Below are 72089 nucleotides of genomic sequence, written 5' to 3' on the forward strand. Positions count from 1 at the left end.
ATGCTCTAGGATTATCCCACCGCTCTGCCACCAATAAGTGACGAACGGCCCACCGCCGTTCGTCCAAATACAAGGGACTGACGGGGGTCCCGCTGCCACCAAAACGCGACGGACAGCGGACCCTGTGTCACCACTATGTCACAATCCCACCACTGACATATTGATGATAATATGGCACTATAGTGCCAGGCGGCAAAGTTTGGGTTGATGATAATACGGCACTGTAGTGCCTGGTGGCAATGCTTGAGGTGATGATAATACGGCACTATATTGCCAGGCGGCAATATTTGGGGTGATAATAATACGGCACTGTAGTGCCAGGCGGCAATGTATGGGGTGATGATAATACGGCACTTAGTGCCAGGCGGCAATGCTGAGGGTGAAGATAATACGGCACTATAATGCCAGGCGGCAATGCTGGGCGTGATTATTAGACCGCAGTATTTTGCAAAGCAGCAGTGATGGGGGTGATGATTATACCGCACTATAGTGCCAGGCGGCAAAGCTTGGGGTGATGATAATACAGCACTGTAGTGCCAGGCGTCAATGCTGGGCGTGATGATAATATGGCACTATAGTGTCAGGCACCAATGCGGGGGGTGATGATAATACGACACTATACTGCCAGGCGGCAATGCTGGGGGTGATGATAATACGGCACTATAGTGCCAGGCGGCAATACTGGGGGTAATGACAATACGGCACTGTAGTGCCAGGAGCCAATGCTGGGCGTGATAATACGACACTATAGTGCCAGGCGGCAATGCTGGGGGTGATGATAATACGGAACTATAGTGCCAGGCGGCAATGCTTGGGGTGATGATAATATGGCACTATAGTGCCAGGCGGCAAAGCTTGGGTTGATGATAATACGGCACTGTAGTGCCTGGTGGCAATGCTTGAGGTGATGATAATACGGCACTATATTGCCAGGCGGCAATATTTGGGGTGATGATAATACGGCACTGTAGTGCCAGGCGGCAATGTTTGGGGTGATGATAATACGGCACTTAGTGCCAGGCGGCAATGCTGAGGGTGAAGATAATACGGCACTATAATGCCAGGCGGCAATGCTGGGCGTGATTATTAGACCGCAGTATTTTGCAAAGCAGCAGTGATGGGGGTGATGATTATACCGCACTATAGTGCCAGGCGGCAAAGCTTGGGGTGATGATAATACAGCACTGTAGTGCCAGGCGTCAATGCTGGGGGTGATGATAATATGGCACTATAGTGTCAGGCACCAATGCTGGGGGTGATGATAATACGACACTATACTGCCAGGCGGCAATGCTGGGGGTGATGATAATACGGCACTATAGTGCCAGGCGGCAATGCTGGGGGTAATGACAATACGGCACTGTAGTGCCAGGAGCCAATGCTGGGCGTGATAATACGACACTATAGTGCCAGGCGGCAATGCTGGGGGTGATGATAATACGGAACTATAGTGCCAGGCGGCAATGCTTGGGGTGATGATAATACGGCATTGTAGTGCCAGGCTGCAATGCTAGGGGTGATGATAATACAGCACTATAGTGTCAGGCGGCAATGCTGGGGGTGATAATACGGCACTATAGTGCCAGGCACCAATGCTGGGGGTGATGATAATACGACACTATAGTGCCAGGCGGCAATGCTGGGGGTGATGATAATACGGCACTATAGTGCGAGGCGGTAATGCTGGGGGTGATGATAATAGGGCACTATAGTGCTAGGCGGCAATGCTAGGGGTGATGATAATACGGCACTATAGTGCCAGGTGGCAATTCTTGGGGTGATGATAATACGGCACTATAGTGCGAGGCGGTAATGCTGGGGGTGATGATAATAGGGCACTATAGTGCTAGGCGGCAATGCTAGGGGTGATGATAATACAGCACTACAGTGCCAGATGGCAATGCTGGGGGTGATGATAATACAGGACTATATTGCCAGATGGCAATGCTGGGGTGATGATAATACAGCACTATAGTGCCAGGCGGCAATGCTGGGGGTGATGATAATACGGCACTATAGTGCGAGGCGGTAATGCTGGGGGTGATGATAATAGGGCACTATAGTGCTAGGCGGTAATGCTAGGGGTGATGATAATACAGCACTATAGTGCCAGATGGCAATGCTGGGGGTGATGATAATACGGCGCTATAGTGCCAGGTGGCAATGCTTGGGGTGATAATACGACACAATAGTGCCTGGCGTCAATGCTTGGGGTGATGATAATACGGCACTGTAGTGCCAGGCGTCAATGCTTGGGGTGATGATAATACGACACTATAGTGCCAGGCGTCAATGCTTGGGGTGATGATAATACGGCACTGTAGTGCCAGGCGTCAATGCTTGGGGTGATGATAATACGGCACTGTAGTGCCAGGCGGCAATGCTAGGGGTGATGATAATACAGCACTATAGTGCCAGGCGGCAATGCTGGGGGTGATGATAATATGGCACTATAGTGCCAGGCACCAATGCTGGGGGTGATGATAATAAGCCACTATAGTGCCAGGCGGCAATGCTGGGAGTGATGAAAATACGACACTATAGTGCCAGGCGGCAATGCTGGGGGTGATGATAATACGGCACTATAATGCCAGGCACCAATGCTGGGGGTGATGATACTACGACACTATAGTGCCAGGCGGCATTGCTGGGGGTGATAATACGGCACTATAGTGCCAGGCGGCAATGCTTGGGATGATGATAATACGGCACTATAGTGCCAGGCGGCAATGCTGGGGGTGATGATAATACGGCACTATAGAGCCAGGCGGCATTGCTGGGGGTGATGATGATACGGCACGCTAGTGCCAATTGGCAATGCTTGGGGTGATGATAATACGGCACTGTAGTTCCAGGCGGCAATGCTTGGGGTGATGATAATATGGCACTATAGTGCCAGGCGGCATTGCTGGGGGTGATGATAATACGGCACTGTAGTGCCAGGCGGCTATGCTTGGGGTGATGATAATACGGCACTATAGTGCCAGGCGGCATTGCTGAGGGTGATGATAATATGGCACTATAGTTCCAGGCGGCAATGCTGGGGGTGATGATAATTCGGCACTATAGTGCTAGGAGGCAATGCTTGGGGTTATGATAATACGGCACTGTAGTGCCAGACGTCAATGCTTGGGGTGATGATAATACGACACTATAGTGCCAGGCGTCAATGCTTGGGGTGATGATAATACGGCACTGTAGTGCCAGGCGTCAATGCTTGGGGTGATGATAATACGGCACTGTAGTGCCAGGCGGCAATGCTAGGGGTGATGATAATACAGCACTATAGTGCCAGGCGGCAATGCTGGGGGTGATGATAATACGGCACTATAGTGCCAGGCACCAATGCTGGGGGTGATGAAAATACGACACTATAGTGCCAGGCGGCAATGCTGGGGTGATGATAATACGGCACTATAATGCCAGGCGGCAATGCTTGGGATGATGATAATACGGAACTATAGTGCCAGGCGGCAATGCTGGGGGTGATGATAATACGGCACTATAGAGCCAGGCGGCATTGCTGGGGGTGATGATGATACGGCACGCTAGTGCCAATTGGCAATGCTTGGGGTGATGATAATACGGCACTGTAGTTCCAGGCGGCAATGCTTGGGGTGATGATAATACGGCACTATAGTGCCAGGCGGCATTGCTGGGGGTGATGATAATACGGCACTGTAGTGCCATGCGGCTATGCTTGGGGTGATGATAATACGGCACTATAGTGCCAGGCGGCATTGCTGGGGGTGATGATAATACGGCACTGTAGTGCCAGGCGGCAATGCTTGGGGTGATGATAATACGGCACTATAGTGCCAGGTGGCAATGCTGGGGGTGATGATAATATGGCACTATAGTTCCAGGCGGCAATGCTGGGGGTGATGATAATTCGGCACTATAGTGCTAGGCGGCAATGCTTGGGGTGATAATAATACGGCACTGTACTGCCAGGCACCAATGCTGGAGGTGATGATAATACGGCACTATAGCGCCAGGCGGCATTGCTGGGGGTGATGATAATACGGCACTATAGCGCCAGGCGGCAATCCTGGGGGTGATGATAATACGGCACTATAGTGCCAGGCAGCAATGCTGGGGGTGATGATAATACGGCGCTATAGTGCCAAGGCGGAAATGCTGGGGGTGATGATAATACGGCACTATAGTGCCAGGCGGCATTGCTGGGGGTGATGATAATACGGCACTGTAGTGCCAGGTAGCAATGCTGGGGGTGATAATACGACACTATAGTGCCAGGCAGCAATACTCGGGTGATGATAATACGACACTGTAGTGCCAGGCGGCAATGCTGGGGGTGATGATAATACGGCACTATAGTGCCAGGCGGCATTGCTGGGGGTGATGATAATACGACACTGTAGTGCCAGGCGGCAATGCTGGGGGTGATGATAATACGGCACTGTAGTGCCAGGCGGCAATGCTGGGGGTGATGATAATAATAATCTTTATTTTTATATAGCGCTAACATATTCCGCAGCGCTTTACAGTTTGCACACATTTTCATCACTGTCCCCGATGGGGCTCACAATCTAAATTCCCTATTAGTATGTCTTTGGACTGTGGGAGGAAACCCACGCAAACACGGGGAGAACATACAAACTCCTTGCACTATAGTATTATCATCACCCCCAGCATTGCCGCCTGGTAATATAGTGCCGTATTATCTTCTCCCCAGCATTGCCGCCTGGCACTATAGTGCCGTATTATCATCTCCCCAGCATTGCCGCCTGGCACTACATTGCCGTATTATCATCAACCCAAGCATTGCCGCCTGGCACTACAGTGACATATTATCATCACCCCAAGCATTGCCGCCTGGCACTACATTGCCGTATTATCATCAACCCAAGCATTGCCGCCTGGCACTACAGTGCCGTATTATAATCAACCCAAGCATTGCCGCCTGGCACTACAGTGACGTATTATCTTCACCCCAAGCATTGCCGCCTGGCACTATAGTGCCGTATTATCATCACCCCCAGCATTGCCGCCTGGCACTATAGTGCTGTATTATCATCACTCCCAGCATTGCCGCCTGGCACTATAGTGCCGTATTATCATCACCCCCTGCATTGCCGCCTGGCACTATAGTGACGTATTTTTATCACCCCCAGCATTGCCGCCTGGCATTATAGTGCCGTATTATCATCACCCCCAGCTTTGCCACCTGGCATTATAGTGCCATATTATCATCACCCCCAGCATTGACGCCTGGCACTAGAGTGCCGTATTATCATCACCCCCAGCATTGCCGCCTGGCACTATAGTGCCGTATTATCATCACCCCCAGCATTGCCGCCTGGCACTATAGTGCTGTATTATCACCACCAGCATTGCCGCATGGCACTATAGTGCCGTATTATCATCACCCCCAGCAATGCCGCTTGGCACTATAGTGCCGTATTATCATCACCCCCAGAAATGCCGCCTGGCACTATAGTGCCGTATTATCATCACCCCCAGCATTGCCGCCTGGCACTATAGTGCCGTATTATCATCACCCCCAGCATTGCCGCCTGGCACTTCAGTGCCGTAATTTCATCACCCCAAACATTGCCGCCTGGCACTATAGTGCTGTATTATCATCACCCCCAGCAATGCCGCCTGGCACTATAGTGCCGTATTTTCATCACCCCCAGCATTGCCGCCTGGCACTATAGTGCTGTATTATCATCACCCCCAGCATTGCCGCCTGGCACTATAGTGCCATATTATCATCACCCCCAGCATTGCTGTCTGGCACTACAGTGCCGTATTATCATCACCCCCAGCATTGCCGCCTGGCACTTCAGTGCCGTATTATCATCACCCCAAACATTGACGACTGGCATTATAGTGCCATATTATCATCACCCCCAGCATTGACGCTTGGCACTAGAGTGCCGTATTATCATCACCCCCATCATTGCCGCCTGGCACTATAGTGCCGTATTATCATCACCCCCAGCATTGCCGCCTGGCACTATAGTGCTGTATTATCACCCCCATCATTGCCGCATGGCACTACATTGCCGTATTATCATCACCCCCAGCATTGCCGCCTGGCACTATAGTGCCGTATTATCATCACCCCCAGCATTGCCACCTGGCACTATAGTGCCGTGTTATCATCACTCCTAGCATTGCCGCCTGGCACTATAGTGCCGTATTATCATCACCCCCAGCAATGCCGCCTGGAACTATAGTGCCGTCTTATCATCACCCCCAGCAATGCCGCCTGGCACTATAGTGCCGTATTATCATCACCCCCAGCAATGCCGCCTGGCACTATAGTGCCGTATTATCATCACCCCCAGCATTGCCGCCTGGCACTATAGTGCCGTATTATCATCACCCCCAGCATTGCCGCCTGGCACTTCAGTGCCGTATTATCATCACCCCCAGCATTGCCGCCTGGCACTATAGTGCCGTATTATCATCACCCCCAGCATTGCCGCCTGGCACTATAGTGCTGTATTATCACCCCCAGTATTGCCACATGGCACTACATTGCCATATTATCATCACCCCCAGCATTGCCGCCTGGCACTATAGTGCCGTATTATCATCACCCCCAGCATCGCCACCTGGCACTATAGTGCCGTGTTATCTTCACTCCTAGCATTGCCGCCTGGCACTATAGTGCCGTATTATCATCACCCCCAGCAATGCCGCCTGGAACTATAGTGCCGTCTTATCATCACCCCCAGCAATGCCGCCTGGCACTATAGTGCCGTATTATCATCACCCCCAGCAATGCCGCATGGCACTATAGTGCCGTATTATCATTACCCCCAGCATTGCCGCCTGGCACTTCAGTGCCGTATTATCATCACCCCCAGCATTGCCGCCTGGCACTACAGTGCCGTATTATCATTACCCCAAGCATTGCCGCCTGGCACTACAGTGCCGTATTATCATAACCCCCAGCATTGCCGCCTGGCACTTCAGTGATGTATTATCATCACCCCAAGCATTGCCGCCTGGCACTACAGTGCTGTATTATCATCACCCCCAGCATTGCTGCCTGGCACTATAGTGCCGTATTATCATCACCCCCAGCATTTCCGCCTTTCACTATAGTGCCGTATCATCATCGCCCCCAGCATTGCCGCCGGGCACTATAGTGCCGTATTATCTTCACCCCAGCATTGCCGCCTGGCACTACAGTGCCGTATTATCATCACCCCCAGCATTGCCGCCTGGCACTATAGTGCCGTTTTATCATCACCTCCAGCATTGCCGCCTGGCACTATAGTGCCGTATTATCATCACCCCCAGCATTGTCGCCTGGCACTATAGTGCCGTATTATCATCACCCCCAGCATTGGTGCCTGGCACTATAGTGCCGTATTATCATCACCTCCAGCATTGGTGCCTGGCACTATAGGGCCGTATTATCATCACCCCCAGCATTGCCACCTGGCACTATAGTGCCGTATTATCATCACCCCCAGCATTGCCGCCTGGCACTATAGTGCCGTATTATCATCTCCCCCAGCATTGCCGCCTGGCACTATAGTGCGTTTTATCATCACCGCCAGCATTGCCGCCTGGCACTACAGTGCCGTATTATCATCACACCCAGCATTGCCGCCTGGCACTATAGTGCTGTATTATCATCACCCCCAGCATTGCCGCCTGGCATTATAGTGCCGTATTATCATCACCGCCAGCATTGCCGCCTGGCACTACAGTGCCGTATTATCATCACCCGAAGCATTGCCGCCTGGCACTATAGTGCTGTATTATCATCACCCACAGCATTGACGCCTGGCACTACAGTGCCGTGTTATCATCACCCCCAGCATTGCCACCTGGCACTTCAGTGCCGTATTATCATCACCCCCAGCTTTGCCGCCTGGCATTATAGTGCCATATTATCATCACCCCCAGCATTGACGCCTGGCACTAGAGTGCCGTATTATCATCACCCCCAGCATTGCCGCCTGGCACTATAGTGCCGTATTATCATCACCCCAAACATTGCCGCCTGGCACTATAGTGCCGTATTATCATCACCCCCAGCAATGCCGCCAGGCACTATAGTGACGTATTTTCATCACCCCCAGGTTTGCCGCCTGGCATTATAGTGCCGTATTATCATCACCCCCAGCTTTGCCGCCTGGCACTATAGTGCCATATTATCATCACCCCCAGCATTGACGCCTGGCACTATAGTGCCGTATTATCATCACCCCCAGCATTGACGCCTGGCACTAGAGTGCCGTATTATCATCACCCCCAGCATTGCCGCCTGGCACTATAGTGCCGTATTATCATCACCCCCAGCATTGCCGCCTGGCACTATAGTGCTGTATTATCACCCCCAGCATTGCCGCATGGCACTATAGTGCCGTATTATCATCACCCCCAGCATTGCCGCCTGGCACTATAGTGCCGTGTTATCATCACTCCTAGCATTGTCGCCTGGCACTATAGTGCCGTATTATCATCACCTCCAGCATTGCCGCCTGGCACTATAGTGCCGTATTATCATCACCCCCAGCATTGCCGCCTGGCACTATAGTGCCGTATTATCATCACCCCCAGCATTGCCGCCTGGCACTATAGTGTCGTATTATCATCACCCCCAGCATTGTCACCTGGCACTATAGTGCCGTATTATCATCACCCCCAGCAAGGCCGCCTGGCACTATAGTGTTGTATTATCATCCCCAGCATTGCCGACTGGCACTATAGTGCGGTATTATCATTACCCCAAGCATTGCCGCCTGGCACTATCATGCCGTATTATCATCACCCCCAGCATTGCCGCCTGGCACTATAGTGCCGTATTATCATCACCCCCAGCATTGCCACCTGGCACTATAGTGCTGTATTATCATCACCCCTAGCATTGCCACCTGGCACTACAGTGCCGTATTATCACCTCAAGCATTGCCGCCTGGCACTATAGTGCCGTATTATCATCGCCCCAGCATTGCCGCCTGGCAGTATAGTGTTGTATTATCATCACCCCCAGCATTGTTGCCTGGCACTATAGTGCCGTATTATCATCACCCCCAGGTGCCAGTAAGGTTGGGGGAATAGATTTGCACATGGGCCCACCGAGGGATTCCCCTGTTACCCTATGGGCCAGCCCGAGCCTGTATGGGAGCCATAAATGAGCATGACGTTCTCCGCACACTCTTATTCCAGATTTGCAGGGATTTATTTCAAGTCAAAGCAGGCAAAAATGCTATACAACCGCTCTGCCCACCAAATCTGAGACAAAGATGGAGTGCAGGGCGGTGATCACCATTTTACATTAACCTTTTTGGTGCTGTTTGGCTGAATAACAGTTTCTGTCCAATCAATGCCAAAGGGGTTAATCAGGTGAGGTGACATCGCAATCAACCCACCCATTGTGACCGCTGTGATTTTTGTTGTGTCACACAGCACCGATCACAGCATGTCACTTTTTTTTTTTTTTTACTAACTTTGTCACATTGCTGTGATTCTCTGGCAGAACTGACCAGCCAATCACAGCAGTCGCTAATATGGGGGATGGTACAGACCCCCGGGGTGAGGTGCAGGGATGTTTGCTGTCAGTGACAGCAGCCATCTTAACCCGGTCACCGCACGATGCAGCATGGTGACCGTAAATAGCAGCGCCGTACTAGTACTGCGGTTTGCAGTACTAGTATGGCAAATGTAGGGAAGGGGTTAAATATATCTCGCTAGGAATGCTTTACTCCACCATAGGTGGGTGCGTTTGTTGAGTAATTCCTTGTATTTATTAGTTAAATCAGTAGTGTCCCTGGATTTCAAGTCTAAAAAACTACCCGATCCCTCAATAAAGACCTTGTCCAATCGTGTAAGCCGCCCTTTTTCATGTTTGCGGTAATCCATCTGTTCTGAGATGGTTACTGTGAAAACACAGAGCATAACGACATGATATCGTCAAAATAGAAAACCTATTAAAGATCAAGAATATACAGTATCATAAGGTCCTATGCCTTGTTTAACCCCTTCCCGCAAACAGCAGTACTAGTATGGCGCACTGATCGCACGGCCTCACTCTGAGGACTCTGGTGATCGGGTGCAGGTGTCAGCTGTATGTGACAGCTGACACCCTGCAGCAACGCCCACGATCGGTGCTAGGACCGATCGTGGGCATGTAACCACTGATGCCGCTGTCAGTTGTGACAGCGACCTAGAGGGGCATCGCGCAGGGAGGGGTCTTTTATTACATGGATGATCTAGGCATTGCACTATTGTGCACAATAAAGATTTTAACGAATTAAAAATAAATCCAACTGATCACATCCCCAGGGATACCCCTAACAGAGTACAGAAATTAAATAGGAAAGAAATATGCTGGATATACAGAGTTAATACCATAAAACCGCATGGTCTAAATGAAATTACAGAGGAGTTTTTTATAATAATTCTCATCCCTTGTAGCGAATAATATTTATTATTTCTTTTAATCAGTGCTGTGTATGTGACTTCTATAAGAGATTGTAAATGATTTTATATGGATTTGTCAATGATATTATATCATGTTCATATACTCATCTGATACAACGGATCTTCCATTGTTAGTACCACTTCAAACTACGACTTTCAATGTAATCGGTTGTTCTAAATGAATTGCTTATAAATAATGATATTGTAGACATTTGAACAAGGGGTTCCTGGTGTAATGTGTGAGGTGCGGGCTGTTTTTTAGTTGTTGTTTTTGCCTGGTGCGCTGCTGGGGATTGATCTCCGGTCCTCTTTGCTCTTTCCTTTTGTGACCTTTTCCTCTGCTCCATTATTCCTGATGGTGGTAATCTCAACCTTTTAAATAATTTTTTTTTATTTCAAATCACTAATTTTTTATTCAAAATCATCAATTATTATTTTAACTAGTTTTCCGATCTCGAGTTGTGGCTCATTCATTAGATGGGTCTGTGAAACTCGGTCCATACGTAATTTTTTGGAGCAAGTTCTTGCCTGCAGTTGCTCCTTTTTGTTCTTCTTTCTTTTTATTTTCTTCTTTTAAATAAATTCTATAAATCTCTAGAATCTATTTTGTTCCTTTTGACTGTGTTGAATGTTACAACCTGAACTGTCATGTGCTGTGCTAAGTGTCAGAGTCATGAGCTTTGACACTGCTGGACATGTGATTCCCTTTGGCGCCAGATTTGAATGTGGAATCTATTTTAACAGTATGAGGTCATATTGTAGGATTATAGCAGCTCCTGATGAAGGAGTCCTGTAGACTTCGAAACGTGTTGAGAGAGTAAAACGCCATTCTTCACCTTCTACACGTCTGGACCGTTATTTGTACAGCAGCGCGGATGATAACCACAAATCCTCCTGGTTTAATGCTAAAATTCCAGTTGAGAGATGTAAGAAGCTTGTGGATGGTTATAGGAAGTGATTGATTGCAGTTATTTACTCCGAAAGGTGTGCAACCAAATATTAATTTGAGGGCGCCAACAATTTTGTCCAGCTCATTTTGGGGGTTTTGTATGAAATTATGTCCAATTTGTTTTTTTTCTCTGATTTTTTTTATGTTGTTCCAATACACACAAAGGAAATAAACGTGTGTATAACGAAACATGTGTAATGGCGATAATATTCTGGGAGAAATACTTCATTTTCTGGAACAATTTCAAGGATGCTAAAACGTTTGGCCATGATTGTATGTACTGCAGATGCACTGTATGATGACATCACAATAGAACCCTCTGTGACTCGCTGATTCACAATGACTTAGAACACTTGGTGCCACGCTGATGACATCACACAATAGAACCCTCTGAGACACACTGATGATGTCACAATTGACCACAGCGTAAAACTATGTGCAACGGTCTGATCCCAGTCATTTTCTATTGTGCATTGCAGTCACGAGTTGTGTCTTGCAAAGTCTGATATAGAAAGCGATATTTATTTATTATTATCAAGCGATAAGAGAGAGAGAAGAGAGAGAGGAGAAGAGAGAGAGGAGAAGGAAGAGAGAGAAGAGAGAGAAGAGAGAGAAGAGAGAAAGGTAAGTCTGAACTTAATCTAATGAGTTATGTGAGTCTTTCCCAGGGGGAGACACGACCAACAGATAATTATAGAGGGACAGATATAGATTTCCCTATAGAATCATCGCCAATAACAGGAGAGACACATCCTTGTAATCGGCATTAACTGTTTCAGGAAAAGGTCAATATTTCCTCTTCTTCATTTCTCTGATCTCACAGTCAGGTGAAAGCTTGTTTTTTGCGAGATGAGTTGTTGTTTTGAAGAACACCATTCATTTTACCTTTGAAAAAAAAGTTTGCTTTTGTGGACACATTCATGCAAAATATGTATGTTTTTATCTCTTTATGTTTTAATTAGGAACAGGAGATGATTGAAATTTTTATATTTTATTATTTGTATTTTTTTCTTCACCTTTATGTTGATTTTTACCTTATGTTTTTAGTCCCACTAGGGGATGTAAACCTATAATTGTTTGATTGTTTATACTATATACTACAATAACACAGTATTGCAGTATATATAGAAATTAATGTTCCTCCTTATGGATTGACACATTAATGATAGATAGATAGATGGATAGATAGATAGGTAGATATGGGATTTGTAGTGCTTCACCACTGATAAAGCTATTATCTTATTTTAGTACCGTATATACTCGAGTATAAGACGAGGCCCCTAATTTTGTCACAAAAAACTTATTGACTCGAGTGTAAGCCTAGGGTGGGAAATGCAGAAGCTACTGGTAAATTTCATAAATAAAAATAGATACCAATAATAGTGAAATTAATTGAGACATCAGTAGGTTAAATGTTTTTAAATATCCATATTTAATCAGGAGTCCCATATAATGCTCCATACAGTTCATGATGGCCCCATAAGATGCTCCATACAAAATACGCCCTATATAATGCGCAATACAGTTCATGATGGCCCCATAAGATGGTCCATACAAAATACGCCCCATATAATGCTCCATAAAGTTCACGATGGACCCCGTAAGATGCTCCATACAAAAATATGCCCCATATAATGCGACACAATTGTTAATGATGGCCCCATAAAATGCTCCATATTAAAATATTCCCCATATAATGCTGCACAAAGGTTAATGATGGCCCCATAAGATGCTCCATATTAAAATATTCCCTGACGGGGACAGGTGAATATTGCATGGCTCACGGCCCCCCCAGTCCTAATCACCATCCAGACACTGCTACATCTCAGTACCTGCATCTCCGTCCAGGTGCCGGCATCTCTCTTCCTGTCTTCCGGTGCTGAGTGGTCACGTGGTACCGCTCATTAAAGTAATGAATATGCGCTTCACACCTATGTGAGTGGAGACACGTGCATATTCATTACTTTAATGAGTGGTACCAAGTGACCGCTCAGCACTGGAACGAAGACAGGAAGAGAGATGCTGGAGCCCGGACTGAGATGCAGGGACTGATATGCAGCGATGAGGCCAGGAGGGTGAGTATGATGTCTTCTGCTCCCCCATCCCCCCTCCCCCACCGGCAATGACTCATGTATAAGCCGAGAGGGGTATGAAAACACGCTGAAAAGCACAAAAAAGTGCTGAAAATCTCAGCTTATACACGAGTATATACAGTATGTTTGTGCTGCTATAGTTGTGAAAGTACATGTTTGTATACATATAGGTCAGTATGAGAGTATATGTGTATATACATATATATACATGATTGTGCCCAGGGGTGAACACTGACAGCTTGGGACCCCTGTTCAAGAAATATGTCTGGGCCTCCCTCCTTTTTTTTTTACAACAAAGTACTTGTACTTTACATGTCAAATTCTCTTGTTATCTTTGTTATTTTCTGTTTTATTATATACCGTCCTCTCTTGTTAGATAATGTAATGCAATGACGGGTGATGGAGCATGGGAAAGCTTCTATTCTGATGGAGGAGCTGATGGACTGGTCTTCTAGTCAGATGGTGCCCCATCAGCAGTCATTTTATATCTAATAAGAGCGGACTATGTGCTAGGGAGAAGGCGCTGTGACTAACAAAAATAATGAGAATACGCTCTGTAAAGGACGGTGCTATTTATAATAAGTCATGACACTAAGTAATAATGGGATAGCACTGAACATTACAGAGAACACTATATAATAAGGGACAGTGTCATACATAGCTACAGAGGATGCTACATAATAGATGGCGCCATATATAACTAGAGGGTGGTATATAATAAGCGACGGCGCCATATATAACTAGAGGATGCTATATAATTAGGGACAGCGCCATATATAACTAGAGAGGATGCTATGTAATAAGAGATGGCGTTTAATTACATAGTTTACTCTTTTATTATATAAAAGGGGTATTCCCATCTCCACGATCCTATCTCAATATGCAGTAGGTGTAGAAATATTAGCAAATACCTCCAGTTAGGAATGTTGCATATGACATCACAATGGCTTAGAACCCCCGGTGACAGTCTTATGATGTCACAATTGGTGGTCCCTGCGTATACCTATGGACTGCATGATGACATCACAATGACTTAGAACCCTATGTGACAGGCTGATGATGTCACAATTGGCGGTCCCTGTGTATACCTATGGGTGACGGCCTGACCCCAGTCACTTTCTATTGTGCATTGCAGTCACGATTTGTGTGTTGCAAAATTTGTTATAGAAAGCGTTAATTATTTATTATTATCAGCGCCCTCCGTTAGAGAGAGAGAAACGTAAGTCTGAACTTAGCCTAAAGAGTTATAGGAGTCTTTCCCAGGGGGAGACACAACCTGCAGTTGATTATAGAGAGACAGATATAGATTTCCCTATAGAATTATTGATTCTTACCTTATTTTTTAGTTCCCCTAGGGGACTTTAACTTATTATTCTTTGCTTATTATGCCATACACTGCATTATCACTGAGCACCACAGACTGAGACTAATGTAATATTTGTACCATCTTCTGTGTTTTTCTCCAGTGTTTGCAGGGCTCTGTGAACATGACATCTCTCAGTGATTTCACCAAAGTGCCAATTTTAGCTGATGATGTGAAAATAGACATTGAGTGTAAAGAGAAGGATGAAAACGGCGAAACACAGGACCTGCACGAGCGGACGGGAGTTTCCAGCAGACGTTCCATCAGCAGTGTAGTCATTCTATCCTGCATTAATATAGTTAACACCATGGCTTTCTTCATTGTTGTAGGTAGGTAGGGGTACACCGGGTTATGTCGGTGGGGCAGGGTGTATAAAGCCCCTCACTGCAACATAAAAGGAAAGAAATCTTCATGGCCAACGAGAAGGCTCGTTAGTTGCTGTGACGTCTCTTCCTGCACTTCTCTGATTACAATAATCACTTGTGTTCCTCTTTTTGTTTTGGCAGGAGCGATGCCTTACCTGAAAGTCGCCTTTAAAATGGATGACAATGGATCCAGCTTTACAAAATCAGGTAACATTTCAATATAAAATCTTATTCTAAAGTGACGAGGACGGGAGAAGTGCTTAAGTGCAACAGTCTAAAAAATCCTCAAATTTAAAAAAATGCAATAATATAGAATTGTTTTTCTTGACCTCTTGTTTTTCCCTTCCCATTCTAGCATTCACAGTCAGCAATGTCGTGTTTGGTCTAGTCTTTGGATACCTGGGAGACCGCTGGAGCAGGAAACGCATTGCGTGTACAGGCATGGCCGTCCGGTCAGCCATAAGTATCGGCAGGATCTTCGTTCCCAATGAGGTAAACTGAACATGAATTGAACCTGTCAGGTCCTCCACGCCCTCCAACCAGCAGCACTCACTTATCTAGGAGTAAATTCCTGCCTCACCAGCCCTGTAGAATGTTTATCTGTAAAAATGAGGTTAATAAAGCCTTCATATTGTCCCCATTTCCTGTGCTAATGGGGGCGCTGACTAGTTGTTGGGTCGTTAGTTGCCCCAGACTAGTCAGCCCTCTTCATGTTATCATGCCCCTGTGGGAGTGATAACATAATTTGCAGGAGTTTTTGTCATCGCCAGCTCCTGCACATCCCGCACACGCGCGCTGCACATTTCGGCAGCGTCACTGCACCTCTGCAGCTGGGTGTACGCTACCTGGCTTCAGACGTGCACTGCCCATGACCGGGAGCCATAGTTTGAACTGACGGCCATGCGCACTGCACCTTTGAAGCTGGAGAACTGTACACCCAGGTCATGGCCGGAAGCTCAGAAGATGGCTTCCGGTCATGCACCTCTGATGCCAGGAAGCATCTGTGGATCTCGATGCCATCATGGAGCGCAATGCACGGAGAGGCCGCGGGTCTCCTGACCTGATCATCACCATCACGCTGTCTGTGCATTGTAGTCCATGATCGGACCATGATCCACAGACATCTGCAGGAGCTGTAAAGCCTCTCACCTGTTTGTATCTAGATCAGTATTTGCAAACCACAAGCAGGAGCGGCTCAAAATTAGGGAAAGTTACAAATCTTTCTATTATGGTATTTCTTTAGATGTCTAAGAAAACGTTCTTGAATAGTCACTGAATATCTTTCTGTGTTTTCACAGTATTTTCCAGTTTTTCTGTTGATGAATGGACTGCTGGGAGCAGCACAGGCAAGCTTTAGAATTACTGCCCCCTCAATCATTGCCGACCTGTATGTGGGAGACCGGCGCAGCCGCGCGCTTTACTGCTATTACGTGGCAGGATTTATTGGCAGGTGAGTGTGGACCTATTTATTGATTAGAGGAATTCCGACAAGGCGGACTTGTTGTGGACTTTCTCCGGCCGCCCAGATTGTGCTCTGCAGATGCATGCATGTACAAGACATATGGATGGTATCTTACAAAACCCCCCGCAAGTAATGAGGAATCATTAATCAGAAAAGAGGAGCCGGAGAAAGACACTCGCACATGTATATGTTTCTGTGTGTGCAGAAATGATGACAACTTTGTTTTTGTTTATTACAGTGGTCTTGGTTACATCATTGGCTCTGAAGTTACAAGGGCATTCTCTGGCGACTGGCGAATAGCCTTTCTGGTAAGTAATAGGTCTGAGGGATCTTGTGGACAAACTGTGAATCTTAATTATAACTCCTATATGGTTTTAAAGGGAATCTGCCAGTATATTTTTATCATTTAATCTGAGAGCAAGGCCTCTGTAGGGGCAGAGGACCTGATTCCTGCGATGTGTTACTTACTGCTCTTTACAGTTGTTTAGAAAAAAAAATCACTGTTTTATCAGCAGGAAATTATGAGGAGGGGACTAGTTGTCTCATGCCACATAGTCCTCCTGCTCTGTGTAACCCCTTCCCCCACTGATTGGTAGCTTTCTGCCTATATACATTGTACACAGAAAAAGCTGGTGTAGGCGGGGTTATAAAGGGCTCAACATTCAGAGTTCTGCCAGATCTGCATCAGAAAAAAACAGAGATTTTATCAAAACTACACCAAGCAGAGCAACAAGTGACATATCGCTGGATTAGGGGTCTCTGTCCCTACATTATGTTGCTCACATATCTGCAGAAAACACCTGGTGATAGATTCCATTTAATTCCCTTTAGTCTTTTCTTCTGATGACACCTCTGTATTTGTAATATGTGATGTCTCCTTCTTCATCTACACAGATCTCCCCTGTTCTGGGTATGATAGGACTCCTGTTCATGGGTGTGATTGTAAAAGAGCCGACCAGAGGAGCTGCAGAGGGAAATAACAGCAAACCGCTGAGCTCCAGAGCATGGATTTCAGATGTAAAAAATCTCATTAAAAAGTAGGTATTTTCTGTGCACTGATTGATGTCACTGATCTACCCCGTGACTTCTGTGTTATTTACATGTTTTTTTCCCCTTTTCACTTTCTGCAGCCCAAGCTTTATGTTTTGCACTCTTGGGATGCTGACTGTAAAGTTTGCTGCCGGTGCCATCAGCTCCTATGGTCTTATCTTCCTGCACCGTGCCCGGGGTATCATACAAGAGAGCGCACAAAATCAGACTGAAGTCGGCGGTTACTATGACAGGTACAAGTTTACCAAACTTTGATTTGACAATCACTGTTGGGAATTTAATGTTCCCTCTACCCCAGTTTTCCCCTTAAAAAAAAAATTATATTTCAAATGATTATTATATCAAATTATTTATATTTCATTAATTCGAGCTCCTTCACTAATCTCTTTACCACTTTTCTTTGCAGTCTCATCTTTGGGTTAAATTCATGCATCTCTGGCATCTTGGGAGTTGTAATAGGTGTGAAGATAGCAAAAATATATAGGAAGAACAACCCACGTGCCGACCCAATAGTTTGTGCATCCGGCCTGCTCGGCTGCATCGTTTTCTTGGCCTTCGCTCTATTTATGGGAAACATCAGTATCGTGGCCACATATGTAAGTACCTGATGTGTAGATTGCTTTATAACCTTACTGGGTCTCGGAAATAGGACGGATGTAATGAGCGGTAGAAATCATAGACTATGACGGGGGCTGTCTAGGAATGTATGGAAACTGGGGGATGAATGGATTAAAGGGAACCTGTCACCTCGCTTTTCCGCTACAAGCTGCGGCCACTGCCTTTCGGGGCTTATCTACTTCATTCTATAATGCGTATATGTATTGTTCCTTATCTCTGCAGGTGCTTATGTTCTTGGGAATCATGTGTCTGAATCTGAGCTGCTCCGTTTCGGCTGATATTCGCCTGGTGAGTGGAGAAAAGCGCTAAAGTTAGCAAAGCTAAAATTCTATTTATGTAGTCAGCCAGTATGTTCTGTTTCACCCATCAAGGCCCCTTAATCCTGGCTGTATCCAAGCATTTGTTGGATAATTCCCAACTAAACTCCAAAATAGACGGCCCAAGAAGATTAAAAACTTCTTTAATAAAATCTCAGCACATAACGGGCTTCTGGGCTTTTTTTTTCAATCCTGGCTGACTGTGCTCTTTACTTCTGTTTCACATATGTTCACTTTGCCAATGTTCTCTTAACTTGCTGCGTCCCGTGACTTACTTCTGGTCACTCAGAATATTCTCTTGTTTCAGTATGTAGTATCTCCTGCAAGAAGATCAACAGCACAAGCCATATTTATGATAGTGTCCGAGCTGGGGACTGTCGGAAGCTCCTATGTCATCAGGCTGGTAAGTAACTTTTACATATTTTCACATCACTTTAAAGTTACATTCATACATCTTTTTCCATTTGAACATCCTAGAAACATAGAATGTTAAAGTTGGCAGGGACCTCCAGGGTCATCGTGTCCAACCTCCTGCTCAATGCTGGATTCACTAAACCATCTCAGATAGATGTCTGTCAAGCCTCTGTTTGAAGACTTCCATTGAAGGAGAACTCGCCACCTCTCGTGGTAGCCTGTTTCACTCATTGGTTACCCTCATTGTCAAAAACATTTTGCTATTATCTAATCTGTATCTTCTCCCTTTCAGTTTCATTCCATTGTTTCCCATGTTTCCATGTGCAAATGAGAATAAGGTGATCCCTCTACACTGTGACAGCCCTTCAGATATTTGTAGACAGCTATTAAGTCTCCTCTTAGCTTTTTTTGCAAGCTAAACATTCCCATATCCTTTAACTGTTCCTCGTAGAACATACTTTGCAGTCCGCTTACCATCCTGGTACCTCTTCTCTGAACTTGCTCCAGTTTTTCGATGTCTTTTGCAAAATGTGGTGCCCAGAACTAGACACAGTATTCCATATGATGTATGACCAAAGAGGAGTAGAGGGAGATAATTACTTCATGTGATCTAGACTCTTTTCTTCTTTTCTTAATACATCCTAGAACTGCATTTGCCTTTTTTTGCTGCTGCATCACACTGTTATCTCATGTGCAGTCTGTGATCTACTAGTATACTGTCTTTTTCAAACAAACTGTTGCTTAGTTCTATTCCTCCCATTCCGTAATTGGAATTTTAGTTTTTCTTGCCCACGTGTAGAATCTTGCATTTCTCCATGTTAAATATAATTCTATTAGTCACTGCCCTTTATTCAAGTTTATCTAGATCCTTCTGAGTCCTTTCTCTATCTTCTCTATTGTTAGCTCTTCATTCCTAGCTTTTCATTGTCTGCAAATTTGATCAGTTTACCTTCAGTTCCCTTATCTAGATCATTTATAAAAATGTTGCATAACACTGTGGCCAGGAAAGAGCCTTGTAGTACCCCACTTGAAGCACTCTTCCAATTGGATGTGCAACTATTTATTACCACTCTTTGAGTACGATCACTGAGCCATTTATGAATCCACCTAACCGTACCCTTGTCAATCCCATACTTGGTCATTTATTCAATAAGGATTGTATGAGATACTTTATCAAACGCTTTGTTGAAGTCAAAATATACAATATCTACCGCATTTCCCTGATCCACCCAGTCAGAGATTCCATCATAGAAGGAAATTAGATTAGTCTGGCATGACTTGTTTGCTACAAATCCAGGCTGGCTCTTGTTAATTGCTTGTAATCTTATCCAAGTACTTACATACATGCTGTTTAATAATTTGCTCAAAGATCTTTTCTGGTATAGAAGTAAGGCTCACTGGCCTGTAATTTCCTGGTTCTAACGTCTTTCCTTTTTTGCACATAGGGACATTTGCCCTTCTCTAATCTTACGGGACTATTCCTGTTCTTCCAGGTTTTTTCCTAGTGGCTCTGCAATTTCTTTTGCTACATCTTTTAGTATCATAGGATGTAATTCATCTGGACCAGGAAATTAAAATTAATATAAATTGTCTAAGTGTTCTCTCACGATATTTCTGTTTACGGATAATGTGAATCAATTTATTCCTTTGATAGCACACCAATGATCATTTGATGTTACATTTGCTCTTTTAGAGAACACAGGGGCAAAATATGAATTTAAAAGTTTGGCCTTCTCAACATCAAGTTTGAACGCTGGACTCTTTTCATTTTGTAAAAATCCTGTAGCATCTTTGACTTTTCTTTTGCTTTTCACATATCCCCAAAATCCTTTGTTGCTGCTTTTGTCCTCACCTTGCAAGCTTAATTTCATTACTGGCTGTAGCTCTTCTAATGCTTGCCCTGCATTCCCTGCAAACAACAATACATTATTCTTAAGATATGCCCCATCTTTCCATTTGATATGTATTTATTTTTTTCCCTTTTAGCAAGTGTTGAAGTTCTGTGTTCATCCATCTTGGTCTCTTTAAATACTTCCAATTCTTCCTTCTTTTCGGAATTTTTACAGATTGTGCAGTGAGAATTTCATTTAGCAAAATCTCCCATCCTTCTTGGACATTTCTGTCCTCTAGAACATCCAGCCATTGGACCTCTCCTACCCTATTTCTGTGTCTATTAATATCCGCCTTTCTGAAGTCCAAGATAAGATCTGTCGCAAAGTTGCTTATTTTCATGTGTATTATTGATCTTTTCTTTACATAACCACTTTAAGTAATTAGATAATTTATTAGGTGGTCACATTTAGCAAAATGAACAATCACTTTTAGGAACGTTGTGTCCTGCAAATGAATGTTCATGGCCTAATGATTATTTATTCTGCGAATTCTACCTCTGCAGACAGCAGACATTCAGAACATACAAGTAGTATCCATACACATACATTAACCAGCAGAACTATATATGGAAGCTATGCACCAGCAAACCATTCTTACCTTGTGTGCACGGCAGGAGAACTCCAAAGACAAGATGTCCTGGAGTTGTCATAGATCATCTGCTGAAGGAGGATGTCACATCAGTCCTGTCTCTAGACAATACAATGTTATATTCTTTAATAGCATAATAAATAAAAAAGACAATCAATGAATTAATAGTGTATATAAACAGAGCTATCCGAATATGGCCACATGTAAAACATGATGCTACAAACGAGACAAAATCTTGGGAAAAGGTAATACATAATTATCAACAGTATCCCTAATCAGAATATCAGTTCAAAATAAAGTGCCAGTGCATATTCTCCAAAGATATAGGGATCCTCGGGGGGCCTTCCCAGCCCGCCAAGGAAGCCATTGCGAAATGCGCATCGGGGCACATGGCTACAGATGGACATCAATATGGGTAAGAACTATTTAGAGTATTTATGGCCCCTTAGCTTACTAGGTGGTGAGTTCTATGTGATAGGTCACTGACCAGAGAACTAGGAGAAATCTCCATGCTACTGTAGTATTACTTACCTATATGCATTTATGATTTGGTCATCCCTATATCTTTGGAAAATATGCTCTGGCACTTTATTTTGAACTGATATTCTGATTGGGGATACTGTCAATAAATATGTATTACCTTTTTGCCTTCATTTGGCTGATTTCACACTTGCGTCTTTTTGCGCTGTGCTTTTGCGCTTACATGCGCATGCATTTTTTCCCTACATTTAACATGGGTGCGCATTGTCATGCGTTTGTATGCATTTGTATGCACATGCGTTTTTTTGTAGTGTGCACCCAGGCGCACAAAATGCAACCTGTTGCATTTTTGGTGCGTCCGACCTGTCTCAAAAAAACGCATGCGCGCGCAATGCGCACAGAATTCACCCAAAAACACATTAAAGTCTATGGGAGCGCTGACGTGCGCATGGTCATGCATACGTCTGCGTTTAAAAACGCATGCGTTTTTTGTAAAAACCATGCGCAAAAAACAAGAAAACGCATTAAAAACGCATGATGTGCTTTCTATGCGCATTTGCACTGCGCATGCAGCGAAGCGCAAAAAACCGCAAGTGTGAAAGTTGCCTTTTGTCTTGTTTGTAGCATCATGTTTTACATTTTGGCATCTGTGGCCATATTCGGATAGCTCTGTTTATATACACTATTAATTCATTGATTGTCTTTTTTATTTATTATGCTATTAAAGAATATAACATTTTATTCTATTTAAAAAATTCCTTTGCCTTTTGGTGGTGTATTTGCACCATGTTTTGGTGTTTGAATGCTGTTTGAGAGCTCCACAGGGTTGATACCCATATTTATTCAGGTTGTTTAAATCCCGAATTCTGATTATGATATCTGTGTTTGAGATTGTGTTATTCTGTCTCTAGACAATGTGTAGTGCTGGGGCTGTGGAAACTGGAACCGGTGCTGTTCAGGGTTTGGAGGATGGAAGCTCCTCCACTATCTGCAGTGAGGCACCTTTTAGTTCTATGATCACCAGATTTCATTGTTATCCATTGACTGCTGTCAGTGTAAATGTGTCCAGTCAATTGTTTTTTTTACTTTCATTAACCATACATAACTGTTTATTTTGTCATATTTTCAGATATCCAACGCCATCAAAAGTCATAATCCAGACACGTCTTTATGGAGGTTCCACCGTTTACAGTACGCCCTCATGTTTTGTCTTGTTGTCGTGGCTGTAGGAAAAGGATTCTTCTTGGCATGTGCCCACTTTATTGAAAAAGATCGTAAGACGGCAGAGACAGAGTCTGAAGGTACGTGCAGAAATATGTTCATTATCCACTCATATCTCTTGCAGAATTCATTTGTATAAGCATTAGCTCCATAATCAGTAACTATAATACCCAGCATCTGTATAATACCTCTATCTCCATAACAAAGCTCCATAACTAAATATGCATATATTTTAACCTGGTATAAATTCCGCTCTTTTTCTAGCGTTGTTTGTTCTCGCATCTCCCCATTCCTGATATATGTCTTCCTGTATATTTATCAAGCATTTCAGCCAACTAGGCATGATCATCAAGCTATTTCTCAAAAAGAGGAACATTTTAAAAGTCATGCCCACTTAAAAAAATAAAAACTAGATTTACATAAAGGGAGAATTGAGAACCCTAGGAATAAAGGACGAGCAATGATAGTTTCAGGAGAATGACGGCATTTAGAACAGGTGAAAAAAATAGTTAAATGTCCGGTTATCTTGTTCAATTGTTTTTTTAACATTTTCAAATTTTACAATAATGTTAACAAGGACTATAAACTGGGGAGGGATAAAAGGGAAGAATGGGGTAACAACGTGAAGTTACAGGAAAGAAAGTAAAGTCAAGGCTGCTCATTATTACTAGGAATAAACTGACTATTATAATGTTGCATTTTGTACATAATATTTACAAACATTTAATTTAGTACATATCTGGTATATTTTGGTAATACACCTCCTTTAGTTTTTAAGTTGTGGATTTAGCATGTGTTAAAAAAAACACATTTACATCATGACATTCATCCAACTCAATATGGGTTTAAAAAAAAACTTTTTTACCTAAGCACAAAGTTGAACTTCTAATATTGTGCGTTGATGCCCCTTCCATTACGTCTGATGTTGAGGGAGGAATTATTTGCTTCAATTTTGTTGTAATTAAATGTTTAATCACCAAAAAGATGTAACAAGAGATATGTTGAAATTCGGGTGGAATTTCTTCTACAACTTGCTATAATACTACTAGCTATGGAGTAATATTGGATTTAGAAATTCATAGGAGTAAGTTCAAAGTTTCTTTCCACAATTCCTTTAAAAATGAACAACTCCAAAATATGGGTAAAATTTACCCCATTTTCCCAAAGTCTCTCGAGCAGAGAGGAGATTGGGAAGGAAATACTCTGTGGAGTTGCACTGGAGTAAAGTACCACCGTAACACAATGTCATAGTGTGTCTCATGGAGAGAAGCGCATGTACTGGTAGAATACGTCAGGTTTAGTACTCTACTGTATATATAGATAAGCCTTCTGTATTATATTTTATAAACTCATTTTTTAATCCTGTTTCTATTTTTCTTTATAGATTGTCTCCTGAAGGAGGTAACAGTTGCATCTCCATAAATTGGAATTTTTTATGGCTGGACCTGAGGAAAACTTAAAGGTACGATAAGATGGGAATGGTCAGATTGTGTCTTTTGACCAGTAGCCATTTTTTACATTTTTGATAAAGAGAATATATTTGTGAGAATCAAATTTTATTCTAGTAATGATTCGGAGTAGTGTGTGATCTGCCTTGAAGAGATGTTTAGACACCGACATACATCATGTAGTTCTTCTTTATTTAGCCATTAGTCTAATATTTGGGATAGTTATCTTGTCTGAGCAGTCGAGTCTAAGTAACCATTTGAATCAATGTTAAAATCACCAAAAAGTAATTAATCTCCCTTCTGAAGTTTGTTGACAGCCATCTCCAAATGAATAGAGGGTATAGTCCTAACCCAAGAATGAGCAAATATCAATTATGTTAAATCTTTTCTTACAAGGCAATATTTCAGTAACCAGGAGTACATTGCATGCCACTTATATATGATATCCAGTTGATTCATCTTCAGTCATAATCAGTCATATTTATTATTTCTGCAGATCACTATTCCAGAGAGAGGCCTGAGTGTGATCCATCAATAAATAAAGAATCCAGCCAGATGTGATGACTCTTCTACAAGACGAAAACATGTCAGAAAAAAAAGAGACAGATTCCGGGCTCGGTTTCTGTACTCACTTATGGACATATAACTTATAGGACTTTCCGCAGTCAGACGTACTCACGGAATAATGTGAGTTTCCTGCTGCATAAAGAGGCAGATTCCGGGCTCGGTCTCTGTACTCACTTATGGACATATCACTTATAGGACTTTCCGCAGTCAGACGTACTCACGGAATAATGTGAGTTTCCTGCTGCATAAAGAGGCAGATTCCGGGCTCGGTCTCTGTACTCACTTATGGACATATCACTTATAGGACTTTCCGCAGTCAGACGTACTCACGGAATAATGTGAGATTCCTGCTGCATAAAGAGGCAGATTCCGGGCTCGGTCTCTGTACTCACTTATGGACATATCACTTATAGGACTTTTTGCAGTCACATGTACTCACGGAATAATGTGAGTTTCCTGCTGCATAAAGAGGCAGATTCCGGGCTCGGACTCTGTTCTCGACATTTACCAGACTTTTCATGCTGAGAAGTGTTCACAGATGAAGTGACATCTATATTAATTTATGTCTTCGTCATGAGGCCTATCATAATTAGAGCCACATTGAAGACTATTGGGCAACATGGTGGCTCAGTGGTTAGCACTGTTGCTTTGCAGCGCTAGGGTTCAAACCCAACCAAAGAAAACTGCAAGGAGTTTGTGTGTTCTCCCCGTGTTTGCGTGGGTTTCCTCCGGGTTCTCCGGTTTCCTCCCACACTCCAAATACATACTGATAGGAAATTGAAAAATAAATAATTGAATATTATTCCAACTATTATTGAGTATTCTTATCTTTGACACCTTGAATGAAGTTAATAGTCAGTATGATGACACAGCTGAACCCACAGGCTGGAAGCTTGTGTGATGGCCGAACTGCTACATTACGGAGTAGCTACTACTAGGACTTGTGAATCCACTGTTGGGAAGTGTATTAAATCTAGCTAGAATGGAGCATTGCTGGGATTTGTGGTTCAATGCATGAGGAATTATAATAGGACAAGCCATGGAGAGACTTTTATTATATTCAGTGCACCAACTGTTTCTGCAAGCGTGCCAACATCTGTGGCAACTGGGCGCCAACATTAGAATGTGTTGTTTCCATTGCTGCAGTCATTTGTAGTTTAAGTGATGTTATTGTGCTGCTTGTGATTTAAAGGGGAAGCGCCATCCCTAACATTCAAGTTTACTGCCAACCCCATCTTGTGTCTGTATTTGTATATAGTGTAATACTATTTGTTTTGCTGTTACTTGCTGTTCCCCTTACAAGATTAGCCATTTATCCCCCTCTATGAATAAATCTGTTAAGTGTTCCAACCTCATCTCCTATGAGTGTGTACGGAGCGTGGACAAGGGTTTCCCAAGTCAACCATTAACAGAAGACTCTCCTGCATCCCACTACAGCTCCCAGTCAGATTCAGTTGGAGGCTGTTTTCCTTATTGAGGTGAGAACTACGGGACACTCTTTCCATGGAGGCGGCTTAAAGGGGTGTTTCATAAACCAGGATGCACCCACAATGGGGGACATTGCTACATAATGGGGAGGGATTGTAATGCATCTATCCTTATAGGATTTAGTGACCACAATTAGTGTGAAGTTAAGAAAGTGTTGGAGAGTGATTCAGGAGAAAGCAGAATAGGCCAGAGGGCCACACAGTACAGAAAGGCACAGAACGCTTAGGAAAGAAGAATGCGGTCGGCCGCCACTTGGTACAATGGTGTCCCATAGAGAATACGGGCCTATGTCTCGAATCAGGAAAGAGGAACCTTTTTCATCTCCCATCTCCCAGTGAAGGGGGCCATAGTGGGAACCAGTACGGGAAAGTGGGTGCAGGAATATGGGGATTGCAGAGCCAGAAAGAGCATCTCACAGGCTAGAGGAGCCAGCATTGAGAGGGAAAGCTCAGGCTGAAAACATGAACTTGTGCTGTACTGAAATTGCCATGGATTGTTTGTTATCACGTAAAGTTACACTGTTAAAGCAGAATACGGTGCCTGTTCCTGAGTGTGTCTTTATTTTTTCTTTATTTTTTTTTATATAGCGCTAACATATTCCGCAGCGCTTTACAGTTTGCACACATTTTCATCACTGTCCCCGATGGGGGCTCACAATCTAAATTCCCTATCAGTATGTCTTTGAAGTGTGGGAGGAAACCGGAGTACCCGGAGGAAACCCACGCAAACACGGGGAGAACATACAAACTCCTTGCAGATGTTGTCCTTGGTGGGATTCGAACCCAGGACCCCAGCGCTGCAAGGCTGCAGCGCTAACCACTGAGCCAGTGTGTGATATATTAGATAGAATAAAAGCCGGCAATTCAGCAGCCATGAAATGTAAAATCACAGCAGGAGCCGACATCGTAGAATAGATGGATTACATACAGTAAATACACATAGGATAGATGCACAGATGTATTAAAGGAGTCGGTGTCTTTCTTTCAATTAAAGGACTTTATGCTGGGTGTGTGTGTTTTCATACAATGGGGTTAGTAATAGGGGAGTCTTATTAACGCCTCTCCATTACTAACCTCGGGGTTTGGTGTCACCTGACAATACAAAGGTGACGTCAACCCCCCCAACTACCACCCCACTTACCACCGCTGCAGGGCAATTGAGAAGAGCGAGGCTAAGTGCCAGAATTGGCGCATCTTATTTTTAATCGGATTTGCATTTGTCCGATTTCATCGCAAGTGGGAATGAGCCCTAATTCTGAGCTACTCCTACTCTTTCCACATGACACTGATTCACTTTCCTATTTGTGATGCTCTGTTCGTACATCTATCCAGTATTAGGCAGTTCGTTTTGTTCATTTTGCAATGCCACCAGTTTTCACCAGATAAATCAAAACTCTATTAAAAGAAAGTTTCTCTTGTTTTGTTTCAATTATTATCCAAGCACTTAATAAATAAATGTTGAGCTTATAGAGACGACTCATAGCCGACAATTGTCCCGGGGATGATCAATGCTTTCATTGGTTGCCAAAATGTGGTGGGAAGTGACGTGAATGGACGGGCCCATCTGTTATCTCAGCAATGAGCAAGAGCACAACCTGCGCCCAGTATTATTAACGATAGAAATAGTCATTGTCTGCATTCATAATAAAGTCTTGTAAAGCGGCTTTATCTGGTCAGACACTATATCACGGACCCATCATCACCGCCTTCTTCATCAACTTAAGCAGCACAAGGTTCTGTGAGTCCAAAAAAAGGGTGTTCTCTTTTCTAGTACATAAGCTACAGTTATAGCAGAGGTGAATTCATTCATTTAAAGGGGTTGTCTGGGACTTTAACATTGACTTATCCTTAGGATAGGTCATCAATGTCTGATCGATGGGGGTGCGACACTCGGCACCCCTGTGGATCAGTTGTTCCCGGTGTCAGCCCAGTTGTGGAGCTGCACAGCACAGCGCAGTCGATTGCAGAGTGGCCAAGTCCGGGTACTGCACATCAGTGCCCTATTCAAATCAACAGAGGGTGGATGTGCAGTTTCCGTCCGCGGCCACTATTCTGTAGACATTGCTGTGCTGCTCAGTATCTGAGCAGTTGCAGGCCAATACCTGGAAAAGCTGATCAACGGGGTGCCAGGTGTCGCACCCAAATGGGTCATACATTTATGTCCTATCCTAGAAATTGGCCAACAATGTTTAAATCCCAAACAACCACTTTAATAGGAAACGCTTTCTTTAGAGGAGTTTTTCTTTTCCTTAGGGTTCATTCATATGTCCATTTTATTTTCACGTACAAGAAAAATGGACTGAGTTTCATCAGTCTTTATAACAGCTTCTCAGATCAGTTCATGCAAATGGATGGCATCCGGATGCTAAAAAAAAAAATCTCTAAAAAAAGATGCTTCAGGAAAAAAACAGCATTTTTGGAAGCGCCTTCCTCTTCAATGGGTTAGCCTCCTGGAAAAGATGTTGTATGCACAAAACCTAACTCAACACTGACCTTGAACTCCGTACAATTTATTAATGTCACTGCATTTATGGGTTCAATTAACTTAGTCTACAGTTGGTACGGAAAGTATTTAGACCCCTTTAAATTTTTCTCTCTTTGGTTCATTGCAGACATTTGGTAAATTAAAAAAAGGTCATTTTTTTCTCATTAATGTACAATCTGTACCCCATCTTCACTGAACAAAACATATGTAGGAATTTTTGCAAATTTATGAAGAAAGAAAAACTGAAATCACATGGTCATAAGTATTCAGACCCATTGCTCAGACACTCATATTTAAGTCACATGCTGTCCATTTCTTTGTGATCCTCCTTCAGATGGTTCTACTCCTTCATTGGAGTCCAGCTGTGCTTAATTAAACTGAGAGGACTTGATTTGTAAAGACGCACACCTGTCTATATAAGACCTCACAGTGCATGTCAGACCAAATGAAAATCATGAGGTCAAAGGAACAAGCCAAGGAGCTCAGAGACAGAATTGTGGCAAGGCACAGATCTGGCCAAGGTTACAAAAGAATTTTTGCAGTACTCAAGGCTCCTAAGAGCACAGTGGCCTCCATAATCCTTAAATGGAAGAAGTTTGTGACCACCAGAAGTCTTCCTAGACCTGGCCGTCCAGCCAAACTGAGCAATTGTGGGAGAAGAGCCTTGGTGAGAGGGGTAAAGAACCCCAAGATCACTATGGCTGAGCTCCACAGATGCAGTAGGGAGATGGGAGAAAGTTCCACAGTCAACTATCACTGCAGCCCTTCACCAGTCGGGCAGGGGCGGACACAGACTGTAGTGGGCCCCTGTGCAAGAAATTTTTCTGGCCCCCCCAGTGCCCTTCATAGGGAAACAAAGTTATGTAAACATATACATTGTAATATTTATTTAGAACGCAACTATCAAATCTAAATAGTAAAGTTGTTTAATTTTTTATTAAATATGCAACATGTAAGTTAGGGTGCCTTCACATAGGCGAGTTTTTTGTATCCGATGAGATCAGGCGAAAACTGCATCCGACTTGATATGGTTTTTCTTTTTGCCCTTAAGGATGCTTTCACACTGGCATTTTTCGACACTAGCAGCAGATCCTGCAGACTTCTGCACCTCTGCCGCCTAACGGGCGACTTGTGGCACCGATCCGGCAAGCCACATTCATTCTCTATCGGGCTTGCGGCCGGCCGCGGCAAGTGCAGTTGTGCTAGATCCGTGTTACATGGTGCCACTAAAATAAACAGCGGATATGCTGCGTTTTTTAGAGCAGGAAAATCTACACCATGTCAATTTTTGTTGTGGATTTTCCCACCGTAAATGTACTATATATCTAATATTGAGGCTATGCAGGGCTGGATATAATATCTATAGGGTGCTGCTGGGCTGTATTTATTATTTGCCAGTTGCAACCTCCAAATTATATATACAGGCCAGCACAGCCTCCAAATAACATATATAGCCCACTAGCCCAGCATTGCCTCTAGTTGTTAATATATACAGCCCAGCACAGCCTTCAGGTAATATGTACAGCCCAGAACAGCCTTCAGGTAATATGTACAGCCCAGCACAGCCTTCAGGTAATATTTACAGCCCAGCACAGCCGCCAAGTGATATATACAGCCCAGCACAGCCTCCAGGTAATATATACAGCCCACCACAGCCTCCAGGTAATATTTACAGCCCACCACAGCCTCCAGGTAATATATACAGCCCAGCACAGCCTCCAGGTGATATATACAGCCCAGCACAGCCTCCAGTTAATATATACAGCCCACCACAGCCTCCAGGTAATATATACAGACCAGCACAGCCTTCAGGTAATATATACAGCCCACCACAGCCTCCAGGTAATATATACAGCCCACCACAGCCTTCAGGTAACATATACAGCCCACCACAGCCTTCAGGTAATATATACAGCCCACCACAGCCTTCAGGTGATATATACAGCCCAGCACAGCCTTCAGGTAATATTTACAGCCCAGCACAGCCTCCAGGTGATATATACAGCCCAGCACAGCCTCCAGTTAAGGCCTCTTTCACACTTCAGTTTTTTGCATCAGTTATAATCCGCCAAAAAGGCGGACAAGCGGATCCGTTCTCAACTGATGTGAACGGATGGCACAGGATCCGTTTTCAGACGGATCCTGAAAATGAAGAAATTTAAAGGAATCGCTGGCCGGGAAGGAGAGAGAGAGAGAGAGAGAGAGAGAGAGAGAGAGAGAGATTTTTTTTTTTTGTCCGGCACCCAGAAAGAAATTCGGGTTAAATCAGTGTTTGCAGGATCCGCCAGAGAAAAAAACATTACAAACTCAGTTTTGAAATTTTTGAGGATGGTGACGGACAGCAACTTTTGGCGGATCCTCACAAAAAACGGATGCAACGGACAGCAATCCGTCACAATCCGCCATTAATGCAAGTCAATGGGAAAAAAACGGATCCTCAAAAAAAATTTGAGGATCCGTTTTTTTTCAAAACCTGGCGGATTGTGACTGATTGTAAAAAACGGAAGTGTGAAAGAGGCCTAATATATACAGCCCAGCACAGCCTCCAGGTGATATATAAAGCCCAGCACAGCCTCCAGTTAATATATACAGCCCAGCACAGCCTCCAGGTAATATATACAGCCCACCACAGCCTCCAGGTAATATATACAGCCCACCACAGCCTCCAGGCAATATATACAACCCAGCACAGCCTCCAGTTAATATATACAGCCCACCACAGCATTCAGGTAATATATACAGCCCACCACAGCCTCCAGGTAATACATACAGCCCACCACAGCCTCCAGGTAATATATACAGCCCAGCACAGCCTCCAGTTAATATATACAGCCCACCACAGCCTTCAGGTAATATATACAGCCCACCACAGCCTTCAGGTAATATATACAGCCCAGCACAGCCTTCAGGTAATATACACAGCCCACCACAGCCTTCAAGTAATATATACAGCCCACCACAGCCTCCAGGTAATATATACAGCCCAGCACAGCCTCCAGTTAATATATACAGCCCACCACAGCCTTCAGGTAATATATACAGCCCAGCACAGCCTTCAGGTAATATATACAGCCCAGCACAGCCTTCAGGTGATATATACAGCCCACCACAGCCATCAGGTAAAATATACAGCACACCGCAGCCTCCAGGTAATATATACAGCCCACCACAGCATCCAGGTAATAGATACAGCCGTCCAGTCTCCAGTTAATATACACAGCACAGACTCCAGTTAATAATACAGTACAGTAACAGCCTTCAGGTAATATATACAGCTCCCAGCACAGACTCCAGGTAATATATAATACAGCCTAGCACAGCCTCCAGTTAATATATACAGTTCAGCATAGCTTTCAAGGGAACCAGTCACACCCCTCCCCGTAGGCGTTTTTAAGTAAAAGAGCCACCTTGTGCAGCACTAATACTAATGCTGCATTCTGTTAAGGTGTCTCTGTTACTTAGCTTCCGTTCCACGGCTGAAATAATCGTTTATATAATTGTTCAAAAATACCTGAATTTTGACAGGGGGGCAGGTCTTTCCCCCTCTGACAGACACCTCGCATTCATCATTGATTTCGTATAAGACGCCTCCTCCGATTTCATTTGAAATGCTAGCACCTGCGCTGTACTGTAGTTTAGTGGGCATGCGCAGTCAGCACTGCCCGACGTGCCCGTGCTGTCAGATAACATCCTGGGCCATCATATCACGCGGGTCTGAGATCCAGCCCCGCAGTCGTTTATGATTTATTCACACTGCGGGGCTGGGATTCTCGGGCATGCGCAGTGGTTATCTGCGGCTCTCTGCCTCCCGGAAATCCCTCCGCCTCATTCCTACATTGCATCGTCAGCGTTGGAATCGTCAGCTCCTCCATTATTGACGTGGCATCACATCCTCCCCTCTGAAAGCTCCTAAAGCTGAACGCTGGTGTGTGGGTCTGCCTGTGTTGGTTCTTTGCAGCTTTGGCAATGCTGGGGGTGATGATTGCATGGCACTATAGTGCCAGGCAGCAATGCTTGGGGTGATGATAATACGGCACTATAGCGCCAGGCGGCAATGCTGGGGGTGATGATTGCACAGCACTATAGTGCCAGGCGGCAATGCTAGAGTTAATGACAATACAGCACTGTAGTGCCAGGCACCAATGCTTGTGGTGATGATAATACAACACTGTAGTGCCAGGCAGCAAAGATGGGGGTGATGATAATACGGCATTATAGTGCCAGGTGGCAATGCTGGGGGTGATGATAATACAACACTATAATGCCAGGCGGCAATGCTGGGCGTGATGATTAGACCGCACTATTGTGCAAAGCAGCAATGATGGGGTGATGACTGTACTGCATTATTGTGCAAAGCAGCAATGATAGGGGTGCTGATTATACAGCACTATAGTGCCAGGCGGCAATGCTTGGAGTGATGATAATACGGCACTATAGTGCCAGGCGTCAATGCTGGGGGTGATGATAATATGGCACTATAGTGCCAGGCGGCAATGCTGGGGGTGATGATAATACGGCATTATAGTGCAAGGCGGCAATGCTTGGGGTGATGATAATACGGCACTATAGTGCCATTCGGCAATGTTGGACGTGATAATACGGCACTATAGTGCCAGGTGGCAATGCTGGGGGTGATGATAATACGGCACTATAGTGCCAGGAAACAATGCTGGGGGTGATGATAATACGGCACTATAGTGCCAGGTGGCAATGCTGGGGGTGATGATAATACGGCACTATAGTGCCAGGCGGCAATGCTGGGGGTGATGATAATAAGACACTATAGTGCCAGGTGGCAATGCTTGGGGTGATGATAATACGGCACTGCAGTGCCAGGTGGCAATGCTAGGGGTGATGATAATACAGCACTATAGTGCCAGGCAGCAATGCTGGGGGTGATGAAAATACGAAACTATAGAGCAAGGTGGCAATGCTGGGGGTGATGAAAATACGACACTATAGTGCCAGTCGGCAATGCTGGGGGTAATAATAATACGGCAGAATAGTGCCAGTCGGCAATGCTGGGGGTGATGATAATACTGCACTATAGTGCCAGGCGGCAATGCTGGTGGTGATGATCATACGGCACTATAGTGCGAGGATGCAATGCTTGGGGTGATGATAATACAGCACTGTAGTGCCAGGTGGCATTGCCGTGGGTGATGATAATACGACACTATAGTGCCAGGCGGCAATGCTGGGGGTGATGATAATACGGCACAATAGTGCCTGGCGGCAATGCTGGGGGTGATGATAATACGGCACTATAGAGCCAGGCGGCAATGCTGGTGGTGAAGATAATACAGCACTTTAGTGCCAGGTGGCAATGCCGGGGGTGATGATTATACAGCACTATAATGCCAGGCGGCAATGCTGGGTGTGATGATAATATGGCACTATCGTGCCAGGCGGCAATGTTTGGGGTGATGATAATACGGCACTGAAGTGCCAGGCGGCAATGCTGGGGGTGATGATAATACGGCACTATAGTGCCAGGCAACAATGCTGGGGGTGATGATAATACAACACTATAGTGCCAGGCGGCAATGCTGGGGTGATGATAATACGGCACTATATTGCCAGGAGGCAATGCTGGGGGTGATGATAATACGGCACTATAGTGCGAGGCGGCAATGCTTGAGGTGATGATAATACGGCACTATAGTGCCAGGCGGCAATGCTGGGGGTAATGATAATACAGCACTGTAGTTCCAGGTGGCAATGCTGGGGGTGATGATAATACGGCACTATAGTGCCAGGCGGCAATGCTTGGGGTGATGATAATACAGCACTGCAGTGCCAGGTGGCAATGCTGTGGGTGATGATAATATGGCACTATAGTGCCAGGCGGCAAAGCTGGGGGAGATGATAATACGGCACTATAGTGCGAGGCGGCAATGCTGGGGGTGATGATAATAGGGCATTATAGTGCTAGGCGGCAATGCTAGGGGTGATGATAATACGGCACTATAGTGCCAGGTGGCAATTCTTGGGGTGATGATAATACGGCACAGTAGTGCCAGATGGCAATGCTGGGGGTGATGATAATACGGCGCTATAGTGCAAGGTGGAAATGGTGGGGGTAATGATAATACGGCACTGTAGTGCCAGGTGGCAATGCTGGGGGTGATAATACGACACTATAGTGGCAGTCGGCAATGCTGGGGTTGATGATAATACGGAGCTATAGAGCCAGACACCATTGCTGGGGGTGATGATAATACGACTCTATAGTGCCAGGCACCATTGCTGGGGGTGATGATAATGCGGCACTATAGTACCAGGCGGCAATGCTGCTGTTGATGATAATATGGCACTATAGTGCCAGGCGGCAAAGCTTGGGTTGATGATAATACGGCACTGTAGTGCCTGGTGGCAATGCTTGAGGTGATGATAATACGGCACTATATTGCCAGGCGGCAATATTTGGGGTGATATTAATATGGCACTGTAGTGCCAGGTGGCAATGTTTGGGGTGATGATAATACAGCACTATAGTGCCAGGCGGCAATGCTGAGGGTGAAGATAATACGGCACTATAATGCCAGGCGGCAATGCTGGTCGTGATTATTAGACCGCAGTATTGTGCAAAGCAGCAATGATGGGGGTGATGATTGTACTGCATTATTGTGCAAAGCAGCAATGATGGGGGTGCTGATTATACCGCACTATAGTGCCAGGCGGCAAAGCTTGGGGTGATGATAATACAGCACTGTAGTGCCAGGCGTCAATGCTGGGGGTGATGATAATACGGCACTATAGTGCGAGGCGGCAATGCTTGAGGCGACGATAATACGGCACTGTAGTGCCAGGCGGCAATGCTGGGGGTAATGATAATACAGCACTGTAGTGCCAGGTGGCAATGCTGGGGGTGATGATAATACGGCACTATAGTGCCAGGCGGCAATGCTTGGGGTGATGATAATACAGCACTGTAGTGCCAGGTGGCAATGCTGGGTGTGATGATAATATGGCACTTTAGTGCCAGGCACCAATGCTGGGGGTGATGATAATACGACACTATAGTGCCAGGCGGCAATGCTGGGGGTGATGATAATACGGCACTATAGTGCGAGGCGGTAATGCTGGGGGTGATGATAATAGGGCTGTGACGAACAGCCCACCGCCGTTCGTCCAAATACGGGGGACTGACGGGGGTCCCGCTGCCACTAAAACGCGACGGACAGCGGACCCTGTGTCACCACTGTCACAATCCCACCACTGACACGGGTGTATCAGCGGACGGAGGGACGTGACACAATGCCGGCACACGGCTATCACAAGCGCAGTGGGGGCTTATCTTAGTTATCCCACCACAGGCACCATGTGACAAAAATATCCAGCAAGCTAATCTCGCTCTACAATTTGCCTCAGTGGGAGTTTAATTTGGATGCCCCACCACTGCTATCAATCTTCCAAGTACTGCGGGGATTTATGTACATCCCACTTTCTCAGTTCCACTTTTTAACTCTCAGTTCTCCGGCGCCCCCCTTACCCTCAGGTCAGTCAGGGAACTGCACCTAGGATAATTAGTCGCCGGACGGACTGCCTGTTGTGAACTGGCAATTAGGCTTCTGCAGTAAGGGAATTAGCAATGCTGTGGCCGCAGCCCCTCATTCAGCAATATAAGACCCTTCTGTACTGCCAGCAAGCCGCAATAGCCGTACACAACGCGCTGCCACCAGTCACGGTTACTTAATTCACAGTGTTAAATTAAGAGGGTCCGTGGCAAACCCCTTGAATTAGTAGCGATTATCTATCAAAGGCGTATAGTTCGATTCTTAGAGCATGGAGACAGGCTAAATATTAAATCATTTATTTTCCGAAAGAGGACAGTGATTACAGATGAAAGTTGCTATAAAATTGAGACATAAAATATGTTCAGTACAAATATAAAATAAAAGGATTAAAAACAGAGGTACACTCACGGTTGTTCATGACTCTTTAGGCAAACCCATGCGGCGGAGAAAGAAGGCGGAGCCACACATCTCCACTCATCTGGAGTTCTTGTCAGCACGAGGATTGGAGCTCTTCTGAGCTGGTTTTGCCCAGGGAATGCCTTATAGACTTTCCTAAGTGACATCACGGAGAGGTGCATTCTGGGTTAATCCCACCTCTTTCATCCAAGTTATGTTTTGGCTACAAAACTTAGATTAGCTATAACTTTATGGGAGAAGCTGGTATGGACTCATCAGTGGTATCATGTTTCCCAGCGTAATGAGCCCATCAAGAAAACATCAAACATCTATGCGATATGACCGTCCATTTGGGAGCAAATCATCTCTCAGGTTCTGGACAGGTTAGAACTTCGAAAGATACGCGGTATCGAAGCTGGGACCGCTCAGGTTACAAAAATATGATTTTCATATCTCTACTTGGTACGGTTTTCGCAGGGCAGGCTCTTAAAGGTTTACTTCTAACTCCTGATTTCAAACAAAGTGTTTTTTTTTTTCGCACTTTTTTTTCTCTTTCAGCTGAGGCTGAGAGAAGCCAAATGGTGTGACAGGAAGTGTCCTAGCTAATTAACATTCCTGCTCTGCCAGAGGAAGTGGCAGGGTTGATAACACTTGGGGGGAAGGAATTCCTACTACTGACAGTTTAAAATGTCCTAGGATGGAGGATTTCTAGCACAGTCCAACAGAAAACATATTTTGCAGACATTGTATATCACACCTCCCCCTTAAGAGGGCGCTAAGGAGGCATTACCTCTCGGTAATCGGCCATGCGCACCTCAGCGGGTTCGCCCCGGCGAGACAACCCATCGGCATTGCCGTTTTCACTGCCCTTCCTGTGTTTTACAGTAAAGTCGTACTGCTGAAGGGAAAGGCTCCAGCGGAGCAATCTACCATTGGTTCCCGACACTGTGTGCAACCAGCTCAGAGGGTTGTGGTCGGTTACCACCGTGAAGGCGCGTCCGTACAGGTAGGGCTGCAAACGTTGCAGTGCCCACACCATGGCCAGACACTCCTTCTCGATGGTCGAGTATGCCACTTTCCTCGGCAAAAGTTTCTGGCTCAGGTACAACACGGGGTGCTCTTGGTCCCCCGAGTCGACCTGGCTAAGCACAGCACCGAGGCCAAACTCGCTGGCGTCGGTCTGTACCAAAAACGGGCGACTGCTGTCGACTGCTCTCAACACTGGAGAGTTGCACAGGGCTGCTTTCAAAGCTTGGAAAGCCGCCTCACAGTCATCTGTCCAGTTGACTGTTTGGGGTAGCCTCTGCTTGGTGAGGTCAGTCAAGGGTTTGGCAAGGGCGCTATAGTCCTGTACGAACCGCCTGTAGTACCCTGCAGTGCCCAAGAAGGACTTCACCTGTTTCTTGGTCCTGGGGGTGGGCCAGGACACGATTGCTTCCACTTTTTCTGGCTCCGGACTCATGAAACCCCCGCCTACCCGGTGCCCCAGGTAGTGGACCATGCTCATGCCCATCTGGCACTTCCCCGGCTTGATGGTCAGGCCTGCCTGGTGAAGATGCTTGAGCACCTCCTGGAGGTGCTGAAGGTGTTCCTCCCAGGTGGAACTGAAGACAGCAATATCGTCTAAGTACGCTACCGCGTACTCCTCCAGTCCCCGAAGCAGGTGGTTGACCATCCGCTGGAAAGTGGCAGGGGCATTTTTCATGCCGAAGGGCATGACCGTGGACTCATACAGTCCAAAGGGGGTGATAAAGGCGGATTTCTCCTGCGCCTCAGGGCTCAGGGGAATCTGCCAGTATCCCCGACTCAAATCCATGATGGATTTGTAGTTGGCGTCTGCCAACCGCTCGAGCAGATCCTCGATGCGCGGCATCGGGTGAGCATCAGAGGTTGTGATGGCATTGAGCCCCCTGTAGTCCACTCAGAACCGGGTGGTTCGATCCTTTTTAGGCACGAGGACTACAGGTGAAGCCCACGCGCTTTTTGACCGTCGAATCACCCCCAGCCTTAACATCTCATCGATCTCTTGGCGCATGACTTGTTGCACTGTTCCAGAGATCCGATAAGGTGTTCGCCGTAATGGGGCGTGATTCCCGGTGTCCACCTCATGAACCGCTAACTCCGTCCTCCCCGGTTGGTTAACACGGCCCGGAAGGGTTCCAGGGTGGCCATCAACTGCAACCGCTGGGATACGGTTAGCGAACCACTTATCTCCATGTCCTCAATGGACCCATCAGCCTTGGCTTGGTCCAGCATGTCCAGGAGGGGATCTTCCTCCCCATCCTCTGGCAGATTGCAGACCGGTAGGACGCAAGCCTCACGTTCGTAGTGCGCCTTCAGCATGTTGACGTGAAAGGCCTTGCGCCTACCCCGAGCATGGTCAAGCGTGACCACGTAGGTGACCGGGTTGAGCTGTTGGTGGACGACGTACGGGCCTTCCCAGGCTGCCTGAAGCTTATCCGTTGGTACAGGGACCAGCACCCACACCTTTTGACCCACCTGGTAGGTCCGCTCCCGGGCGTTCTGGTCGTACCAGCGCTTCTGGTCAGCCTGAGCCTGCGTCATGTTGTCATGCACCAACTGCGTCAAGGTCTGCATCTTGTCACGGAAGCGCATGACATAATCCACGATGGACACTTCTGTGGGGTTTGGCTCATCTTCCCAGGATTCTCTTATCAACCCAAGGGGTCCCCGGACTCGCCTGCCATACAGGAGCTCGAAGGGGGAGAACCCGGTCGAGGCCTGCGGAACTTCTCTGTAAGCGAACAGCAGGTGTGGGAGGTACCTGCTCCCAGTCGCGCCCTTGGGTCTCAACCAGTATGCGGAGCATCTGTTTGAGGGTACCGTTGAAGCGTTCACACAAACCATTAGTCTGTGGGTGATACGCACTCGATACCAGGTGCGTCACCTGCATTTTCTCACAGAGAGCCTCCATTAGGCGAGACATGAATTGGGGCCCTTGATCGGTAAGCATCTCCCTGGGAAATCCTACTTTTGAAAAGATGGTCACCAGTGCGTCAGCCACCTTATCTGCCCTGGTTGAAGACAGAGCTACTGCCTCTGGGTACCGGGTAGCGTAGTCTACCACCGTGAGAATGTATCGCTTTCCGGAGCTGCTGGGGACGGACAGCGGTCCTACAATGTCCACCGCGATTCTCTGGAAAGGCTCCTCTATCACCGGCAAAGGAATAAGGGGAGCCTTAAGAGCAGGCCCCGCCTTACCCACTTTTTGACAGGTGGCACAGGAGCGGCAGTAGTGTGCTACATCTCTCCCCATCTTGGGCCAATAGAAGTGTTGAGACAGCCGTGCCTTTGTTTTGCTGATCCCCAAGTGTCCAGCGAGTGGAATCTCATGGGCAATCCACAACAACTCAGTTCTGAACTGATAGGGGACGACCAGCTGTCTTTCCCTCAACCACTCCTTTTTAGGATCTCCGGGTACTGTCTCCCAGTACAACCTTCCTCGTTCCCAGAACACCCTCTCCTTATCAGACTTGGAGGTGGGCGTCTTGGCGAGACCTCTCAATTTCCCCAGACTCGCATCTAAGTGCAGAGCAGCCTGGAACTCCTTGCTGGAGGCTGCCAGAAGTGACGTCAGGGTACCTTCTTTACTGGGACCCTCTGGAACCGGCTCTGGGTTCACCTCTGGTTCAGTCTCTCCTGTAGCAGCAGAGGGTCCAGAAGACAGTGCGTTACCTGCGATCTGGGCACTCTGACTGCGTGTGACAGCTGCTATGTATGCTGCCTCCCTGGGGATTTCTACAGACCCACCAGCCGGTGCTGCCCTGGGCTCTACCTCCCCATCCACCCCCAACACTTCAGGAGCAGTGCTACTTATGGGCCAGTTACCTTCCTCGGTGGCACTGGTCAGCTGCATGGCATAACCTTCCTCATGGTCCCCATTCAGCTCCCCATTTCCTTGAGCACCGTTGCTTGCTCCTGCCAGGGGTTCCTCAGCCGTCTCACTCCGCAGAGTGACGGGGCTGAGCACCTCGGTACCTGTGGACACATCTACCGTTTCAAAGAAAGGGTTAACGGGTTCAGTCGGCACAGATACATCAACATCATCATTCCTAGGAAAAGAATGGTTATCAGTTTGCTTTGGTACATTCACATCAGCATCAGCATCATACCTGGGGAAAGAATGGTTGTTAGTTGCATCATTACTCATCAAGGCATTAGCAGGTAACACATTCAGTTTCCCATCATCATCATCATCAGGGTTAACGTTACCCTTATTATCAGTTTGGGGAAGGGTGTCAGGAACGTAGTATGCAACCATCCGCCCCAAGTCAGTCCCCAATAAAACATCAGTGGGCAAATTTTCAGACACTCCCACCTCCCTCAACCCGCTCCCAGCAACGTCAAGAAAAACCCGGGCCACTGGCAAGGGACAACGGGTGCCTCCAATCCCGGTGACAGTCAGGGTTTTCCCCTCAACAAACTTTTCAGGGGCCGCCAGTCCAGGACGGATGAGGGTTCGTTCAGCCCCGGTGTCCTTGAGGCCTGTAGCAAGACGGGCCCCCACCTGAACAGGTTGAACGTTGTCGTCAGCCCTCCCAACCACACCTCCCACCAAAAGAACAGAGGCGTTGGGCCCGGGGGCCTTGGCTGGGGGGTTCTTCGGCCTATTCGGACAGGCGTAAAAGAAGTGACCAGGCCGCTGGCAGTGGTGACACAGGCGACTGTCAGTAGCCAGCCTGTTGTTGGCAACAGGGATAGGGCTTCCGGAGGGACGGCTAGCTGGGGCACTGGGGTTGGTCGCAGGCTTACCCCCTTTCCAGCTGGTGGCGACTAGCCTCCGCGTCTCGGGCTTCCGGTTGGTCTCGTAGTTGTCGGCGATCTGCGCCGCTTTGTCCGCGTTCGTTGGTTCGCGGTCCAGGATGAACTGTCGGACCTCAGCTGGGCAGAGATGCAGGAACTGGTCTTTGATCATCAGGTCCCATAGCTGCTCAAAGGATTCAACGGACAGTCCATGGATCCACTGGTCAAAGTGGGTCCTGAGTCCTTGCACCACATCACTGTAGCTATCGTGTGGGCCACGTTGGAGGTGTCGGAACTTCTTTCGGTATACCTCAGGTGTCAGCCGATATTTGGCGATCAGCGCCTCCTTTATGGCGCGATAGTCATCATCATGCGCTTGCGGAAGAGAAGCAAACGCCTCCAGAGCTTTGCCTTTTAGCCCTGGGGTCAAGTACCTGGCCCATTGGTCTTCGGGCAGACGGTACTGTCTGCAGGCTTTCTCAAAGGCTCGCAGAAACGTGTCCAAGTCCCCGTCCTTTTCCATCATGGGAAAATGCTCTAGCCGGGGTTTAGGAGTCTGGACGCTGCTGGGCTCACCGCTTCGGGCTGTGGGGGCATTCCACCCCCGCTGGAGCATCTCCAGCTCATGGGCCCTCTGAGCCTCTGCTCGGCGCTCAGCTCTCTCCGCCTCCCGCTCGGCTCGCTGCTCTGCTCTCTCTCGAGCTTGCTGGATCAGCTGCAGGCATCCATCACGGTCTTCGGCAGGGAGTGCGTCCAAGGCCGCTTGCAGATGGGGTCCACCCCGTTCTGGTTGAATGTGGGGCCAGCGCTCATGAGTGGAGCCTCTGCTGCAGCCCCATTGTTACTTGAGCCCGCTTCTGCGTTCGCTGGGCTCTGGTCGTTTTCCCGTTGCACCAGAGCCGCGATCAGTTGGGCTTTGTTTTTGTTCGTGGTGTCGATCCGCCACACCCCACAGAGGGCAATAAGAGATGCCTTGTTATGCTGCTTATACCACTCTGCTCCCATTGTAGCCATGGTTGCCATATAAAAGACAGAAAAGAAAAATGGAGAAAAAGGGAGGGAATACTTGCAAGTACACACTAATGTCTCAGGACTAATAACCACTGAGTCTGTTCTCCAAAACCTATGATGCAGGATTCCCGCAGGAACCGTGCAGGTTTTTAGTGAGAGGAATGATTGCTCAAACCAAATCACTAATGCTCTAGGATTATCCCACCGCTCTGCCACCAATAAGTGACAAACAGCCCACCGCCGTTCGTCCAAATACAAGGGACTGACGGGGGTCCCGCTGCCACCAAAACGCGACGGACAGCGGACCCTGTGTCACCACTATGTCACAATCCCACCACTGACATATTGATGATAATATGGCACTATAGTGCCAGGCGGCAAAGCTTGGGTTGATGATAATACGGCACTGTAGTGCCTGGTGGCAATGCTTGAGGTGATGATAATACGGCACTATATTGCCAGGCGGCAATATTTGGGGTGATGATAATACGGCACTGTAGTGCCAGGCGGCAATGTTTGGGGTGATGATAATACGGCACTTAGTGCCAGGCGGCAATGCTGAGGGTGAAGATAATACGGCACTATAAAGCCAGGCGGCAATGCTGGGCGTGATTATTAGACCGCAGTATTGTGCAAAGCAGCAGTAATGGGGGTGATGATTATACCGCACTATAGTGCCAGGCGGCAAAGCTTGGGGTGATGATAATACAGCACTGTAGTGCCAGGCGTCAATGCTGGGGGTGATGATAATATGGCACTATAGTGTCAGGCACCAATGCTGGGGGTGATGATAATACGACACTATACTGCCAGGTGGCAATGCTGGGGGTGATGATAATACGGCACTATAGTGCCAGGCGGCAATGCTGGGGGTAATGACAATACGGCACTGTAGTGTCAGGCGGCAATGCTGGGGGTGATGATAATACGGAACTATAGTGCCAGGCGGCAATGCTTGGGGTGATGATAATACGGCATTGTAGTGCCAGGCTGCAATGCTAGGGGTGATGATAATACAGCACTATAGTGTCAGGCGGCAATGCTGGGGGTGATAATACGGCACTATAGTGCCAGGCACCAATGCTGGGGGTGATGATAATACGACACTATAGTGCCAGGCGGCAATGCTGGGGGTGATGATAATACGGCACTATAGTGCGAGGCGGTAATGCTGGGGGTGATGATAATAGGGCACTATAGTGCTAGGCGGCAATGCTAGGGGTGATGATAATACGGCACTATAGTGCCAGGTGGCAATTCTTGGGGTGATGATAATACGGCACTTTAGTGCGAGGCGGTAATGCTGGGGGTGATGATAATAGGGCACTATAGTGCTAGGCGGCAATGCTAGGGGTGATGATAATACAGCACTATAGTGCCAGATGGCAATGCTGGGGGTGATGATAACACAGCACTATAGTGCCAGATGGCAATGCTAGGGGTGATGATAATACAGCACTATAGTGCCAGGCGGCAATGCTGGGGGTGATGATAATACGGCACTATAGTGCGAGGCGGTAATGCTGGGGGTGATGATAATAGGGCACTATAGTGCTAGGCGGCAATGCTAGGGGTGATGATAATACAGCACTATAGTGCCAGATGGCAATGCTGGGGGTGATAATACGACACTATAGTGCCAGGCGTCAATGCTTGGGGTGATGATAATACGGCACTGTAGTGCCAGGCGTCAATGCTTGGGGTGTTGATAATACAACACTATAGTGCCAGGCGTCAATGCTTGGGGTGATGATAATACGGCACTGTAGTGCCAGGCGTCAATGCTTGGGGTGATGATAATACGGCACTGTAGTGCCAGGCGGCAATGCTAGGGGTGATGATAATACAGCACTATAGTGCCAGTCGGCAATGCTTGGGGTGATGATAATACGGCACTATAGTGCCAGGCACCAATGCTGGGGGTGATGAAAATACGACACTATAGTGCCAGGCGGCAATGCTGGGGGTGATGATAATACGGCACTATAATGCCAGGCACCATTGCTGGGGGTGATGATACTACGACACTATAGTGCCAGGCGGCATTGCTGGGGGTGATAATACGGCACTATAGTGCCAGGCGGCAATGCTTGGGATGATGATAATACGGCACTATAGTGCCAGGCGGCAATGCTGGGGGTGATGATAATACGGCACTATAGAGCCAGGCGGCATTGCTGGGGGTGATGATGATACGGCACGCTAGTGCCAATTGGCAATGCTTGGGGTGATGATAATACGGCACTGTAGTTCCAGGCGGCAATGCTTGGGGTGATGATAATACGGCACTATAGTGTCAGGCGGCATTGCTGGGGGTGATGATAATACGGCACTGTAGTGCCAGGCGGCTATGCTTGGGGTGATGATAATACGGCACTATAGTGCCAGGCGGCATTGCTGGGGGTGATGATAATACGGCACTGTAGTGCCAGGCGGCAATGCTTGGGGTGATGATAATACGGCACTATAGTGCCAGGTGGCAATGCTGGGGGTGATGATAATATGGCACTATAGTTCCAGGCGGCAATGCTGGGGGTGATGATAATTCGGCACTATAGTGCTAGGCGGCAATGCATGGGGTGATAATAATACGGCACTGTAGTGCCAGGCGGCAATGCTGGAGGTGATGATAATACAACACTGTAGTGCCAGGCGGCAATGTTTGGGGTGATGATAATACGGCACTTAGTGCCAGGCGGCAATGCTGAGGGTGAAGATAATACGGCACTATAATGCCAGGCGGCAATGCTGGGCGTGATTATTAGACCGCAGTATTGTGCAAAGCAGCAGTGATGGGGGTGATGATTATACCGCACTATATTGCCAGGCGGCAAAGATTGGGGTGATGATAATACAGCACTGTAGTGCCAGGCGTCAATGCTGGGGGTGATGATAATATGGCACTATAGTGTCAGGCACCAATGCTGGGGGTGATGATAATACGACACTATACTGCCAGGCGGCAATGCTGGGGGTGATGATAATACGGCACTATAGTGCCAGGCGGCAATGCTGGGGGTAATGACAATACGGCACTGTAGTGCCAGGAGCCAATGCTGGGCGTGATAATACGACACTATAGTGCCAGGCGGCAATGCTAGGGGTGATGATAATACGGAACTATAGTGCCAGGCGGCAATGCTTGGGGTGATGATAATACGGCATTGTAGTGCCAGGCTGCAATGCTAGGGGTGATGATAATACAGCACTATAGTGTTAGGCGGCAATGCTGGGGGTGATAATACGGCACTATAGTGCCAGGCACCAATGCTGGGGGTGATGATAATACGACACTATAGTGCCAGGCGGCAATGCTGGGGGTGATGATAATACGGCACTATAGTGCGAGGCGGTAATGCTGGGGGTGATGATAATACAGCACTATAGTGCTAGGCGGCAATGCTAGGGGTGATGATAATACGGCACTATAGTGCCAGGTGGCAATTCTTGGGGTGATAATAATACGGCACTATAGTGCGAGGCGGTAATGCTGGGGGTGATGATAAAACGGCACTATAGTGCCAGGCGGCAATGCTGGGGGTGATGATAATAATAATCTTTATTTTTATATAGCGCTAACATATTCCGCAGCGCTTTACAGTTTGCACACATTTTCATCACTGTCCCCGATGGGGCTCACAATCTAAATTCCCTATTAGTATGTCTTTGGAGTGTGGGAGGAAACCCACGCAAACACGGGGAGAACATACAAACTCCTTGCACTATAGTATTATCATCACCCCCAGCATTGCCGCCTGGTAATATAGTGCCGTATTATCATCTCCCCAGCATTGCCGCCTGGCACTATAGTGCCGTATTATCATCTCCCCAGCATTGCCGCCTGGCACTAGAGTGCCGTATTATCATCACCCCCAGCATTGCCGCCTGGCACTATAGTGCCGTATTATCATTACCCCCAGCATTGCCGCCTGGCACTACAGTGCCGTATTATCATCACCCCCAGCATTGCCGCCTGGCACTATAGTGCTGTATTATCATCACCCACAGCATTGACGCCTGGCACTATAGTGCCGTATTATCATCACCCCCAGCATTGACGCCTGGCACTACAGTGCCGTATTATAATCACATCCAGCATTGCCACCTGGCACTTCAGTGCCGTATTATCATCACCCCAAACATTGCCGCCTGGCACTATAGTGCCGTATTATCATCACCCCCTGCATTGCCGCCTGGCACTATAGTGACGTATTTTCATCACCCCCAGCATTGCCGCCTGGCATTATAGTGCCGTATTTTCATCACCCCCAGCTTTGCCGCCTGGCATTATAGTGCCATATTATCATCACCCCCAGCATTGACGCCTGGCACTATAGTGCTGTATTATCATCACCCCCAGCATTGCCGCCTGGCATTATAGTGCCGTATTATCATCACCGCCAGCATTGCCGCCTGGCACTACAGTGCCGTATTATCATCACCCAAAGCATTGCCGCCTGGCACTATAGTGCTGTATTATCATCACCCTCAGCATTGCCGCCTGGCACTACAGTGCCGTATTATCATCACCCCCAGCATTGCCACCTGGCACTTCAGTGCCGTATTATCATCACCCCCAGCTTTGCCGCCTGGCATTATAGTGCCATATTATCATCACCCCCAGCATTGACACCTGGCACTAGAGTGCCGTATTATCATCACCCCCAGCATTGCCGCCTGGCACTATAGTGCCGTATTATCATCACCCCAAGCATTGCCGCCTGGCACTACAGTGCCGTATTATCATCAACCCAAGCATTGCCGCCTGGCACTACAGTGCCGTATTATCATTAACCCAAGCATTGCCGCCTGGCACTACAGTGACGTATTATCATCACCCCAAGCATTGCCGCCTGGCACTATAGTGCCGTTTTATCATCACCCCCAGCATTGCCGCCTGGCACTATAGTGCCGTATTATCATCACCCCCAGCATTGCCGCCTGGCACTATAGTGACGTATTATCATCACCTCCAGCATTGGTGCCTGGCACTATAGGGCCGTATTATCATCACCCCCAGCATTGCCGCCTGGCACTATAGTGCCGTATTGTCATCAACCCCAGCATTGCCGCCTGGCACTATAGTGCGTTTTATCATCACCGCCAGCATTGCCGCCTGGCACTACAGTGCCGTATTATCATCACCCCCAGCATTGCCGCCTGGCACTATAGTGCTGTATTATCATCACCCCCAGCATTGCCGCCTGGCACTATAGTGCCGTATTATCATCACCGCCAGCATTGCCACCTGGCACTACAGTGCCGTATTATCATCACCAGAAGCATTGCCGCCTGGCACTATAGTGCCGTATTATCATTACCCCCAGCATTGCCGCCTGGCACTATAGTGCCGTATTATCATCACCCCCAGCATTGACGCCTGGCACTACAGTGCCGTATTATCATCACCACCATCATTGCCACCTGGCACTTCAGTGCCGTATTATCATCACCCCCTGCATTGCCGCCTGGCACTATAGTGACGTATTTTCATCACCCCCAGCATTGCCGCCTGGCATTATAGTGCCGTATTATCATCACCCCCTGCATTGCCGCCTGGCACTATAGTGACGTATTTTCATCACCACCAGCATTGCCACCTGGCACTATAGTGCCGTATTATCATCACCCCCTGCATTGCCGCCTGGCACTATAGTGATGTATTTTCATCACCCCCAGCATTGCCGCCTGGCATTATAGTGCCGTATTATCATCACCCCCAGCTTTGCCGCCTGGCATTATAGTGCCATATTATCATCACCCCCAGCATTGACGCCTGGCACTAGAGTGCCGTATTATTATCACCCCCAGCATTGCCGCCTGGCACTATAGTGCCGTATTATCATCACCCACAGCATTGCCGCCTGGCACTATAGTGCTGTATTATCACCCCCAGCATTGCCGCATGGCACTATAGTGCCGTATTATCATCACCCCCAGCAATGCCGCTTGGCACTATAGTGCCATATTATCATCACCCCCAGCAATGCCGCCTGGCACTATAGTGCCGTATTATCATCACCCCCAGCATTGCCGCCTGGCACTTCAGTGCCGCAATTTCATCACCCCAAACATTGCCGCCTGGCACTATAGTGCCGTTGTATCATCACCCCCAGCAATGCCGCCTGGCACTATAGTGCCGTATTTTCATCACCCCCAGCATTGCCGCCTGGCACTATAGTGCTGTATTATCATCACCCCCAGCATTGCCGCCTGGCACTATAGTGCCGTATTATCATCACCCCCAGCATTGCTGTCTGGCACTACAGTGCTGTATTATCATCACCCCCAGCATTGCCACCTGGCACTTCAGTGCCGTATTATCATCACCCCAAACATTGCCGCCTGGCATTATAGTGCCATATTATCATCACCCCCAGCATTGACGCCTGGCACTAGAGTGCCGTATTATCATCACCCCCAGCATTGCCGCCTGGCACTATAGTGCCGTATTATCATCACCCCCAGCATTGCCGCCTGGCACTATAGTGCTGTATTATCACCCCCAGCATTGCCGCATGGCACTACATTGCCGTATTATCATCACCCCCAGCATTGCCGCCTGGCACTATAGTGCCGTATTATCATCACCCCCAGCATTGCCACCTGGCACTATAGTGCCGTATTATCATCACCCCCAGCATTGCCGCCTGGCACTATAGTGCTGTATTATCATCTCCCCCAGCATTGCCGCCTGGCACTATAGTGCCGTATTATCATCACCCCCAGCATTGCCGCCTGGCACTATAGTGCGTTTTATCATCACCGCCAGCATTGCCGCCTGGCACTACAGTGCCGTATTATCATCACCCCCAGCATTGCCGCCTGGCACTACACTGCCGTATTATCATCACCCCCAGCATTGCCGCCTGGCACTATAGTGCTGTATTATCATCACCCCCAGCATTGCCGCCTGGCACTATAGTGCCGTATTATCATCACCCCCAGCATTGACGCCTGGCACTAGAGTGCCGTATTATTATCACCCCCAGCATTGCCGCCTGGCACTATAGTGCCGTATTATCATCACCCACAGCATTGCCGCCTGGCACTATAGTGCTGTATTATCACCCCCAGCATTGCCGCATGGCACTATAGTGCCGTATTATCATCACCCCCAGCAATGCCGCTTGGCACTATAGTGCCATATTATCATCACCCCCAGAAATGCCGCCTGGCACTATAGTGCCGTATTATCATCACCCCCAGCATTGCCGCCTGGCACTTCAGTGCCGCAATTTCATCACCCCAAACATTGCCGCCTGGCACTATAGTGCCGTTTTATCATCACCCCCAGCAATGCCGCCTGGCACTATAGTGCCGTATTTTCATCACCCCCAGCATTGCCGCCTGGCACTATAGTGCTGTATTATCATCACCCCCAGCATTGCCGCCTGGCACTATAGTGCCGTATTATCATCACCCCCAGCATTGCTGTCTGGCACTACAGTGCCGTATTATCATCACCCCCAGCATTGCCGCCTGGCACTTCAGTGCCGTATTATCATCACCCCAAACATTGCCGCCTGGCATTATAGTGCCATATTATCATCACCCCCAGCATTGACGCCTGGCACTAGAGTGCCGTATTATCATCACCCCCAGCATTGCCGCCTGGCACTATAGTGCCGTATTATCATCACCCCCAGCATTGCCGCCTGGCACTATAGTGCTGTATTATCACCCCCAGCATTGCCGCATGGCACTACATTGCCGTATTATCATCACCCCCAGCATTGCCGCCTGGCACTATAGTGCCGTATTATCATCACCCCCAGCATTGCCACCTGGCACTACAGTGCCGTATTATCATCACCCCCAGCATTGCCGCCTGGCACTATAGTGCCGTATTATCATCTCCCCCAGCATTGCCGCCTGGCACTATAGTGCCGTATTATCATCACCCCCAGCATTGCCGCCTGGCACTATAGTGCGTTTTATCATCACCGCCAGCATTGCCGCCTGGCACTACAGTGCCGTATTATCATCACCCCCAGCATTGCCGCCTGGCACTACACTGCCGTATTATCATCACCCCCACCATTGCCGCCTGGCACTATAGTGCTGTATTATCATCACCCCCAGCATTGCCGCCTGGCACTATAGTGCCGTATTATCATTACCCCCAGCATTGCCGCCTGGCACTACAGTGCCGTATTATCATCACCCCCAGCATTGCCGCCTGGCACTATAGTTCTGTATTATCATCACCCACAGCATTGACGCCTGGCACTATAGTGCCGTATTATCATCACCCCCAGCATTGACGCCTGGCACTACAGTGCCGTATTATAATCACATCCAGCATTGCCACCTGGCACTTCAGTGCCGTATTATCATCACCCCAAACATTGCCGCCTGGCACTATAGTGCCGTATTATCATCACCCCCTGCATTGCCGCCTGGCACTATAGTGACGTATTTTCATCACCCCCAGCATTGCCGCCTGGCATTATAGTGCCGTATTATCATCACCCCCAGCTTTGCCGCCTGGCATTATAGTGCCATATTATCATCACCCCCAGCATTGACGCCTGGCACTATAGTGCTGTATTATCATCACCCCCAGCATTGCCGCCTGGCATTATAGTGCCGTATTATCATCACCGCCAGCATTGCCGCCTGGCACTACAGTGCCGTATTATCATCACCCGAAGCATTGCCGCCTGGCACTATAGTGCTGTATTATCATCACCCTCAGCGTTGCCGCCTGGCACTACAGTGCCGTATTATCATCACCCGAAGCATTGCCGCCTGGCACTATAGTGCTGTATTATCATCACCCTCAGCGTTGCCGCCTGGCACTACAGTGCCGTATTATCATCACCCCCAGCATTGCCACCTGGCACTTCAGTGCCGTATTATCATCACCCCCAGCTTTGCCGCCTGGCATTATAGTGCCATATTATCATCACCCCCAGCATTGACACCTGGCACTAGAGTGCCGTATTATCATCACCCCCAGCATTGCCGCCTGGCACTATAGTGCCGCATTATCATCACCCCAAGCATTGCCGCCTGGCACTACAGTGCCGTATTATCATCAACCCAAGCATTGCCGCCTGGCACTACAGTGCCGTATTATCATTAACCCAAGCATTGCCGCCTGGCACTACAGTGACGTATTATCATCACCCCAAGCATTGCCGCCTGGCACTATAGTGCCGTATTATCATCACCCCCAGCATTGCCGCCTGGCACTATAGTGCCGTATTATCATCACCCCCAGCATTGCCGCCTGGCACTATAGTGCCGTTTTATCATCACCCCCAGCATTGCCGCCTGGCACTATAGTGCCGTATTATCATCACCCCCAGCATTGCCGCCTGGCACTATAGTGCCGGATTATCATCACCCCCAGCATTGCCGCCTGGCACTATAGTGACGTATTATCATCACCTCCAGCATTGGTGCCTGGCACTATAGGGCCGTATTATCATCACCCCCAGCATTGCCGCCTGGCACTATAGTGCCGTATTGTTATCAACCCCAGCATTGCCGCCTGGCACTATAGTGCCGTATTATCATCTCCCCCAGCATTGCCGCCTGGAACTATTGTGCCGTATTATCATCACCCTCAGCATTGCCGCCTGGCACTATAGTGCGTTTTATCATCACCGCCAGCATTGCCGCCTGGCACTACAGTGCCGTATTATCATCACCCCCAGCATTGCCGCCTGGCACTACACTGCCGTATTATCATCACCCCCAGCATTGCCGCCTGGCACTATAGTGCTGTATTATCATCACCCCCAGCATTGCCGCCTGGCACTATAGTGCCGTATTATCATCACCGCCAGCATTGCCACCTGGCACTACAGTGCCGTATTATCATCACCAGAAGCATTGCCGCCTGGCACTATAGTGCCGTATTATCATTACCCCCAGCATTGCCGCCTGGCACTATAGTGCCGTATTATCATCACCCCCAGCATTGACGCCTGGCACTACAGTGCCGTATTATCATCACCACCAGCATTGCCACCTGGCACTTCAGTGCCGTATTATCATCACCCCCTGCATTGCCGCCTGGCACTATAGTGACGTATTTTCATCACCCCCAGCATTGCCGCCTGGCATTATAGTGCCGTATTATCATCACCCCCTGCATTGCCGCCTGGCACTATAGTGACGTATTTTCATCACCACCAGCATTGCCACCTGGCACTATAGTGCCGTATTATCATTACCCCCTGCATTGCCGCCTGGCACTATAGTGACGTATTTTCATCACCCCCAGCATTGCCGCCTGGCATTATAGTGCCGTATTATCATCACCCCCAGCTTTGCCGCCTGGCATTATAGTGCCATATTATCATCACCCCCAGCATTGACGCCTGTCACTAGAGTGCCGTATTATTATCACCCCCAGCATTGCCGCCTGGCACTATAGTGCCGTATTATCATCACCCACAGCATTGCCGCCTGGCACTATAGTGCTGTATTATCACCCCCAGCATTGCCGCATGGCACAATAGTGCCGTATTATCATCACCCCCAGCAATGCCGCTTGGCACTATAGTGCCATATTATCATCACCCCCAGCAATGCCGCCTGGCACTATAGTGCCGTATTATCATCACCCCCAGCATTGCCGCCTGGCACTTCAGTGCCGCAATTTCATCACCCCAAACATTGCCGCCTGGCACTATAGTGCCGTTTTATCATCACCCCCAGCAATGCCGCCTGGCACTATAGTGCCGTATTTTCATCACCCCCAGCATTGCCGCCTGGCACTATAGTGCCGTATTATCATCACCCCCAGCATTGCTGTCTGGCACTACAGTGCCGTATTATCATCACCCCCAACATTGCCGCCTGGCACTTCAGTGCCGTATTATCATCACCCCAAACATTGCCGCCTGGCATTATAGCGCCATATTATCATCACCCCCAGCATTGACGTCTGGCACTAGAGTGCCGTATTATCATCACCCCCAGCATTGCCGCCTGGCACTATAGTGCCGTATTATCATCACCCCCAGCATTGCCGCCTGGCACTATAGTGCTGTATTATCACCCCCAGCATTGCCGCATGGCACTACATTGCCGTATTATCATCACCCCCAGCATTGCCGCCTGGCACTATAGTGCCGTATTATCATCACCCCCAGCATTGCCACCTGGCACTATAGTGCCGTATTATCATCACCCCCAGCATTGCCGCCTGGCACTATAGTGCCGTATTATCATCTCCCCCAGCATTGCCGCCTGGCACTATAGTGCCGTATTATCTTCACCCCCAGCATTGCCGCCTGGCACTATAGTGCGTTTTATCATCACCGCCAGCATTGCCGCCTGGCACTACAGTGCCGTATTATCATCACCCCCAGCATTGCCGCCTGGCACTACACTGCCGTATTATCATCACCCCCAGCATTGCCGCCTGGCACTTTAGTGCTGTATTATCATCACCCCCAGCATTGCCGCCTGGCACTATAGTGCCGTATTATCATCACCGCCAGCATTGCCGCCTGGCACTACAGTGCCGTATTATCATCACCCGAAGCATTGCCGACTGGCACTATAGTGCCGTATTATCATTACCCCCAGCATTGCTGCCTGGCACTACAGTGCCGTATTATCATCACCCCCAGCATTGCCGCCTGGCACTATAGTGCTGTATTATCATCACCCACAGCATTGACGCCTGGCACTATAGTGCCGTATTATCATCACCCCCAGCATTGACGCCTGGCACTACAGTGCCGTATTATAATCACATCCAGCATTGCCACCTGGCACTTCAGTGCCGTATTATCATCACCCTAAACATTGCCGCCTGGCACTATAGTGCCGTATTATCATCACCCCCTGCATTGCCGCCTGGCACTATAGTGACGTATTTTCATCACCCCCAGCATTGCCGCCTGGAATTATAGTGCCGTATTATCATCACCCCCAGCTTTGCCGCCTGGCACTATAGTGCCATATTATCATCACCCCCAGCATTGACGCCTGGCAGTATAGTGTTGTATTATCATCACCCCCAGCATTGTTGCCTGGCACTATAGTGCCGTATTATCATCGCCCCAGCATTGCCGCCTGGCAGTATAGTGCCGTATTATCATCACCCCCAGCATTGTTGCCTGGCACTATAGTGCCGTATTATCATCACCCCCGGGTGCCAGTAAGGTTGGGGGAATAGATTTGCACATGGGCCCACCGGGGGATTCCCCTGTTACCCTATGGGCCAGCCCGAGCCTGTATGGGAGCCATAAATGAGCATGACGTTCTCCGCACACTCTTATTCCAGATTTGCAGGGATTTATTTTAAGTCAAAGCAGGCAAAAATGCTATACAACCGCTCTGCCCACCAAATCTGAGACAAAGATGGAGTGCAGGGCGGTGATCACCATTTTACATTAACCTTTTTGGTGCTGTTTGGATGAATAACAGTTTCTGGCCAATCAATGCCAAAGGGGTTAATCAGGTGAGGTGACATCGCAATCAACCCACCCATTGTGACCGCTGTGATTTTTGTTGTGTCACACAGCACCGATCACAGCATGTCACTTTTTTTTTTTTTTACTAACTTTGTCACATTGCTGTGATTCTCTGGCAGAACTGACCAGCCAATCACAGCAGTCGCTAATATGGGGGGATGGTAAAGACCCCCGGGGTGAGGTGCAGGGATGTTTGCTGTCAGTGACAGCAGCCATCTTAACCCGGTCACCGCACGATGCAGCATGGTGACCGTAAATAGCAGCGCCGTACTAGTACTGCGGTTTGCAGTACTAGTATGGCAAATGTAGGGAAGGGGTTAAATATATCTCGCTAGGAATGCTTTACTCCACCATAGGTGGGTGCGTTTGTTGAGTAATTCCTTGTATTTATTAGTTAAATCAGTAGTGTCCCTGGATTTCAAGTCTAAAAAACTACCCGATCCCTCACTAAAGACCTTGTCCAATCGTGTAAGCCGCCCTTTTTCATGTTTGCGGTAATCCATCTGTTCTGAGATGGTTACTGTGAAAACACAGAGCATAACGACATGATATCATCAAAATAGAAAACCTATTAAAGATCAAGAATATACAGTATCATAAGGTCCTATGCCTTGTTTAACCCCTTCCCGCAAACAGCAGTACTAGTATGGCGCAGTGATCGCATGGCCTCACGCTGAGGACTCTGGTGATAGGGTGCAGGTGTCAGCTGTATGTGACAGCTGACACCCTGCAGCAACGCCCACGATCGGTGCTAGGACCGATCGTGGGCATGTAACCACTGATGCCGCTGTCAGTAGTGACAGCGACCTAGAGGGGCATCGCGCAGGGAGGGGTCTTTTATTACATGGATGATCTAGGCATTGCACTATTGTGCACAATAAAGATTTTAACAAATTAAAAATAAATCCAACTGATCATATCCCCAGGGATACCCCTAACAGAGTACAGAAATTACATAGGAAAGAAATATGCTGGATATACAGAGTTAATTCCATAAAACCGCATGGTCTAAATGAAATTACAGAGGAGTTTTTTATAATAATTCTCATCCCTTGTAGCGAATAATATTTATTATTTCTTTTAATCAGTGCTGTGTATGTGACTTCTATAAGAGATTGTAAATGATTTTATATGGATTTGTCAATGATATTATATCATGTTCATATACTCATCTGATACAACGGATCTTCCATTGTTAGTACCACTTCAAACTACGACTTTCAATGTAAATGGTTGTTCTAAATGAATTGCTTATAAATAATGATATTGTAGACATTTGAACAAGGGGTTCCTGGTGTAACGTGTGAGGTGCGGGCTGTTTTTTAGCTGTTGTTTTTGCCTGGTGCGCTGCTGGGGATTGATCTCCGGTCCTCTTTGCTCTTTCCTTTTGTGACCTTTTCCTCTGCTCCATTATTCCTGATGGTGGTAATCTCAACCTTTTAAATAAATTTTTTTTATTTCAAATCACTAATTTTTTATTCAAAATCATCAATTATTATTTTAACTAGTTTTCCGATCTCGAGTTGTGGCTCATTCATTAGATGGGTCTGTGAAACTCGGTCCATACGTAATTTTTTGGAGCAAGTTCTTGCCTGCAGTTGCTCCTTTTCGTTCTTCTTTCTTTTTATTTTCTTCTTTTAAATAAATTCTATAAATCTCTAGAATCTATTTTATTCCTTTTGACTGTGTTGAATGTTACAACCTGAACTGTCATGTGCTGTGCTAAGTGTCAGAGTCATGAGCTTTGACACTGCTGGACATGTGATTCCCTTTGGCGCCAGATTTGAATGTGGAATCTATTTTAACAGTATGAGGTCATATTGTAGGATTATAGCAGCTCCTGATGAAGGAGTCCTGTAGACTTCGAAACGTGTTGAGAGAGTAAAACGCCATTCTTCACCTTCTACACGTCTGGACCGTTATTTGTACAGCAGCGCGGATGATAACCACAAATCCTCCTGGTTTAATGCTAAAATTCCAGTTGAGAGATGTAAGAAGCTTGTGGATGGTTATAGGAAGTGATTGATTGCAGTTATTTACTCCGAAAGGTGTGCAACCAAATATTAATTTGAGGGCGCCAACAATTTTGTCCAGCTCATTTTGGGGGTTTTGTATGAAATTATGTCCAATTTGTTTTTTTTCTCTGATTTTTTTTATGTTGTTCCAATACACACAAAGGAAATAAACGTGTCTATAACGAAACATGTGTAATGGCGATAATATTCTGGGAGAAATACTTCATTTTCTGGAACAATTTCAAGGATGCTAAAACGTTTGGCCATGATTGTATGTACTGCAGATGCACTGCATGATGACATCACAATAGAACCCTCTGTGACTCGCTGATTCACAATGACTTAGAACACTCGGTGCCACGCTGATGACATCACACAATAGAACCCTCTGAGACACACTGATGATGTCACAATTGACCACAGCGTAAAACTATGTGCAACGGTCTGATCCCAGTCATTTTCTATTGTGCATTGCAGTCACGAGTTGTGTCTTGTAAAGTCTGATATAGAAAGCGATATTTATTTATTATTATCAAGCGATAAGAGAGAGAGAAGAGAGAGAGGAGAAGAGAGAGGAGAAGGAAGAGAGAGAAGAGAGAGAAGAGAGAGAAGAGAGAGAAGAGAGAAAGGTAAGTCTGAACTTAATCTAATGAGTTATGTGAGTCTTTCCCAGGGGGAGACACGACCAACAGATAATTATAGAGGGACAGATATAGATTTCCCTATAGAATCATCGCCAATAACAGGAGAGACACATTCTTGTAATCGGCATTAACTGTTTCAGGAAAAGGTCAATATTTCCTCTTCTTCATTTCTCTGATCTCACAGTCAGGTGAAAGCTTGTTTTTTGCGAGATGAGTTGTTGGTTTGAAGAACACCATTCATTTTACCTTTGAAAAAAAGTTTGCTTTTGTGGACACATTCATGCAAAATATGTATGTTTTTATCTCTTTATGTTTTAATTAGGAACAGGAGATGATTGAAATTTTTATATTTTATTATTTGTATTTTTTTCTTCACCTTTATGTTGATTTTTACCTTATGTTTTTAGTCCCACTAGGGGATGTAAACCTATAATTGTTTGATTGTTTATACTATATACTACAATAACACAGTGTTGCAGTATATATAGAAATTAATGTTCCTCCTTATGGATTGACACATTAATGATAGATAGATAGATGGATAGATAGATAGGTAGATATGGGATTTGTAGTGCTTCACCACTGATAAAGCTATTATCTTATTTTAGTACCGTATATACTCGAGTATAAGACGAGGCCCCTAATTTTGTCACAAAAAACTTATTGACTCGAGTGTAAGCCTAGGGTGGGAAATGCAGAAGCTACTGGTAAATTTCATAAATAAAAATAGATACCAATAATAGTGAAATTAATTGAGACATCAGTAGGTTAAATGTTTTTAAATATCCATATTTAATCAGGAGTCCCATATAATGCTCCATACAGTTCATGATGACCCCATAAGATGCTCCATACAAAATACGCCCTATATAATGCGCAATACAGTTCATGATGGCCCCATAAGATGGTCCATACAAAATACGCCCCATATAATGCTCCATAAAGTTCACGATGGACCCCGTAAGATGCTCCATACAAAAATATGCCCCATATAATGCGACACAATTGTTAATGATGGCCCCATAAAATACTCCATATTAAAATATTCCCCATATAATGCTGCATAAAGGTTAATGATGGCCCCATAAGATGCTCCATATTAAAATATTCCCTGACGAGGACAGGTGAATATTGCATGGCTCACGGTCCCCCCAGTCCTAATCACCATCCAGACACTGCTACATCTCAGTCCCTGCATCTCCGTCCAGGTGCCGGCATCTCTCTTCCTGTCTTCCGGTGCTGAGTGGTCACGTGGTACCGCTCATTAAAGTAATGAATATGCGCTTCACACCTATGTGAGTGGAGACACGTGCATATTCATTACTTTAATGAGTGGTACCAAGTGACCGCTCAGCACTGGAAGGAAGACAGGAAGAGAGATGCTGGAACCCGGACTGAGATGCAGGGACTGATATGCAGCGATGAGGCCAGGAGGGTGAGTATGATGTCTTCTGCTCCCCCATCCCCCCTCCCCCACCGGCAATGACTCATGTATAAGCCGAGAGGGGTATGAAAACACGCTGAAAAGCACAAAAAAGTGCTGAAAATCTCAGCTTATACACGAGTATATACAGTATGTTTGTGCCGCTATAGTTGTGAAAGTACATGTTTGTATACATATAGGTCAGTATGAGAGTATATGTGTATATACATATATATACATGATTGTGCCCAGGGGTGAACACTGACAGCTTGGGACCCCTGTTCAAGAAATATGTCTGGGCCTCCCTCCTTTTTTTTACAACAAAGTACTTGTACTTTACATGTCAAATTCTCTTGTTATCTTTGTTATTTTCTGTTTTATTATATACCGTCCTCTCTTGTTAGATAATGTAATGCAATGACGGGTGATGGAGCATGGGAAAGCTTCTATTCTGATGGAGGAGCTGATGGACTGGTCTTCTAGTCAGATGGTGCCCCATCAGCAGTCATTTTATATCTAATAAGAGAGGACTATGTGCTAGGGAGAAGGCGATGTGACTAACAAAAATAATGAGAATACGCTCTGTAAAGGACGGTGCTATTTATAATAAGTCATGACACTAAGTAATAATGTGATAGCACTGAACATTACAGAGAACACTATATAATAAGGGACAGTGTCATACATAGCTACAGAGGATGCTACATAATAGACGGCGCCATATATAACTAGAGGGTGCTATATAATAAGCGACGGCGCCATATATAACTAGAGGATGCTATATAATTAGGGACAGCGCCATATATAACTAGAGAGGACGCTATGTAATAAGAGATGGCGTTTAATTACATAGTTTACTCTTTTATTATATAAAAGGGGTATTCCCATCTCCACGATCCTATCTCAATATGCAGTAGGTGTAGAAATATTAGCAAATACCTCCAGTTAGGAATGTTGCATATGACATCACAATGGCTTAGAACCCCCGGTGACAGTCTTATGATGTCACAATTGGTGGTCCCTGCGTATACCTATGGACTGCATGATGACATCACAATGACTTAGAACCCTATGTGACAGGCTGATGATGTCACAATTGGCGGTCCCTGTGTATACCTATGGGTGACGGCCTGACCCCAGTCACTTTCTATTGTGCATTGCAGTCACGATTTGTGTGTTGCAAAATTTGTTATAGAAAGCGTTAATTATTTATTATTATCAGCGCCCTCCGTTAGAGAGAGAGAAACGTAAGTCTGAACTTAGCCTAAAGAGTTATAGGAGTCTTTCCCAGGGGGAGACGCAACCTGCAGTTGATTATAGAGAGACAGATATAGATTTCCCTATAGAATTATTGATTCTTACCTTATTTTTTAGTTCCCCTAGGGGACTTTAACTTATTATTCTTTGCTTATTATGCCATACACTGCATTATCACTGAGCACCACAGACTGAGACTAATGTAATATTTGTACCATCTTCTGTGTTTTTCTCCAGTGTTTGCAGGGCTCTGTGAACATGACATCTCTCAGTGATTTCACCAAAGTGCCAATTTTAGCTGATGATGTGAAAATAGACATTGACTGTAAAGAGAAGGATGAAAACGGCGAAACACAGGACCTGCACGAGCGGACGGGAGTTTCCAGCAGACGTTCCATCAGCACTGTAGTCATTCTATCCTGCATTAATATAGTTAACACCATGGCTTTCTTCATTGTTGTAGGTAGGTAGGGGTACACCGGGTTATGTCGGTGGGGCAGGGTGTATAAAGCCCCTCACTGCAACATAAAAGGAAAGAAATCTTCATGGCCAACGAGAAGGCTCGTTAGTTGCTGTGACGTCTCTTCCTGCACTTCTCTGATTACAATAATCACTTGTGTTCCTCTTTTTGTTTTGGCAGGAGCGATGCCTTACCTGAAAGTCGCCTTTAAAATGGATGACAATGGATCCAGCTTTACAAAATCAGGTAACATTTCAATATAAAATCTTATTCTAAAGTGACGAGGACGGGAGAAGTGCTTAAGTGCAACAGTCTAAAAAATCCTCAAATTTAAAAAAATGCAATAATATAGAATTGTTTTTCTTGACCTCTTGTTTTTTCCCTTCCCATTCTAGCATTCACAGTCAGCAATGTCGTGTTTGGTCTAGTCTTTGGATACCTGGGAGACCGCTGGAGCAGGAAACGCATTGCGTGTACAGGCATGGCCGTCCGGTCAGCCATAAGTATCAGCAGGATCTTCGTTCCCAATGAGGTAAACTGAACATGAATTGAACCTGTCAGGTCCTCCACGCCCTCCAACCAGCAGCACTCACTTATCTAGGAGTAAATTCCTGCCTCACCAGCCCTGTAGAATGTTTATCTGTAAAAATGAGGTTAATAAAGCCTTCATATTGTCCCCATTTCCTGTGCTAATGGGGGCGCTGACTAGTTGTTGGGTCGTTAGTTGCCCCAGACTAGTCAGCCCTCTTCATGTTATCATGCCCCTGTGGGAGTGATAACATAATTTGCAGGAGTTTTTGTCATCGCCAGCTCCTGCACATCCCGCACACGCGCGCTGCACATTTCGGCAGCGTCACTGCACCTCTGCAGCTGGGTGTACGCTACCTGGCTTCAGACGTGCACTGCCCATGACCGGGAGCCATAGTTTGAACTGACGGCCATGCGCACTGCACCTTTGAAGCTGGAGAACTGTACACCCAGGTCATGGCCGGAAGCTCAGAAGATGGCTTCCGGTCATGCGCCTCTGATGCCAGGAAGCATCTGTGGATCTCGATGCCATCATGGAGCGCAATGCACGGACAGGCCGCGGGTCTCCTGACCTGATCATCACCATCACGCTGTCTGTGCATTGTAGTCCATGATCGGACCATGATCCACAGACGTCTGCAGGAGCTGTAAAGCCTCTCACCTGTTTGTATCTAGATCAGTATTTGCAAACCACAAGCAGGAGCGGCTCAAAATTAGGGAAAGTTACAAATCTTTCTATTATGGTATTTCTTTAGATGTCTAAGAAAACGTTCTTGAATAGTCACTGAATATCTTTCTGTGTTTTCACAGTATTTTCCAGTTTTTCTGTTGATGAATGGACTGCTGGGAGCAGCACAGGCAAGCTTTAGAATTACTGCCCCCTCAATCATTGCCGACCTGTATGTGGGAGACCGGCGCAGCCGCGCGCTTTACTGCTATTACGTGGCAGGATTTATTGGCAGGTGAGTGTGGACCTATTGATTAGAGGAATTCCGACAAGGCGGACTTGTGGACTTTCTCCGGCCGCCCAGATTGTGCTCTGCAGATGCATGCATGTACAAGACATATGGATGGCATCTTACAAAACCCCCCGCAAGTAATGAGGAATCATTAATCAGAAAAGAGGAGCCGGAGAAAGACACTCGCACATGTATATGTTTCTGTGTGTGCAGAAATGATGACAACTTTGTTTTTGTTTATTACAGTGGTCTTGGTTACATCATTGGCTCTGAAGTTACAAGGGCATTCTCTGGCGACTGGCGAATAGCCTTTCTGGTAAGTAATAGGTCTGAGGGATCTTGTGGACAAACTGTGAATCTTAATTATAACTCCTATATGGTTTTAAAGGGAATCTGCCAGTATATTTTTATCATTTAATCTGAGAGCAAGGCCTCTGTAGGGGCAGAGGACCTGATTCCTGCGATGTGTTACTTACTGCTCTTTACAGTTGTTTAGAAAAAAAATCACTGTTTTATCAGCAGGAAATTATGAGGAGGGGACTAGTTGTCTCATGCCACATAGACCTCCTGCTCTGTGTAACCCCTTCCCCCACTGATTGGTAGCTTTCTGCCTATATACATTGTACACAGAAAAAGCTGGTGTAGGCGGGGTTATAAAGGGCTCAACATTCAGAGTTCTGCCAGATCTGCATCAGAAAAAAACAGAGATTTTATCAAAACTACACCAAGCAGAGCAACAAGTGACATATCGCTGGATTAGGGGTCTCTGTCCCTACATTATGTTGCTCACATATCTGCAGAAAACACCTGGTGATAGATTCCATTTAATTCCCTTTAGTCTTTTCTTCTGATGACACCTCTGTATTTGTAATATGTGATGTCTCCTTCTTCGTCTGCACAGATCTCCCCTGTTCTGGGTATGATAGGACTCCTGTTCATGGGTGTGATTGTAAAAGAGCCGACCAGAGGAGCTGCAGAGGGAAATAACAGCAAACCGCTGAGCTCCAGAGCATGGATTTCAGATGTAAAAAATCTCATTAAAAAGTAGGTATTTTCTGTGCACTGATTGATGTCACTGATCTACCCCGTGACTTCTGTGTTATTTACATTTTTTTTCCCCTTTTCACTTTCTGCAGCCCAAGCTTTATGTTTTGCACTCTTGGGATGCTGACTGTAAAGTTTGCTGCCGGTGCCATCAGCTCCTACGGTCTTATCTTCCTGCACCGTGCCCGGGGTATCATACAAGAGAGCGCACAAAATCAGACTGAAGTCGGCGGTTACTATGACAGGTACAAGTTTACCAAACTTTGATTTGACAATCACTGTTGGGAATTTAATGTTCCCTCTACACCAGTTTTCCCTTTAAAAAAAAAATTATATTTCAAATGATTATTATATAAAATTATTTATATTTCATTAATTCGAGCTCCTTCACTAATCTCTTTACCACTTTTCTTTGCAGTCTCATCTTTGGGTTAAATTCATGCATCTCTGGCATCTTGGGAGTTGTAATAGGTGTGAAGATAGCAAAAATATATAGGAAGAACAACCCACGTGCCGACCCAATAGTTTGTGCATCCGGCCTGCTCGGCTGCATCGTTTTCTTGGCCTTCGCTCTATTTATGGGAAACATCAGTATCGTGGCCACATATGTAAGTACCTGATGTGTAGATTGCTTTATAACCTTACTGGGTCTCGGAAATAGGACAGATGTAATGAGCGGTAGAAATCATAGACTATGGCGGGGGCTGTCTAGGAATGTATGGAAACTGGGGGATGAATGGATTAAAGGGAACCTGTCACCTCGCTTTTCCGCTACAAGCTGCGGCCACTGCCTTTCGGGGCTTATCTACTACATTCTATAATGCGTATATGTATTGTTCCTTATCTCTGCAGGTGCTTATGTTCTTGGGAATCATGTGTCTGAATCTGAGCTGCTCCGTTTCGGCTGATATTCGCCTGGTGAGTGGAGAAAAGCGCTAAAGTTAGCAAAGCTAAAATTCTATTTATGTAGTCAGCCAGTATGTTCTGTTTCACCCATCAAGGCCCCTTAATCCTGGCTGTATCCAAGCATTTGTTGGATAATTCCCAACTAAACTCCAAAATAGACGGCCCAAGAAGATTAAAAACTTCTTTAATAAAATCTCAGCACATAACGGGCTTCTGGGCTTTTTTTTTCAATCCTGGCTGACTGTGCTCTTTACTTCTGTTTCACATATGTTCACTTTGCCAATGTTCTCTTAACTTGCTGCGTCCCGTGACTTACTTCTGCTCACTCAGAATATTCTCTTGTTTCAGTATGTAGTATCTCCTGCAAGAAGATCAACAGCACAAGCCATATTTATGATAGTGTCCGAGCTGGGGACTGTAGGAAGCTCCTATGTCATCAGGCTGGTAAGTAACTTTTACATATTTTCACATCACTTTAAAGTTACATTCATACATCTTTTTCCATTTGAACATCCTAGAAACATAGAATGTTAAAGTTGGCAGGGACCTCCAGGGTCATCGTGTCCAACCTCCTGCTCAATGCTGGATTCACTAAACCATCTCAGATAGATGTCTGTCAAGCCTCTGTTTGAAGACTTCCATTGAAGGAGAACTCGCCACCTCTCGTGGTAGCCTGTTTCACTCATTGGTTACCCTCATTGTCAAAAACATTTTGCTATTATCTAATCTGTATCTTCTCCCTTTCAGTTTCATTCCATTGTTTCTCATGTTTCCGTGTGCAAATGAGAATAAGGTGATCCCTCTACACTGTGACAGCCCTTCAGATATTTGTAGACAGCTATTAAGTCTCCTCTTAGCTTTTTTTGCAAGCTAAACATTCCCATATCCTTTAACTGTTCCTCGTAGAACATACTTTGCAGTCCGCTTACCATCCTGGTACCTCTTCTCTGAACTTGCTCCAGTTTTTCGATGTCTTTTGCAAAATGTGGTGCCCAGAACTAGACACAGTATTCCATATGATGTATGACCAAAGAGGAGTAGAGGGAGATAATTACTTCATGTGATCTAGACTCTTTTCTTCTTTTCTTAATACATCCTAGAACTGCATTTGCCTTTTTTTGCTGCTGCATCACACTGTTATCTCATGTGCAGTCTGTGATCTACTAGTATACTGTCTTTTTCAAACAAACTGTTGCTTAGTTCTATTCCTCCCATTCCGTAATTGGAATTTTAGTTTTTCTTGCCCACGTGTAGAATCTTGCATTTCTCCATGTTAAATATAATTCTATTAGTCACTGCCCTTTATTCAAGTTTATCTAGATCCTTCTGAGTCCTTTCTCTATCTTCTCTATTGTTAGCTCTTCATTCCTAGCTTTTCATTGTCTGCAAATTTGATCAGTTTACCTTCAGTTCCCTTATCTAGATCATTTATAAAAATGTTGCATAACACTGTGGCCAGGAAAGAGCCTTGTAGTACCCCACTTGAAGCACTCTTCCAATTGGATGTGCAACTATTTATTACCACTCTTTGAGTACGATCACTGAGCCATTTATGAATCCACCTAACCGTACCCTTGTCAATCCCATACTTGGTCATTTATTCAATAAGGATTGTATGAGATACTTTATCAAACGCTTTGTTGAAGTCAAAATATACAATATCTACCGCATTTCCCTGATCCACCCAGTCAGAGATTCCATCATAGAAGGAAATTAGATTAGTCTGGCATGACTTGTTTGCTACAAATCCAGGCTGGCTCTTGTTAATTGCTTGTAATCTTATCCAAGTACTTACATACATGCTGTTTAATAATTTGTTCAAAGATCTTTCCTGGTATAGAAGTAAGGCTCACTGGCCTGTAATTTCCTGGTTCTAACGTCTTTCCTTTTTTGCACATAGGGACATTTGCCCTTCTCTAATCTTACGGGACTATTCCTGTTCTTCCAGGTTTTTTCCTAGTGGCTCTGCAATTTCTTTTGCTACATCTTTTAGTATCATAGGATGTAATTCATCTGGACCAGGAAATTAAAATTAATATAAATTGTCTAAGTGTTCTCTCACGATATTTCTGTTTACGGATAATGTGAATCAATTTATTCCTTTGATAGCACACCAATGATCATTTGATGTTACATTTGCTCTTTTAGAGAACACAGGGGCAAAATATGAATTTAAAAGTTTGGCCTTCTCAACATCAATTTTGAACGTTTGACTCTTTTCATTTTGTAAAAATCCTGTAGCATCTTTGACTTTTCTTTTGCTTTTCACATATCCCCAAAATCCTTTGTTACTGCTTTTGTCCTCACCTTGCAAGCTTAATTTCATTACTGGCTTTAGCTCTTCTAACGCTTGCCCTGCATTCCCTGCAAACAACAATATATTATTCTTAAGATATGCCCCATCTTTCCATTTGATATGTATTTATTTTTTTCCCTTTTAGCAAGTGTTTAAGTTCTGTGTTCATCCATCTTGGTCTCTTTAAATACTTCCAATTCTTCCTTCTTTTCGGAATTTTTACAGATTGTGCAGTGAGAATTTCATTTAGCAAAATCTCCCATCCTTCTTGGACATTTCTGTCCTCTAGAACATCCAGCCATTGGACCTCTCCTACCCTATTTCTGTGTCTATTAATATCCGCCTTTCTGAAGTCCAAGATAAGATCTGTCGCAAAGTTGCTTATTTTCATGTGTATTATTGATCTTTTCTTTACATAACCACTTTAAGTAATTAGATAATTTATTAGGTGGTCACATTTAGCAAAATGAACAATCACTTTTAGGAACGTTGTGTCCTGCAAATGAATGTTCATGGCCTAATGATTATTTATTCTGCAAATTCTACCTCTGCAGACAGCAGACATTCAGAACTTACAAGTAGTATCCATACACATACATTAACCAGCAGAACTATATATGGAAGCTATGCACCAGCAAACCATTCTTACCTTGTGTGCACGGCAGGAGAACTCCAAAGACAAGATGTCCTGGAGTTGTCATAGATCATCTGCTGAAGGAGGATGTCACATCAGTCCTGTCTCTAGACAATACAATGTTATATTCTTTAATAGCATAATAAATAAAAAAGACAATCAATGAATTAATAGTGTATATAAACAGAGCTATCCGAATATGGCCACATGTAAAACATGATGCTACAAACGAGACAAAATCTTGGGAAAAGGTAATACATAATTATCAACAGTATCCCTAATCAGAATATCAGTTCAAAATAAAGTGCCAGTGCATATTCTCCAAAGATATAGGGATCCTCGGGGGGCCTTCCCAGCCCGCCAAGGAAGCCATTGCGAAATGCGCATCGGGGCACATGGCTACAGATGGACATCAATATGGGTAAGAACTATTTAGAGTATTTATGGCCCCTTAGCTTACTAGGTGGTGAGTTCTACGTGATAGGTCACTGACCAGAGAACTAGGAGAAATCTCCATGCTACTGTAGTATTACTTACCTATATGCATTTATGATTTGGTCATCCCTATATCTTTGGAAAATATGCTCTGGCACTTTATTTTGAACTGATATTCTGATTGGGGATACTGTCAATAAATATGAATTACCTTTTTGCCTTCATTTGGCTGATTTCACACTTGCGTCTTTTTGCGCTGCGCTTTTGCGCTTACATGCGCATGCATTTTTTCCCTACATTTAACATGGGTGCGCATTGTCATGCGTTTGTATGCATTTGTATGCACATGCGTTTTTTTGTAGTGTGCACCCAGGCGCACAAAATGCAACCTGTTGCATTTTTGGTGCGTCCGACCTGTCTCAAAAAAACGCATGAGCGCGCAATGCGCACAGAATTCACCCAAAAACACATTAAAGTCTATGGGAGCGCTGACGTGTGCATGGTCATGCATACGTCTGCGTTTAAAAACGCATGCGTTTTTTGTAAAAACCATGCGCAAAAAACAAGAAAACGCATTAAAAATGCATGATGTGCTTTTTATGCGCATTTGCACTGCGCATGCAGCGAAGCGCAAAAAACCGCAAGTGTGAAAGTTGCCTTTTGACTTGTTTGTAGCATCATGTTTTACATTTTGGCATCTGTGGCCATATTCGGATAGCTCTGTTTATATACACTATTAATTCATTGATTTTCTTTTTTATTTATTATGCTATTAAAGAATATAACATTTTATTCTATTTAAAAAATTCCTTTGCCTTTTGGTGGTGTATTTGCACCATGTTTTGGTGTTTGAATGCTGTTTGAGAGCTCCACAGGGTTGATACCCATATTTATTCAGGTTGTTTAAATCCCGAATTCTGATTATGATATCTGTGTTTGAGATTGTGTTATTCTGTCTCTAGACAATGTGTAGTGCTGGGGCTGTGGAAACTGGAACCGGTGCTGTTCAGGGTTTGGAGGATGGAAGCTCCTCCACTATCTGCAGTGAGGCACCTTTTAGTTCTATGATCACCAGATTTCATTGTTATCCATTGACTGCTGTCAGTGTAAATGTGTCCAGTCAATTGTTTTTTTTACTTTCATTAACCATACATAACTGTTTATTTTGTCATATTTTCAGATATCCAACGCCATCAAAAGTCATAATCCAGACACGTCTTTATGGAGGTTCCACCGTTTACAGTACGCCCTCATGTTTTGTCTTGTTGTCGTGGCTGTAGGAAAAGGATTCTTCTTGGCATGTGCCCACTTTATTGAAAAAGATCGTAAGACGGCAGAGACAGAGTCTGAAGGTACGTGCAGAAATATGTTCATTATCCACTCATATCTCTTGCAGAATTCATTTGTATAAGCATTAGCTCCATAATCAGTAACTATAATACCCAGCATCTGTATAATACCTCTATCTCCATAACAAAGCTCCATAACTAAATATGCATATATTTTAACCTGGTATAAATTCCGCTCTTTTTCTGGCGTTGTTTGTTCTCGCATCTCCCCATTCCTGATATATGTCTTCCTGTATATTTATCAAGCATTTCAGCCAACTAGGCATGATCATCAAGCTATTTCTCAAAAAGAGAAACATTTTAAAAGTCATGCCCACTTAAAAAAATAAAAACTAGATTTACATAAAGGGAGAATTGAGAACCCTAGGAATAAAGGACGAGCAATGATAGTTTCAGGAGAATGACGGCATTTAGAACAGGTGAAAAAAAATAGTTAAATGTCCGGTTATCTTGTTCAATTGTTTTTTTAACATTTTCAAATTTTACAATAATGTTAACAAGGACTATAAACTGGGGAGGGATAAAAGGGAAGAATGGGGTAACAATGCGAAGTTACAGGAAAGAAAGTAAAGTCAAGGCTGCTCATTATTACTAGGAATAAACCGACTATTATAATGTTGCATTTTGTACATAATATTTACAAACATTTAATTTAGTACATATCTGGTATATTTTGGTAATACACCTCCTTTAGTTTTTAAGTTGTGGATTTAGCATGTGTTAAAAAAAACACATTTACATCATGACATTCATCCAACTCAATATGGGTTTAAAAAAAAACTTTTTTACCTAAGCACAAAGTTGAACTTCTAATATTGTGCGTTGATGCCCCTTCCATTACGTCTGATGTTGAGGGAGGAATTATTTGCTTCAATTTTGTTGTAATTAAATGTTTAATCACCAAAAAGATGTAACAAGAGATATGTTGAAATTTGGGTGGAATTTCTTCTACAACTTGCTATAATACTACTAGCTATGGAGTAATATTGGATTTAGAAATTCATAGGAGTAAGTTCAAAGTTTCTTTCCACAATTCCTTTAAAAATGAACAACTCCAAAATATGGGTAAAATTTACCCCATTTTCCCAAAGTCTCTCGAGCAGAGAGGAGATTGGGAAGGAAATACTCTGTGGAGTTGCACTGGAGTAAAGTACCACCGTAACACAATGTCATAGTGTGTCTCATGGAGAGAAGCGCATGTACTGGTAGAATACGTCAGGTTTAGTGCTCTACTGTATATATAGATAAGCCTTCTGTATTATATTTTATAAACTCATTTTTTAATCCTGTTTCTATTTTTCTTTATAGATTGTCTCCTGAAGGAGGTAACAGTTGCATCTCCATAAATTGGAATTTTTTATGGCTGGACCTGAGGAAAACTTAAAGGTACGATAAGATGGGAATGGTCAGATTGTGTCTTTTGACCAGTAGCCATTTTTTACATTTTTGATAAAGAGAATATATTTGTGAGAATCAAATTTTATTCTAGTAATGATTCGGAGTAGTGTGTGATCTGCCTTGAAGAGATGTTTAGACACCGACATACATCATGTAGTTCTTCTTTATTTAGCCATTAGTCTAATATTTGGGATAGTTATCTTGTCTGAGCAGTCGAGTCTAAGTAACCATTTGAATCAATGTTAAAATCACCAAAAAGTAATTAATCTCCCTTCTGAAGTTTGTTGACAGCCATCTCCATATGAATAGAGGGTATAGTCCTAACCCAAGAATGAGCAAATATCAATTATGTTAAATCTTTTCTTACAAGGCAATATTTCAGTAACCAGGAGTACATTGCATGCCACTTATATATGATATCCAGTTGATTCATCTTCAGTCATAATCAGTCATATTTATTATTTCTGCAGATCACTATTCCAGAGAGAGGCCTGAGTGTGATCCATCAATAAATAAAGAATCCAGCCAGATGTGATGACTCTTCTACAAGACGAAAACATGTCAGAAAAAAAAGAGACAGATTCCGGGCTCGGTTTCTGTACTCACTTATGGACATATAACTTATAGGACTTTCCGCAGTCAGACGTACTCACGGAATAATGTGAGTTTCCTGCTGCATAAAGAGGCAGATTCCGGGTTCGGTCTCTGTACTCACTTATGGACATATCACTTATAGGACTTTCCGCAGTCAGACGTACTCACGGAATAATGTGAGTTTCCTGCTGCATAAAGAGGCAGATTCCGGGCTCGGTCTCTGTACTCACTTATGGACATATCACTTATAGGACTTTCCGCAGTCAGACGTACTCACGGAATAATGTGAGATTCCTGCTGCATAAAGAGGCAGATTCCGGGCTCGGTCTCTGTACTCACTTATGGACATATCACTTATAGGACTTTTTGCAGTCACATGTACTCACGGAATAATGTGAGTTTCCTGCTGCATAAAGAGGCAGATTCCGGGCTCGGAATCTGTTCTCGACATTTACCAGACTTTTCATGCTGAGAAGTGTTCACAGATGAAGTGACATCTATATTAATTTATGTCTTCGTCATGAGGCCTATCATAATTAGAGCCACATTGAAGACTATTGGGCAACACGGTGGCTCAGTGGTTAGCACTGTTGCTTTGCAGCGCTAGGGTTCAAACCCAACCAAAGAAAACTGCAAGGAGTTTGTGTGTTCTCCCCGTGTTTGCGTGGGTTTCCTCCGGGTTCTCCGGTTTCCTCCCACACTCCAAATACATACTGATAGGAAATTGAAAAATAAATAATTGAATATTATTCCAACTATTATTGAGTATTCTTATCTTTGACACCTTGAAT

Source organism: Dendrobates tinctorius, unplaced genomic scaffold, assembly GCF_039654945.1.
Source record: "Dendrobates tinctorius isolate UK_male_01 unplaced genomic scaffold, ASM3965494v1 ptg000211l, whole genome shotgun sequence".
NCBI lineage: Eukaryota > Metazoa > Chordata > Amphibia > Anura > Dendrobatidae > Dendrobates > Dendrobates tinctorius.